Raw genomic sequence first — 72,089 nt, 5'->3', positions numbered from 1 at the left:
ACATCATTGCCCACTTTAAGCTTGGACTCCCTCTCACTTGGCTTCCCGAGATCCCTTAGCCCCGTAAGGAAGCGAAACATGAACAAGTAGCACCACCGTCTAACCACCAAGAATCAATAGGAACATCAACTAGATTAGATTCAAAACAAACACATGCCAATGGATTACCTGATTGTGCTTGCTTCTTTTCTAACCAAGTCTTAAATTTGTGACGATCCGTTCTCCGATGCCCCAATTTTTCACAAAAGTAACACTTCACATTAGAGTATTTGGACTTTCCATTGTTATTCTTCTCGTTTATTCTTATGCTCCTTACCATTACCATTACGTTTAAGCACCATCATTTTTATTCTTGAATTTTCCTTTTCCTTTGTTGGGCTTCGAGGTGAGAAACATAGTTAGCTTGATTCATTCTTCTCCCTTTTAAGCTTGCTTTCTTCAGCTACACACTGAGAAATTAGGTCGCTGATAGACCATGTTTGATTGTAAGTGTTGTAGAGTTTGTCTTGATTAGGTCGAAAAGAGGCAGGAAGAGCATGAAGAGCTCGATGAATTATGAAAGAGTCAGGAAGAGGAATATTATGATCTTTCAACTTGGACTGAACATTCACCAATTTCAGAATAAAATCTCGCACTCCTTTTAATTCATCATACTTAATTGTTGTCATTTCATCCATAAGATGTCCAGCTTCAGCGTTTTCACCAGTGTCGTATAATTTTTCTACAGCATTGAAAAACTCTTTGGCATTTGTAGTGTCTGGCAAACCACTCAATAGATGTTCAGGAATGGATCTTTTCATAGTAAGAAGACTAAGTCGACTTGACTTTTCCCATTGTGCATGATGAGTTCTCTCGGCGAGTACCTTGGAGTCAGTAAGATCAGCAGGTTTTTCTTCTCGTAGGCACAAGTCCAAATCCATTATGCCTAAAGTAAATTCCACATCTCGTTTCCATGTCTTGTAGTTGGAAGCATTCAAAATATGGATGGAAGCATTATTGTTGTTCACAGAAAAGGAGACTGAAAAATTCAAAAATTAAAACTTGAATAAGCAATATGAGCAATGTATTAGAAAATATTGTAGAATCAACTGGTCATTATAAACTCCCCTTTGGGGTGAGAATATAACACACACATGATCTACCTTCATGAAGTTAACAACAAAGAAAAAAATACATATCATTTAAGAATTTTATTACCTTTGGGCAAATAAATTTCTTAAAAATATGTATTAATTCAAGCAAAAAATAATAATAAATTTATATATTTAAATTATTACCTTTGGGCAAATAATTAAAATATATACATTTAATATTAACTCACTTCATGGAATGTGAACTAATATATGTAAATACTACCTTTGGGCAAGTAATTACACATATAGTCAACCAAAAATATAATATTTTCTTCAACATGTGAAATTTGGTGATAAAACAATCATTGAAAATTAATAATTTTCAACCAAATTTCCAAAAGAGATATATAATTGCTTTTATTATATTGATAATAAAAAAATAAAGTGTCCACCATAACACATTATTTTTATATCAAATAATCAAGTTTTATAACTTTAGAACAACAATTAATGGAAAAATGTGAAATAAAGAATATTGGTGGAGATTACATAGTCAAGATAAATTAAACAAGAGAGTGACTATGTCATATGGGACGAGAAGAAACTCAAAAAATTTTCTATGATTTACGGATTTTGAAAAATCATCAAAAATTATTTTTAATAATTTTTTAACTGCATAATTATCATTAAAATAATAATAATTATTAAACGGAGTCAAAAAATTAATTAAAAATCACCAAAAAATCAGAAATCAAATTCTAATAATGCTGAAAAAAAAAATCGTCGAAAACGGACATCGGACGAGGCCCCACGCGCCCCACGCGCCACCTGCCGCGAGTGGGCTTCGGCCGGGCCGAACCTCCTTCTTCCTCCAGCCGGTTCCTGCAAACGGGTCACGCGACCCGGTTCGGCCCAGTCGGGTCTGTGGTGTTTTCCGGCCAAAAAACACCACGAAAACTCGCGATTCTTGATGGGTTTTGTTTGGGACACGATTTCTCATCAATCTATGGTATTAATTTCGGGTATTAATGATGATAAGGGTCTCGATCGGATTGTGTTCAATCCGAAAACTAAGAACAAAAAAAATGCCCGATTTTGATTTTTTTTGTTGCAGCCGAATTCTAATTAAACTATGTAGAAACATTGTAAATTGGTTGGTAATGAGATTTGCACCATTAATTTTAATGTATAAACAATAGAATCAAAAAACCTAAATTTAATTTCATAAGAAAAAAAATATATATATATATATAAACCCTAAAACTTTAAATTTAAAATTCTCATAATATACATAATTGATTTCATGCATATAATATATCAATTGCAAGAGAATTTAACGATGAATAAAACTCCTAAAGTTTTAAGATTTATAAACAAAAAATTACACATAAAATAATAACGAAATTGATATGAAATTATGGATAATTAACATATACAAATTAATTATACTAATTATAGGTTCTAAATCATATACAATAGACAATCTGATACCACATGTTATATAAATTAACAATTAACCCAAGATCTATTTGTATATAACATAGAACACAATAATAAGATATAATAATTAGGTATGTGTACCTGATTGATCCATAGCAATTATCTCTGATTGATCCACAGCAGTTACTCCAATTTGATAGTGCAATACTATCAACTAAGTCTTCCTCCCTAGATCTCTAAATCAGAAGCAGTTTATTTTCTCTGATTATCAAAAGGTATACAATTGTGATGAGACAATATGTATTTATAGAGTTAGGGAGGGGACTTAGCTACAAAACTCTAGTTGGGCTGGGCCTGCTCATCAAAGGCTTCAGTCAACTAGAAAAGCCCACACTTCTGCTTCACCTAGACTTTACTCACAGATGCTAAGCCCATTAACAATTGATCACCAACAACATGGGCTAACACAGCAAAGAACTATCCAATCAACCCAAGTTTTAATAAAACCAATAAAATTTAATGTAAGCCCAAATAAAAGTCTAACATTATATATATACTTGATTCTTGAATATTCTAACTAACTCTCAGTATATTGAATATCCTAAAGGAGTTCCAATTCATTGCTAAAGCGATTTTAGATCAACCGAAGTAGGGGAGCTTGTCTTCAAATTTAAAGGGACTTAGATCGATCTAGATTTTGATTGAATTATCAAAATTTTAAGGTCAATTGTTGTATCTTGACCTTAATTATTATTGGAGTTATTTATCCTTGTTTCTGGGAGAATCTGAGTAATTGGCTAGAATGCGTTTCCATTACAGGTGAACCTTGTAAATTCCTCATCTTGATTTACTTTTTAATGACATGTTTACTAATAAGTAATGGGAATCAATGGTAAGGTAATCATTTCCTTACATTTATTTACTTATGGCATGTTTACTAATAAGTAATGGGAATCAATAGTAAGGTAATCATTCATTTACATTTGTTTACTTGCATTATTAAAATTAGAAAAGGGAGAAGTTGATTAAATAAGGGAGAAAAGAAAGGGAGAACTTCTCCTACCAATTTTGTAAGGAATGCCATTAAGAGTAATGGATTTTTATTATTTTTATTTTATTTTTTAATATTAAATATATAATGACAATTTTGTCCTTTAAAATATGTCTTGCAAAATAACTACCATATAATATAGTTTAACTCAAAAGGGCAATTTAGTCTATTTAAGCATTCCGATTACGTTTCCTAATAAAGTAAACAAGATAAATCACAACTATTCCATTTCTAAAAAATTTTAGTAAACAACATATTACAAATATTGATTCCGATTATTTTTCATTTATTCCGTTACATTTCTCCATTAATTTATTCCGATTCTGATTACTGTATAGTAAACGTACCATTACATTATTAAAATTAGGAAAGGGAGAACTTGATTAAATAAAGGAGAAAAGAAAGGGAGAACTTCCCCCACCAATTTTATAAGGAATGCCATTAAGGGTAATGGATTTTAATTATTTTTATTTTATTTTATAATCTTAAATATATAATGACAATTTTGTCCTTTAAAATATATCTTATAAAATAACTATATAATATAGTTTAACTCAAAAGGGCAATTTAGTCAATTGAAGTATTCCGATTACGTTTCCTAATAAAGTAAACAAGATAAATCACAACTATTCTATTTCCAAAAAATTTTAGTAAACAACATATTACAAATATTGATTCCGATTATTTTTCATTTATTCCGTTACATTTCTCCATTAATTTATTCCGATTCTGATTACTGTATAGTAAACGTGCCATTAAGGTAGCTATAATACATGATTAACAAAATTCATGCTTCTTTTAATATGAAATATGTAAATATTAATGAATGGTAATGGAGTCGTAGACATGTATAGCGGGGATAATTTTTTCCACCCCATATCTAATCAATACTGTAATGACACATCATTTAATTTATTTTTGTAAAATTTACTCACTAAAACTAACTGAACAATTCCATTAACTATATGTTTTCATTTTTTTAAATTCTTTTTTTTTTTACTGTTATTTTGGCTGAACAATAGTTTTTTTTTTTTTAAATATAATTTATAAATTTTTTATACCTCATATTAACCTAAAAATTTCAAACTCTAGAAGAAAAATTATAAATATGCTCTTTCTTTTCAATGATTCTTATAATTAATATTATGTCCCTATTCAGATAAATAAAAAAAAATAATATGTCATTATTATTTTTTAGTTATTTTAATTATATTTAATATTTATGATAATAATTTCTTTAAAAAAAAATTAGTTCTACCATTTTTTGTAGTTAACAAATTTGCTCCGTAAGTTTTAGTGAGTAAACTTTACAAAAATAAATTAAATGATGTGTGATCATCATATTAATTATACATAATAGAATACAATATTTTGACAGGGATCTTGATTCATATATATGTAGCTATTGCTTGATATGATTTATGTATATATATTTATATATACTAGGTGAATGTACGTGCCGAGCCACGTATTGCTAGTTTCATTTAAAATTTTAGTCTTTTTAAGATTTTGAATGTATTTTATTTTTAAAGATTACAAAGTTTTTGTTTGAAAAAATTAAATATTTATATTTGAAATATTATTTAATAATGTATTAAAAATAATATTAGTGTAATTATAAAATTGTAAATAATTTATTATTGGAGTAGTAGATTATTCTATTTAATTCTTTTTTTAACATAGCATTGTAATGTAAGTTTATATCTATAAATATTCTGTAAAGTGTTAATATTATGCTTCCTATGCTTATCCAGAGAAAAGATTAGATAACGTGAGGTTAACTTTAATATATAAAAATTTTTCTTTTTTAAAAAATAAATAAAAAAAATTATTAATATTCTCCCAAATAGGTTTGTTAGAGAGATATGTGGCTAAGATGATTTTTTTAATTTGAAAAGAAATTATTAATATTTAAAAGATTGTTTAATTTTTTTGGTTTAATTATGGGTTTATTTGTTAACGGAAGATCAAATCTAATCGTTAAATTTAACAGAATATTCTTTTATTTTTAAGTATATTCTGTTAATATATATATATATATTGGTTTTTACGTTTTAGCTAGAATATTAGACTTGACAATATAATCTTCTATTTTACATAAATTCTAAGAATTAAGATGTTATCTGGTTTTGGTCAAAATGTTTTTGATAATATATTTTTTATCATTATATATATGTTATTACAATTAATAAAACTTATTAATTTCTTTTTTTAAAATATTTTCTTTTAGTTTTATTATTAATATATTTTTTTTTTTGAAAGGAATATATTTTTAGTTTAAAAAATAAAAAATACAATAAAACATTGGCATCTTTTTGTCCTTTAAATATCATAATTGGATTTTTTTTTAAATTAATAAAAATTTGAATAAAGAAATTATAAAAATTGGTAAATAAATATTATTTTTGTTTTTATTTAGTTGATTAAGAGAGAGAGGTTGCAGTTGCAGCTAGCTAGCTATAGAGATTCTCTCCAAACTCTGACTGGTAGTCCTTTATGAGGCACTGGAAATGGGCCATATTGAACACCGCTTTCAGATCCCACAATTTCCCACCTGAAATTTCCAAAAGCCAACAAGGTGTTCTTGTCACTCCACTATTCACTATTCACAATTCGAACAATTCTTTTTTGTTTTTGTTTTTGAAAAAAGAAAAGAATTAAACAGATACCTTCCAATATATATTTTTGTGAATATATACATTTTAGGAGCATACAAGTTCTTACACACGCATTTATTTTAAATCACAAATAAAAATGATGTGGGTCATCATCATAATAAATAAAAGTTTCACAAGTAAAGAAGATACATATAGATACCCTTTAGCAACACTACACGATTAAATTAAAATATATATATTTCTAAATGGAAAATATTAATTTTTGTTACTTTGCCAATTATATTTTTTCCTGGTTCTCGTTAATTAACGCTGTCTGTCTATTTCCATATATATAAATTTGTTCTTTGTCGGTTATGATTGACCTTCATGCAGTTATCTCACACACTAATGTGTTTCAGAGTAATTGATAATTAATAATAATATGTGTCTGTATATATAAATATATACCTGAAGTTATTGACCAAATGGTGGAGCATAATTAGTATTTCCAGCTTTGCTAGTTCATTTCCAGGGCAAGCATGTGTACCAGTGCCAAATGGCATAAATGTATTGGGTTTTGGGGACACCTATATATAGTTGAAAAAACATACTATAATTACAGTACAAAAGATTTGTTATAAATAAATAATTAAGTATATATATTAACCATGCCATAATAAAGTAGTGGTGCATATATATAAATATACCTCAAATCTAGAGGGATCAAATTTTTGAGGTTGATCGAAAAATTCAGGATTATGATGAATGTTCCTGAACAAGGGCATTACCTTCCAACCTTTAGGAATCAAGTAGCCTGTCACGAGAGGGTTCCAAAACTAGGTCAATTTTTTCTGTCATTAAAATGATCTTCCCAAACAACAAATTATATACGTCAAACTAATAAACAAATATTACATACATATATCAATTAAGTTACCACGTTTTCACATCCTTTTAATTAGTCTCTCGACTGTCACTCACAGTCACAGTTCTCTCACCTGTTTTATTTATCTTTTGGGTGTATTTATATAATTTGGGTATTAATATTATTATATTAGTACTGTATTCTAATTCCGATATGTATAATTTTTGTTGTGTATAAGTATATTACAGATTTTTCATACGTACCCTTGTATTCAACATCAGCCACAGCTTCTCTGAAAGTGAAAGATATAATGCTCGCAATCCTCAAGCTCTCTAATACAACCTGATCCATCAAATCATCATCAATTAATGTCCTTTCAGCTACTCTCTCTCTCTCTCTCTCTCTCTCTCTCTCTCTCTCTCTCTCTCTCTCTCTCTCTCTCTCTAAAACATATATCAATGTGTTGCCCTTCCCCTCTTCTTTTTTTAACGGTACTATACGTATACATAAAAATATATAATATATATATATATACCTTGTAAGTAAGGGGCATATTTCTAGTCTGCGTCCAAGTCAACCGCTGTTTATTTTCTTCATTGAGTCTGCGAATTTCTTTCTGTTCAGCCTGCATAATATGTATAGGAATTTACACATTCAATGTGTAGCTAGGACTAACTACTAACTTAATTACATTGCATATATATATATGGTCTGACATAAAAAAATATATATATTATTACCTAAACATGAATTGCCCTAGTAACGATTTTCGTATATTTTATATTATATTAAAATAGATATATGTATATATACCAAGAAGTACTGTACCATATGTCTGTTGACTTTTAAAATGTCATTTAATATTATTTCTCTAGAAACATATACATTAGTTTGTTTTTTCAACTTTGAACTTTGAAATTTGAACTTTTGGGAGAGAGCGCAGACAAGCTATACTGTTTAAATATTTTTCTCCAGAACTACGTAGACGTTGGAGTAATAATTGAGCTATAGCTAGCCTAAAGAATTAAAATTGAATGTAAATTACAATATGGAAAATATGTAACTAAAATAGTGAAGGCTAAAGAATATGCAAACATCGATGCTCTCTCTCTCTCTCTCTCTCTCTCTCTCTCTGTATATATATGTAAATAATACCTTGACAGCCTCTAGAAGCTTGGGTTCATCATGTAGAAACTTGAGAATCCAGGTCATGACGCTAGCTGTAGTGTCTTGAGCAGCAAAAAGCACTCCTATTATGTTATCAGCAATCTGATCATTGCTTAAAACCTCTCCTTTCTCGTCTTTAGAATTCAAAAAGCAATCCACTAGATCATCATTTTTTATATTTACCACTTTCTTCTCTTTCCTCTCCCAAATAATATCACTCAAAATCTTACTTAGCTTTTTCCTTGCCTGTATTATATATATCAACAAAATTAATAATAAAATCAATATACACAATAACATATAATTATTGAAATTAATTAATTACCAACAGGGCTTTCTTGTAAGAAGTTCCTGGAATATTGTTAGGGAAGGAGTTGTAGCCTTTGTCTACTATACTGTAATTCTCTTTAAGCTCTTTTGTCACACGTGCCTCCAAATGACCAAATATTGATAGTATACCAACATCGAAAGATAACTACAACAAATATACATAGAGAGATATACATTACACGTATACCCAAGTCACGAGAAAGGTATAATAATTAATTTTTCAGATGTTATTAAACGTGAAAGTTTTATTTTAATTATTTATATATGCCATATAGTCATACACATACGTTACCTTTTTCATTTCGTGAAAGGTGTTTATAACTTGACCGTTGACCCATGAAGTGGAAGCAGAGACAGCTGCGGCTTCAATATCAGCAACCAAATTTTTAATGGCGTCGAGGGAAAGAGAGCTCTGAACAAGCTTCCTTAAGCGAACATGGTAATCGCCTTGGTGGAAGAACAAGGCCGATGGCCCAATTAAACGTTCCTTGCTTTTGGGGTAAGTGGGCTTGAATAGGTGAGCTTCTGTCACCAACACGAACTTTGCTGCCTCTGGACTCGCCAGCATCACACTTGGGCACCCCAGAATATGGGTCTTAAAAATATCCCCGTACCTAAATATACACATATATTATATATTGTAATGAAAAAAAAAATCAAAAAACATTTCGAGTACTACCCCAATTAGAAGAATTTCACAAACCTTTTCTGTTTGGAGGCAAAGAAAGTGTTTGGGTCTTGAGAATAGAGTTGAAGAGTCTCGCCTATGTAAGGCCAACCCATTGAGCCAGGAGGAAGCTTGGCTGATGATCGGTTTTTGGATCCATTGTTGGATGTGAATTTGGTTATTAGGAAATGAGAGAAGAACAGAGTAAGAAGAAATATGAATACGTAAAAGAGAAATGCATCCATTATTTTCGAGAGGGAGGAATAATAAGTGATGAGGTCCCCTTTATATAATATTTAGACCAATGAATTTTGTGCTCAAATATTGTGTTTCTATTTGGTATAGATTAATTAAGACAAAAGAGAGACAGTGATTTTTTATTTAAGTATTTTTCGATTTTGGGCTCTAATTATTCTTATCTTTTCACAAATTAACACAACATCCTGAAATTTGAAAGGTAATATATGAAAATAATTCATTATTGGGATTCTCATACATCCTTCTCAAACATTTATTTATGGGTGTGAATCAGTTTCAATTTTTTTTGCTATTTATGTTTAATATTAATCGATTTATTTATTATTTATTAATACACATATAAACAAATCTTATTAACGTTTTTCAAAATGAATGGAAAAAGGACACAAGTTTGCCAGGCTGGCATATCCTTCTTGATTTTGCTAGAAACAAAATTTATTGTTCATGGATAGCAAAAGAAAAATTCCAAACTTTTTACAATCACTAAGAATTACACAAAAATCTAAATAATATAATTTCCTGAAACAGAAATAATTCAGGTTTCAGTTGAGTCAAAAGGATTTTTACAGGGTCCTTCTAGAAGTTTATATTTTTATCTAATATTAGGGCAATTCTAATGCATGGTAATTTAGTAAATGTAAAATTTGGTATTAAACCAACATACAAAAATTATCCTAAAAATATATTCTTTATTATTATATTATTTTATAAAATTATAAATAAACACAAATAATATATATATACAAAAGTTTAATTATAAATATATTATATAAATATTAAAATCTAATAAAAAAGATTTGGTGTAGTTTATATTGTCACACTATTATTAGTAAGAAACTGGACACACCGGCATAAATAGAATGACTTTTAATTTTTAAAGTTATGTTGGAGCATTTTAGTGGAGAAACTTTACCAATTTTAGGTTAATTTATACCTTATCATTATTTGGAGATGGCCTTACAACTTCTTATTTCTCAACTATTTGGCCTTCACCAATTGGCAATGAGAGGAGTAGCTCATTCATCTTATATATCACAATTTATTTCCACACATTAGCAATGTGGGACTAACTCTAATACACCCTCCTCACGTTTGGGCCTGGAAAGTGTGGGTATAATAAACAACCTTTAAGAAACCACAGGGCCGAACGTGACATTTAAAAGAATCCCACAAGGCCAAATATCGGGAAATTTGTGAGTGTACATGTCGGGATATTTGTGGATTTTGAAACAGGTCAAAGACCCCAACACTGGAAATTGGCACACATTGGCCGAAAGGTCCCAAATGGAGGTTAAAAGGGGAGACAGCGGAAGTATCTGTTTGGACCGGCGACACTTTGGCTCACAACGGATCACAAACGGCTTTTTGGACCGGTGGCAATTTGGGCTCACAACGGATCACAAGTGGCTCTGATACCATGTTAGAATTTGAGGAATAAGATGAATGAGGTTCCATCCCAAAACCAATTGGCAATGGGAGGAGTAGCCCATTCATCTTATATATCACAATTTATTTCCATACATTAGCAATGTGGGACTAACTCTAATAAAAATACATACCGGAATATTTTTAATTTTTTTTCATAATAATATTCGTTATAGTTATAATATATAATTATTGTAAATTTTAAAAAAATTAAAATAATTTATAATGTCGAAAACAGAGTTTCTTGGAATTCTAATTTATCACACGTGTTCAAAATACTTCACATTTGTTTTAACACTGTAAACTATTCAGAATTTTTTAAAAATTTATAAAAATAATATTGTAACTATAACAAATACTTTCATTAAAAAAAAAAACTTTAGCATGAATTTTCGGATGCAATAATAAAAAATATTGTAATTACTAATTAATAATTAATACTGTATACAATATATAGATCACTATAAAAAAAATTATTTTTAGTCACAACGAAATTTGTGACTAAAAGTAAAAAAGTTGTGACTAATTATTCTTATGTTGTGACTAAAAGGTCCGTGACTAAAAGTATTAGTCACAACAATTACAATTTGTTGTGGCTAAATGTGTTTTTAGTCACAATAAGTGTTGTGACTAAAACTAAACTAGTGACAACTTGTAGCTAAATACTATGTTTTAGTCACAAGTAAGTTTTTGTTGTGACTAAAAAATTGTCACTAAAAATAACAGTTTTTTGTAGTGAGATGTACTAATTAGTAATTACAATAAAAAAAATAATTCATTAAATTGTGCCCGGTGAGTAAATATCTATTCTATATAAAGTGTGTCTATATAATTAAAATTCTTGGTTTATGAGAATTTCATGGGTGATTTTTAATTTTTATTTATAAAATAATAAAATATTATTTATATATAATAAAATAATAATAAAACAAATCCTATTAATATTTGAACTGATATTAAATAACTCTTCCCCCATTTAAAAAGAAATAAGGTTACTTTCTCCATTATTTCTAATTATATTTCTTTCCCTTCATATATACATATATGTATTAGTTTTAAATAAACATTTTATATTATTCTTTGTTTATTCTGAGATTCCGAAGTACTACAGAATTTGAAGTACTACAGAATTTAAAGATCAACAGAGCTCAAAACATTTAGGATTGTGATTGAGATAGTTCTATTTAGCATAGTATTCATTTACGCGAGCAGTATATGACGTTGAGTAGAAATCACTTTCTTTATTATCATGTTAAAGTCTAAAGTAAACATGGGTATGTATGCACACATCAAACATTGTCTTACATAAACATTAATGGAATCATAGAACAAGCAGTATTTTTCCTATATGGTCAAAATATGAATTGTGCAAGAGCTTTTTTCTGAAGTTGGTGATCTGAAACGTTATTCAATCCATTACGACTCAAGCGGTAGATCGAAGGTACCTAGCAAAGTTTGGCACAATTAGATCCTTTCCGATGATTCATTCTATGCTACTGTAGCTTAGAAAAAAAAAAGCTCTTTTTCTTAGTGATTAAAATTTTTGATCAATTAATAATTAATAATAAAAATAAAATAAAATATCTAATTGAAATACACTTCACCATACGTGTGTGTATATATATAAGTATATATGATGCAATTAAAAAATAAATTAATCATTATATATGACTTACACTACACTAAAATTAATTATCATTTATTACCCTGATTTTAATGTTTGATTTATCTATTTTGTAGATTTTTCAAATAAATTAGTATCATTATCTACGTATTATTTATGCAATGGAGGGGTAAAAGTTTTACATTCTTTAAAGATTATTGCTTAAGTAAGTTTATTTTATATATATATATATCAACCATAAGTTATATATGATCATAATTTTATTTATGTTTATGATTTTATTTATTTTATAGATTTCTCAAATAAATTAGTATCATCATCTACCTATTATTTATACAATAGAGAGGTAAAAGTTTCACATTTTTTAAAGAGGGCTTAAGTAAGTTTATTCTTTTATATATAGCAATCATAAGTTATATATGATCATAATTTTATTTATGTTCATAATTGGAATTTTTATATTAATAGTATTATTGATTAAAGTATTATGTGCTCAATCTTAATTTTAATTTCAATAAGTATGTTCATTGTTATATATTCATATGAATTTTAATAATAAATAATACATATAATTTTTATTAATTATGGTTAGAAAAAAAAAAGATCACGTAGAACTTAACAAGTTTTTAATCGTTGAAAAATTCTCTAAAGAAGTTTTTAAAATAGCTTAAAATATTTCTATTCTTTACGTAGTTCTTTACATATAGATTTTTTGCTCTACTTTAAATTTTTTCAATTTTTAATTTTTTTATCCTATTTTAAATTTATATATATATAAATATTGTATATAACATGTGAAAGAGTTGTTCTAATTCTGTTCTTAGAAAACCATTATAGCCAATTTATATTCTATATAAAGTGTGTCTATATAACAGAATTCTTCGTTTATGAGAAATTCAAGGGTGATTTTTTATTTATATTAAAAATAAAATGATTTATTATTAAAAATAAAATAGTTTATGAGAAATTCATGGGTGACTTTTTATTTATCTTAAAAATAAAATGATTTATTATTAAAAATAAAATAGTTTATGAGAAATTCACGGGTCATTTTTTATAGTTTTACATGCCTTTTATAAGTTGATTTTTTTAATTAAATAAGCTATGCACACCATGTCTAATCATTTTAAATGAAAATACACCACGGTTTGCAGGAACACCGCCGCTTTGTCGACACTACCATATTCAATTTATCAACGAAAAAGTGGACAATCCAAATATATGCGGACCCGGCTAGAATGAAAACTGCAAAATAAAAAAATTACACTATTGTCTCTATCGAAGCAAATGAAGATTGAAATCTATCTATGACTATCATTAGTTTTTTATCTACAATTTTTAGATAAATGTTATTTTCAATTATCAATAATTTAGAGATTGATTTTTAATTTTTTTTTTATCTTACACCCATTTAAGTAATGTTTCTTTAAGTATTGGAACATCAATTTTTAATTTATTTTTGGATTAATTTAAGAACATATTTAAATCATCAAGCTTTTTTAAACACTAATATATTGCATTCGGTATTCATTTTTAATTGACAACAATATAAACTGTAATATTTAGATACACATAATAATAATCTCATCTAATAACTAATAATATTTTTTCTTTAATTTTTAATTATACACTTTCAAATAACATGGAAAAAACTAGCATAAAATTTAGTATACGTGCCTCGCATTGTAATTTTTTGCTAGTATATATATATATATAATTCTATCATGTTATATCAAATAATCAAAACTAAAATTTGCGAGTGGTCGTAGGCATAATTCAGTGATTTTAAACTTTTTACAAAAGAGGATGACTCAAATTCCAATCCCTCTCCCCCAATGTCAAAAAAAAATAATAATAAAATTTGTTAATAATAAAAATGTGTCTTTTATTATTATTTTTTGAAATATATATCTAGTAGGGTATGAAGTCTACTATATTAGAAAAATTCTATATATGTACTTATCACATAAAAATAATAATTAGTTATGTATGTATTATTAATATTATTACGTATTGTACAACATATTTCAAATTCAACAGCGATAGAGCATGTAGGGATGAAATTAGAAGTAAAATTCAGGTGAGGCAATTGCATATTAATGTATATGTGTCTTAAAATCATACTGACGTGATGTAACACAAAATTATGTCAAATAATTTTTAGTGTAATAACCTAAAGTGCTAGGTTCAAATTCTCATAATGATATTTTTTTTTTAAAAAAAAAAAAAAAAGAATTGTAGCTATTAATAAGATTTGAACTTGTAACGGTGACACCTTACTCCAGTCCTTCACTTCTACATTGAATTAAAAATAAAAACCAAAATTAAATAAAAAATTACAGACATATGAGATTGATATATCATAATAGAATTTTTGATTTATGAAAAATTATTGGGTGACTTTTTTTTTAAATAAAAAAAATAACAAATTATTAGATGTTGTAGGGTCAGCATCCATTTAGTTAGTTAAACCTAAAAATATAATTAATTCACTGTTGCAATTAATAATAAATTTGTTCATATTGTTTATTTTTTATTAAAAATTATTTTCAAATTTTAATATTTAGAATAGTTTAATTTTAAATATTATTTTAAATTAAATTTGAATATTTTGATAGCTCAACCAAATGACCATTTTCATTAATTTCGAAGATAAATTTAGGACGAATAATAATTTTTTTTAATTACTATTACAAAGTATAATAGTAATTTTTGTTTTTATTTAAATCACTATTATGTTTTTAAATTTCAATGATTATCACTATATTGAATATTATTAATTTTTAAATTATGATATTAAAAATAATTAAAAATTAAAATAAAATTAACATAAGTGACTTAGCACGTAACGTCTATCTAGTATATATAAATATACATATAAGGTATGCTTCGCTACTTATAAGTTTAATTTATCACAGTCATATATACTACTATGATCATGCAATTAATTAAGTTCATCACACATTTACTTATCAAAAAAAAAAAAGTTCATCACACATTTTAGTTTAAAAAATTATTATAAAATATTGTTCACTATTTACAATAAAGTACAAAAAAAAAAACATTTATAATATCAATCTCCTGATCGATATTAAACAAAGAAAAAAAAAACATTTATATTTATAATTTCAATCTCATTTTTGTGTAGGGATTTACATATCATGTCAAGAAAATTTGCGTATAGATCACTTTGTGATATAAAATAGTGAGGCACGTATATAACTAATATTAATACTAGAAAAGGACAACCCCAACCAAACTACAAACATATGAATTCTTGACTTTTCTCGATCCTTGATGGATGTATAATACATAATACATAATGTAATTTAAATATGTATATAATAATAATCTGATCAATCGAAGTATATATGTATATATCGAGTACAAGTTATTACATATATGCACGCATGAAATTAAGAAGCTGATTCGTTATTATAAGCTTAACCAAACAATATAAAAGCTTGTATAATTAGCTGTCAAGTGAGTATTTGGAAATTAAAGAATTTTCTTTTTCTTTTTCTCATTTTAATATATATTAAAGTACAAAGTATATTGCATCTTAAAAGATAATATTGAAATTAATTATTACTAATTACCATTATGTGATCCAAGTCATTTTTGGTTCAGACTTGGTACGAGGATCAGCGTCAAGGACACCATCTTTCGCATTTTCAATCTCTAACTGTGCTATATAAATATATATATATATATATAGGCTTTGGATGTGATCACGCATTGTATCAAATGCGTAACTAGTGACTCACAAAAATAATATATATTATATCAACAAACATAGTACAATCTAAAAAAGTGACATGTATTCCTTTAATTTTTTTCTTTTTCTGACAACTATTATTTTAAGCCAATAAATAATAGATAAAGGACAATATTAACTTAATATAGCCGGTTATACTAACCTGTTGAGTTGACACAAATATTTTATATGTGCTAGGTAGGGATATAAGTGTAATTTCACATTAAGTTTTCATGCATAAGTAATCTATTACGTTTTTGAGTGAATATCAACCACACCTAAATAATATAGATGTTGCTGGGTAAATATAGACCATGTATGAAAAATATTAGTTTATCAGAATTTTCTTTAGGAGAGTAATATGGTAATTAAACTGGGTGATTTCCTTTTTTTGAAAAAAGAATAATATTAATTGGCATATTAATTAAAAATTTAAAATAATTAAACTTAATAATTTTTTTATTTTTTAAATTATACTTAGTTATAATATTTTCTTTAGTTTCTCTAAAATTATTTATTTTAAATATAACTAAAACTAATAAAACTATTGCTAAAATATATGTCATAAACTAAACTATAACGTTAATGGTATGATTTATTCAATTTTATACTTCATTCATAATTAAATGGGTATGATAAACACGTGTAATTTAACATTAGGTTTTATGCATAAGTAATCTAGCTATCTCAAACTATTCCCTATAATAAAGCCACAATACCATGCCATATATGTTGAATTGAAGTAGTCTTACATATAAGTTGGTGAAATAACAACTAATGGTCTCACATAATTAAATGACAATAACAATATAAAATAAGAATTAGATGTTTCATTGAAGGCTTAAGAATGGGGACTAGTCTTTTTTACTGTGGAATGTATTCAACATGCATGGGTGGAAGATGATCATGGTCTTGTATGAGTTTTAGACCCCTGTCCTTCTCTACAAGTTCGTTTATTATGATCTCGACCTCCACAAAGTGTGCATTGCCTACCTCCTTGTACTCCATCATTTGTTCCTTTTCTAGAATTCGTTGAGGCCATGCCCTTCGTCCTCACTGTTACAGGATCTTGGATTATGTTTGGATTATCACGATATGTTGTGGTTGGTTGTGAGTTTTGGCTATTATGTCCCTCCTCGTAAGACGCCCTAAAGATGGTATTAAGTTTTTCCAACTCCATCTTTGCCATTTGGAATGTTGCTTCTGAGTGTGATGCAAAGAAATTCATTGAGTTTGAATAAGCATTGAGCGCTCCAAACCTGAACAATCATATGAATCATAATTAAAACACTAATAGAATAAGAATAAAAGAATTTTATTTGCTAATTTAATTTTAATTTACCTTGACAATTGGGTCATCTTTTGATGCTCGGATGAGTGTTCACCAACTTGTGTAGAGGAAGAAGTCTTGACATCCTTTCGCCAACGAGTTAATATTAAGGATTCTGGTATAACTCGAATGTCAAGACTTTTCATTACACACCATATATGCTTGCATGGAATACCATCGGACTCAAACAACAAACACGAACAATTTAACTCATTCTTCTCTTTGTTATATAAGACTCGGTGTCTTATCGTACCGTATTGGAATCTAGCTAAAGAGAAGAGGTATGAATCCCCTTGATCTTCCCGATGAGAAATTGAATAGGGTTGCTCTTCCTCAATCTGTTCTTTTACTTTATAATATATGTTTCTGGTGAAAATTGCGGTGGCCTGTTTGTAATATGTTTGCAAGAAATCTGTCTTACCAGCGGGAATATGAGGGACGGTATGCATGCTTTTGAAATCTTTAGCGGCTTCATTATGGCGCATTGTGCCAATAGCATGGGTAATTTGTGAAACAAACTCTCGTAAACTGTAATTAGCAAGTAAGAATCTCTTGAGTACATTGTTCATAGACTCACATCTTTGGGTTGTTCGCATGCCTCCATAGAAAACCCCTCTTAAGAACGTCTCTGCCCATTGACCACGTGTGTTGTATTTAGTACGACACCAAGAATTTTCTTCAAGGCCGAACTGTGCCAACAAAGCGGCCCATTTTTCTTCAAACTCTTCCACTGTGTAGTAGTTGTATATTAAGTCAAAGAAGCCTTTGTTGAAATCTGGAATCTTAATATTCTTTGTGGCATTGTTCCCTAGATGCCATGCACAAAGTCGATGGGTAGAGTCTCGTAACAAATGTCTGATTGTGAATCCCATCCTTTCATCATTATCAGTGAGGACTACTTTTGGTTTTTTGTTGCCCATGCAATCAAGGAACACCCTCAAGAACCAAATATAAGCGTCTTCCGTCTCATCAAGTAAAACTGCGCAACCGAACACACAAGTTTCAAAATGGTGATTGACGCCAACAACTACAGTCAATGGCTTATTATACTTATTGGTGCGGTATGTTGTATCAAAAGCAATAGCTTCCCCGAATAACATGTAGTCTCTTCTACTCATACCATCAGCCCAAAAAAGGAATGCTAATCGATTTTCGTCATCAATCTTGTACTCGACGTAAAATTCAGGATCCATTGATGATAAGCCGTCTAAGAAACCCAATGTACCTTCTGCATCACTTGATATGTTCTCTTGCTTTCTTAAACTAGCCACTTTGTTGTACACATCTCTTAGTTGGAAAGGAAGATTGTCATACCCTCCAGATTGTAGGGCAATATGTGCTACAACGGAAGAAGTTTTGATACCACATCTATTCATGCTAATTACTTGTGCAGCTACTGCTTCAGGAACCTCGCGGTTTGCCCGAGTGAATTGCATTTGTGATGGTATTACCAAATCATGATTATGAAATGGTACAAATTCTTGACACCGCCAAAGATTTGTTTTTTGTAACCGAAGGATTCGTAACGCAGCTTGACACCCACAACGTGTTATTTCTTTTGGTCGCTTCTTCCTATCTGGCATGTTCAAAAATTTCTCGTTCCGAAAACCTTCTTTGTTACAAACCCATCGTCGAATGTATATTTCTCCATCACTTTTCCTGGATTTTGTATCGTCAATTCTAGGACTGAAACCTTTCCATCTTGCGTAAGTATAATAGAATGCCTCCCACATTTTTAGACTTACCATCTCTTTCCCTTCAATATCATGAGTATCTATTTCTGCAACTGATTTGGATAGTTGAAGTGTGTCCAAAATTTCTTGCCAGTGAGAGTTGGAGGCAATATCTACGTCCGTCATACTTTTCCTAATAATTCAATAAAATGAATATTAGTCATTCAAGTGTATGATGAAAACACATTAACTTACATATTAAAGTTAATGAAGTTGATGACTTTCCTTAAATATTTGACACAAAATTTAAGCTTTTCTGTTTTGACTACTAACAGTAATCTTTATTGTTGTACTAAGTCTCATAGTCAATGGTATTGCAAACAGTGAAGAACAAATTTACCTAAAAAAACATACTATTTTCATATACGTTCTATTGTAATTTCATGCACTTTCATTAATTAACCAATTGAAATATTAAAAAAAATGCTCTCATATGTACAAAAAAACAAAAAAACAAAAATAATGCTCTTACCTAAAAAAAATCCTACATTTATAAAAATATATATTATGTAATAACCATAGAATGAACATGCTTTGAATCCATGACTCAATATAGTTGGACTCCATTTATGTGGTAAGTAAAAGATTTATTGTTTTCAAGGCCCAATATCAAGGCCCAATACCAAGATTTATTGTTCTCTTTTACAGCAACATCTATGTTTACATAAATGAAACATGGTTTTGTAATAGTCTCTAGTGAACTCAAACATAGTATCACATCTTATTGGTCATAAAGATTTTATGAAAAATAAATTTTATATTAGTTAACACGTTCAACTATTGTGACGGTAATTAAATATTCATCAGTAAATATTCTATCTATTTTCATAAATTAGATAAATAATGCAATCTTTTAATCTTGTGATGTTATCATTTTTTTTTAGTATTATAGTTTTTTTTTTTTAGAAACAACACAATCACTTCTTTTAGTTTAACACTTCTTTTGTTATGAAGATTGTCTCTTGGATAATATATACTTATCTATGTTATTGTATCATATGTAATAACCATAGAATGAACATGCTTTGAATCCATGACTCAATATTAGACTCTATTTATATGGTAAGTAAAAGATAAGCACATGCTGTCAAAATAAGATATTGTGTTAATAAGACATACCTTTATAATTGTAATAGGAGACTTACAAGACTATCCAAGTGAGTGAGAGTGAGATTGATTCATCCACCAAAACTCTACCAAATGACACTATAGAAAGAAGTTGAATGAGAGTGAGATCAATAACTTTTTATAAGTACTTACTTTTAGTTGTTTAATTTTTCCATTGTGAGGTCCTCATATTTGTACACTTGTAGGTGGTGTGGTTGGTGTAGTTATTTATGAAACTAACACAAGAATTTAATTTAATATATAGGCTGTAGTTAAATATAAATGTATATAGGCTAGTCAATTGGTTGGCCTATTTTGGGCCATAATCTAACTATGTATCTAGGCCCAATATCAAGATTTATTGTTTTCTTTTAAAGCAACATCTATGTTTACCATAAATCAAACATAGTTTTGTAATAGTCTTTAGTGAACTCAAACATAGTATCATATCTTATTAGTCATAAAGATTTTAGATAAATAAATATTGTTATGGTAATTAGATAAATAATGTAAATTTTTAATCTTGTGATGTTGTCAATTTTTTTTTAGTATTATAGGTTTTTTTTTTTTTGGAAACAACACAATTAATCACAGGAATAATTAATGTTTAATTTTCTTCTCTTTTTTCATTTGGAGAGCATATATTTTTTATGATCGCCCAGATTTTATTACCACATAAGAAATCTCCAGATAAAGATGATTTAGTCCCGTACGTCATTGTATTAATTCCCTTCCAAAATAATAATAATAATAATAATAATAATAATAATAATAATAATAATAATAATAATAATAATAATAATAATGTCATTTTCCCTTTTCCCTTTCGAATCAGAAATAATGTCATTTTCCATATCCATGAATGTATATAGTGTAATCTCACATATTTTTCATGCAAAAGTAATATACTCACGTTAGAGAGTGAATATACACCATGAATAAGTAATATAGATATTACTGGATAGGCTATAGTCTATATAGTCTCCAAATTAAATGATCTGATGTGTAATATTACTTTTTTTTTAAAAAAATAAAAAAAGTATATTGAAGAAAAGATAATAATACAGTAGTTCAAAAGCATAGTGATTTAAAAAAGAAAGAGCACAGTACATTTCTTCAACATAATTGATAGATTAATCTCTAAAGTTTTAAATTGCACTTAGATATATATATATAAGATCATCATTAATAATATTAATAAAAAAAAAGAGATTACATGATACTAGGGATAGAGAATACCCTTTAACACCATGCATGCATGCATGCTTTTAAGAGTACTGTGGAAGACATGACTCAATACTAACTAAAGTTACTAATAAACACGTGAACACAAACTACAACACAACATACTCTTAGAAAAATAATATAAAGCATACCATAATAAGAAAACACAACAAAATATCATAACATAATTTGGAGAAATGTAAGACCATTCATAGGTTTGGAGAGGATGGGGCCAGTGAATGGTGCACAAAAGGCGAGTTCCGAAGACCTCAATCGAGATGAATCACCTCAGGGACTCTCGCTTCACCTCTGAGGTTGTAACACCCTAACTAACTTAGGCGTATTACGTGATTTTTGAACGTACTGTGCAGCTCGTTGCTAATCAACGAGGTTTATGGAAAAACGTGATTAATTAAAATTTTGCTCTTTAATTAAACTTATAAACCATATTACAAAAGTCTCGGGATCCCGATTTATAAAATCATTTACAAAAGTTTAACTGTATAACTGTTACATCAAAATAAAAGTCGTCTAACGACCAGTTACAAAAAAACTCAGCCTTGCTGTCCCGAGGATCGTACGTTCCAGGCCTAACCGCCCCGACATGTACAATCTCATAAGCTCGCTCACGGTCCATCAGCTATAGCCTTGCCTTTACCTACACATGAACATAAACTGTGAGTCGACAGACTCAGTAAGAAAAGCATAATAATACTCATACATAATACTAACTGCCGTGTCCAACACGATACTGAGTCCCGCTACTGCCATGTCCAACATGGTACTGAGCCACTACTGCCATGTCCAACATGGTACTGAGTTCTGAATGTTCATAGGGACGGTACTATTGACACGTAACAACCTGATCGGTCGAACCGGTCATACTCCGGCTGCTGGTCATACTCCGGCTGTCGTACCGACGTGTTACTATATCCTCCCGATCGGCCGAACCGGTCATACTCCGGCCGCTGGTCATACTCCGGCTCGTACCGACGGGATACGTCAATAGCACGTAACCACCAACCAAGTGTCGACTGATCGGTCAAACCGGCCATACTCCGCCGCCGGTCATACTCCAGCCTGTACCGACGTGACAGGGTTGGATGGTTCGAAGCCAACATACAACTAATGTAATCTAATAGGCTTCCTACATGCTCGCTAAACATGTAATCTACATATGCATACTGTTATACTAATCTTACCTGGATTCCGATTTCAGGTGTGCCGTCAACCCGACCGGAACCGAAGCCGAGCGGCGGACATTGCGGCTCCTAAACCATAAACATCACAACGCTATAAGTGACACGCTAAATCACTTCCCGGGGACTAAAACTTGGAACTAAAAGTTTCCTATCGATAAAAAAGCATGGCAATACCCCTAAAAACATAAAAACGAGGAAAACTAGGGTTCGGAAAAATTCCCCAACCGGCAGACCGGTTGCCCAACCGGAATTCCGGTTCTGGGAATTACTGAACCCTCATCCGGAATTCCGGATGCACAACCGGAATTCCGGTTCCTCGCAGGCAGCAAACCAAACTTTTCATAACTCGACCAATTCAACCCCAATTGGTCCCAAACTTTCCAGACCTGTTCTAAACTATCCCTAGAACATATCCAAGGCATCAAAACCACCCAGAAACCTCAAACATGAAAAATGCCATTGGAGCTCAAGCTTGAGTTCTAAACTCAAACTTGAGCAAAAACACCTAAACATGCATTTCACTAGCTTAGTTCAACTTAATCAAGCTTATCTAAGCCTCTGAAAAACAATTAAAAACAACAGCAACATCACAGAACAGATTCACAATAATTCATGTTGAAAAATCAAACTTTTGCATAATAAACCTCTAGCATGCTCAACCTAGGAATCATACTTCACAAGAGCTTAATTACCAACTAAAAATCATGCATTAAACCACAGAAAACATCAACAAAATACAGCAGTAACAACTTCAAATAATCATGCATGCATCATCATTTTCATCATTTTTTTCTTAAATTATAAAAGGAAAAGTTTAGAGACTTTACCAAGGATGAAGAACACTTAGAATGCAAGAGAAATAGCTTGAAAATTCAGAAATTCCAGCCCTAGAATCACCCTACCAGCCGAGAGAGGAAGAGAGGAAAAGAGAGAGCCTTTTTGCAATTTTTTCTATTTTCTAAGTTGAATGACAAAAATGAATAAAAAGGAATCTTTAACACTAATTTCTTTCAGCCAAATAACATGCATAAAATAAACATTTATTTCATTAATAAACTCACATAAGACAAAACACTAATGGGGCAAAAAGACCATTTTGCCCCTCCACCATAAAATCATGAAAATCATACTAAAGGGGTATTTTTGGGACATTCTAAATTCCCGGCCATTCCCGACATTCCCAATGTCTAAAACCCGTCCCCAAAATACTAACATACTAAGTTGTGATTTCTACTGAGCCAAACGCCGAGTTCCAAAAGACCGGACACCGGAAATGCAAAATATAAAAACTACTGACTAATCATAACCATGCATTTCTGAATCCCATAAATAACAGCATAATAAATTATTTAAATAGCTATAAATAATTTCATAATTAATCACAATTAACTGATAATTTCCAAATTAACTAAGCGGGCTTTACAGAGGTAGTCATTGGCAGCTTCCAAAAATGCTTCCACCGTCTTCACTTGGTCACTTCCTTGACCCTGGAGCTTGTTTTGTTGGTACATGGTCGAAGCAAGCTCGATAATCCTCTTTCGAGCCTCATCTAACAGGTCAGCACATTTGTTTTTTGAAGCATTCACTGAGTTAAGAGTGCTCTGCAACATGACACAATTGGAGCAAGGTTCTGTCGCCTGAGACCGGTATCTCCTTGACCGAGAGGAAGATGGAGGAGATTTCTTGCAAATTGATGAAGGAGTCCCTAAGTTCATTGGACATACGTGGGCGTCCGGGCTGTAATTCTTAGCTGAGCCGTAACAAGAGTTAGTGGTAGGGAATAGGTTTTTGGAAATGGATTTGGTCTTAGTCATTTTTTGGTGATAAAACAAATACTGTAGTTATGGGCTTATAAATTTGATTTAGTGGTGAGGCAATTACAAATGATAAATATCTATATTTATATACACACACACAATGTCACTCTCAATTGTCGAGCAAAACAATTGTATAGACAATGGAAGACCCATTGTGATTTCAAGAAAAACCCTTAATACCCAATAGTTTTATATCTTTATTTAGCAAATTCAACCTATAACTTTATGTACTATTCTTCCTTTGCCTAATTTTAAAAGGAATAAAAATAAAATTACATGCATGAAGTGATTAAAATACAAATAAATTATAATATAATAATGGTGATCTAGCAAAGAAAAAATAGGTCATATTATATAGTTATTGTATAGGTTACCTCTGGACCAAACCTTGTATTTATCACTAACACAAAATAAGAAAGCTTACAAAAACAATAATAAAACCATGCGTGTACTTTAAACCATGCAAAGTAATAAAAGACAAAACAAATGAAAAGTAATAAAAGACAAAACAAATGAAGAAACAAAATTAATATATTATTAATTTTAAGTTTGTCATTGAAGAGAACAAATGTGTAGTCTTATCACAACAATAAATGTGTAGTCTTCATCAATAGTACTACATATTAGTAGCTACTTTGCTTTACTTTAAACACAATAAAAAAATTAAAATACAATAAATAATATATATAAAAATGGACTCAAGTTACTTAAGAAATTTGTGTTATTCCTAATTTGTGTTGAACTAATAAAATTATTGTACTATTTAAAATGTATAACTAATCCATGATATTAGTATTTTTTTATTAAACTTATGTAATCAGTAGTTTGAGTTAATATGTTGTAATGTATAATTAATATCATGGATCCCTATTATAATATTAATGTGTTATGTTGTTGGTTAAAAAAAATGTCATAAATTATTATTATTATTATTATTATTATTATTATTAGGTTAGTACGTTTCACCTAATGGATCATTAGTGTGTACGTGGTCTTATTTTTTTTTTTTGAAACAATGTGTGGTCTTATCAAGAGTACTATATATTCTCATTTTAGCTAATATAACCTATAACTTTATGTACTATATAACTTTTTGCTTTATTTTGAACACAATAAGAACAAAGTGACATGCATGAATTGAATAGCCTTTAAATGACATGAAAATTTAAATAAAAAATAAAATAAAACCGGTCATATTCTTTGCAGAAACAAAATCACTTTATATAATTTATTGTTTTGGTAAACCCTTGGGTCTTGGACAAAGAATTAAATTCTTAACATGGACATCCCTCTATCTCCTCTAATAAATTTGTCATACATAGCAAACATTGAGTCATGCATCACATACTTGTTTTTTTTTTTTTGAACATGCATCACATACTTTTAATACATAAGTAATATACTGACGTGAGGGAGTGAATATATACTATGAATAAGTAATATAGATATTATTAAATAAATATAGTATACATCTTAGAAAATATTAAATTATCTGATATAATATTACTTTAAACACAATAAGAAAATTAAAATATAAATAATAAAAAAAAAAAGAGGACGTTGGCTCTTAGTTGGAGACAATGTTATTATAAATATATCAATGTATTGGTCAAACTTTGAGCATTGGAAAAAGACTTATCATTGAGCAAACAATGATAAGTGTTTAGTCTTATCCAATGGTACCATATTCTCATTTTAGCAAATATATCCTACAACTTTATGTATTATATATCTCTTTTTTTACTTTATACACAAATAAACAATAATATGCATGCAAAAATTGATTTCTTGGTTTGAAGGAAATGAAAATATATTACAAAATAAAAAAAAATAATGGTGACTATCATAAAATTGGAAAGTTTACCAAGCTACACCAAATACCATGGGTGTACTTCAAACCATTTATAAGAAATAATAATCATTAATATGAATAATGTAAATGCATGCAAAGAGATTTCTAAAAAAAAAGAAAAAGAAAATAAATAAATGCAAAGCAATACATGACAAAACCCTCAACGCCTCAAACACAATAAGACTTGATAAAAAAAAAATTACTTTTACAATAATTTTTCTAGAAATTATATACTATCACAACAAGAAATTTCAAAGTATACATATATATATATTCAATGACTAATTTGTAACCAATAAGTAAATTTAGTGCTTTGATTAGTAATATTAATAATTTAATAATTTGATTTGTCTTAAATTTATGAAAATGACAAAGGTGATTACTGTTTTAGAAATAAGCAAGCCACAATTTTTAGTGGGGGATATTTTTTTTTAATTGAAAGAATATTAGTGAAACATATATATTTTTATAGTGATAAAATAAAATTATTTGAAAATATGCTGAAAAAAAAAATATAGAGAAATAAGTAAAATTATTACGTGGTATAATATGAAAATTATAAAATTTATAGGAATAGAAATAAAAATATGTAAGGATATAAATAAACAAGTATAAATTTTATGTATAAAAGTTTAATTTATAGAAAATTGCGAGTCAGGTAAATGATTCCTAAAGTCCTTTTTTGTCGTTTCTAGTTAACTATAGTGAATCCACTAATAGTCTTGTTGGGATGATCGGGGTTTAACAACGGATCGCACGTGCCTTCCTAAAATGCCCCCAGTCATTATGGAAACGGACTTTCAATGACGATTGATACCTGATAGTGATGATTTGCAAGCAACGAGTAACTTTGACCAAGATCGGTTCTAGTCAACTATAGTGAATCCACTAGTAGTCACGCTGGGATGATCGGGGAATGCATAACAGATCGTACATGCCTTCCTAAAACGCCAGCAGTCGTTATGAAAACGGACTTTCAATGATGATTGATACCTGATAGTGATGATTTGCAAGCAACGAGTAACTTTGACCAAGATCGGTTCTAGTCAACTATAGTGAATCCACTAGTAGTCACTTATTTGGGATGATCGGGGAATGCATAACAGATCGTACATGCCTTCCTAAAACGCCAGCAGTCATTATGGAAACGGACTTCCAATGATGATTGATACCTGATAGTGATGATTTGCAAGCAACGAGTAACTTTGACCAAGATCGGTTCTAGTCAACTATAGTGAATCCACTAGTAGTCACGCTGGGATGATCGAGGAATGCATAACGGATTGTACATGCCTTCCTAAAATGCCCCCAGTCATTATGGAAACGGACTTTCAATGATGATTGATACCTGATAGTGATTATTTGCAAGCAACGAGTAACTTTGACCAAGATCGGTTCTAGTCAACTATAGTGAATCCACTAGTAGTCACGCTGGGATGATCAGGGAATGCATAACAGATCGTACATGCCTTCCTAAAACGCCAACAGTCATTATGAAAACGGACTTTCAATGATGATTGATACCTAATAGTGATGATTTGCAACCAAGATCGTTTCCATCAGTTGTACTTGAAAAAATACCTCAACATCAATTTCAGCAACATTGCCTCTATTGAAGAAATGTTCCATGAATTTCATTACATATACTCCACAATCTACCCCATTATCTTGCTACGGCACTCGTCTTGCGTAATCTAGGGGAAGTGATGCAAAGTTAAATTTCTCTCCTAATTCCAGAGCCATATCCACTTGGAGAAGATCATCAAGTGTTCTTAACTGCAAGGTATAAGAGATGAAGATCTTTAAATTACTTAATAATTTCGTTATTCAACTTGGATTCTAGTTTTCATCTAAAAAAAACTTGGAACCTAGAATGTGAAATGAAACAATCGAAAGTAAGTACCATTTCAGAAGCAGCTCGTACACGGAAATCTTTCAGATCCTTCCCGCGTGGTGTTTTCAGGCTGTCCCAAATGAATGCCTTACTCGCCAACACGTCTATGTCACACATGAACCAGTGGGGAGTTTTAGTTCTGCATATGACCGGGACACACATCTGCATATGAAAGGGACAGAAATTTATTATTACCATAACATCATTATAATTAACTAAATGATTAAAAAAATCTGAAGGGTCATTACATGTTCAGTTTTTGCCAACTTGCCGTAAAATAGATCCCTCCAATTTTGTTGTCTTGCCCAAGTGCTAACAGAGCATGACAACCCAAGATTTTCATGCTATTTAAACAAAAATCATAACCATTATTATTGTTATGCAGATATCAAGTAATGGAATATTCAAGAGCTTAGAATGCAGAGTAGTGAAAACTCCGAGAAGAAGCAGATTTCTTTTGTTTTATTCTATATCAAAAGATAACATATTTTGGTAAAGAAATAATAAAACACTTTGGTATATAAAACAAATGACAGGAAAAAAGCATTCCTTAAGTGTTTTAGACATAAATAAGTAAAGGGTATAAATAAAAACTAATGTAGAATTGTATAAACATAAATGATCAACAACACAAAACCCCCTTAGCTTAGTTTCATACTAGAGTTCTATTAAAACTTGGAACTAGGGTAAAAATTATGGGATTTAATTTCTAGAAAGTTTGAACTTCTTTCCATGCTTCAATAGCTGAAACCAATCCAATATTTGGGAATAAAACTTGAAAAATATTTATGTAATAAATAAAATAAAGTTTATAAAACAAATCACACAGTTTGAATAGAAAATATAAATACACGTGCTCATATTAATACTAATGAGACTTACAGAGACCCGACAAGGCATAAACCAATATTTCGGTACTCCATCTGGGGCTGCTTCACGTTCTTTCAGCGTCAATAAGTGTGCGTAGCAACTAATAACCTGCACAAATCAACATGCCACTAAGCATAATCTCTTCGTAGTATTTTTTTTTCTTCTAATAATGCTTAGAACAGATAAATATTAATGAAGACATTTACTGAATCAGTTATTTCCATTCCAGGCTTCAAGCACAGTAGTTGTTGCCGAAAAAGTTCAAGTTTTTGAAATTTCACAAAAGGGTACCTGCCAATGAGACAATGGAATTAGGTACAATATATGGTAATACTAATACACAGTCTTACTGAACTACCAATCTACTAATTAAAGACTTACCCTTTATCAAAATTTTTTCCGAAAACGAACATTGCCAGCTTAAATTCAATCTCGCTTGCTGGCTCCTTCAAGTGGAAAGTGTCCACATACAATTCCTTGCTTGAGTGGAATCTTTTTTCGGTCTTTTGATACGCGTTTGAAGCAAGGAGAACTTTGATGGCCGAGGTGCATTCACCTTCATGACCGATGTCTTCTACCATTGTCAAATCCACAGGGCCAACCTCATATTGATTGTTGGTAGGCGGGTTGTCAAACTCCAAATTTCTCATGTTTTCATTTTCAAACTGATCCTCATTTGAAGTGCTCATCGAGCTAGTTTCTTTGTCGGCCTCCTCATCATCTCTCTCCCCGTCCTTATCACTAACTTCCATCATTTCTTTGTCGGCCTCCTCATCATTTCTCTCCCCGTCCTTATCAATAACTTCCATCAGTTCTTTTAGTAGAGATTGCCTCAACTCCATTAACACAGACTGCCTCAACTCTTTCATCACTGTTTGATGCAACTCGGCTGTCACAGATTTTCTCACCTCAGGTAATATAGCTTCACGAAGCTCTGGAATAAAAGATTCCTTAACCTCGTCAATGATACATTGCTTCATAGTGACGAAGCCCTTTCCGATGTCCTTAGAGATGTCGGCTTTGAAAGAGTCAAATAATCTTAGTAGTCTTGACAAGTAGTGTCTAACTTTTTATCCCTGTCCTTCATTTCATCTCTTAAGATGCAGTTGCAGCATGTAGAGGATGAGGTTCCTCCCTGGTTGGATAATGGAATGGAAGTGTCTTCTGTATGGCCATATGTCTTCCTGAACATAGGCGGGTGTAGAATAATCTGCCCCAAAATGAGAAAAATTTCAAGATCACTTTACAAAAAAAAAGTAACAATTAACAAAATTGTATTGGCCTATTCCTAATAACAAGTAACTTTGAAGAGTTGTAAACCAAAAAATGTACCTTCCCATTCACAAATCCCCCACTCTTGGAGATGAACGAGGATATTCCTTTCACTCGGTCCTCATTCCAGTAAGCCATGGGAAGGCCGAGGCGAGGAGAAGTGTACAACTTCCTTTTTATATGGCTCCAATAATATATCTGCAAAAAAAAAAAATTATTTGCAATTAAAACTACAGTGAAAGGGATGCATAATTAATTAAAATATGGTTTAATCCTTACTTGAAGGTAAATAGTACAACCCGAGAGATAATGAACCTTGCCCTTATCTTTCGAATTATTGAGTCGTTTTTGATGTGCTTTCAGATTCTCGTGTAAAAACTTAAAGATGAACGAAGCCCAGTTCAACTTCTTTATTCGCCCAACATCTAAGAGTGCATTTATGTACTCCTTTCTTACGTACGTTCCAGATGTCGGAACCAAGAAGGATCCCAATGCTACCAACATAAAACGTGCAACGAACAAAACATCAGCTTCTTCAGAGTTGGTTATAAGCTCCACCAAGTCTGTGCACTTAATGGATTTTTCGAGGTTGCACACTTCATTTCGAACTTTGTTGTCAATGTCAACATAATCTTCAAAGTTGATGTCCTCACCACCATCTTCGATTTTCATAATTTCCTTAAACGATTGAATAGTGAAAGGATAAATTACCCCATGTTGGACTAGTTCAAATTTTTCAAGATCCATATGGTTGTACAAGTACCATATGAGAGAACTACGCACTGACGGAATTTCAGGATTAAGGAGGGACCCGAAGCCTATATCTGAAATAACTTTCTTTTGTGCTTCGTTCAAACCGATCACAATTTCTCTTAATCGTTCTGGACTGCATCTACATTGGACCCTACAACGATCTTCGTCATTGTCACTCTCTACTATTGGCTCCTTAATCTTTTCTTTTGCAGTGATCTTCCCTGCAATTATTGATGCTTTTTTTTCTAGTAGACGTTGCAGTGCACGTTCAAGTGAGTTGTTTATACTTTGTTCCTGCAATAATGTAAAAGATCAAATTATTTATACCTTTTACACATAGATCAAGTATATCTAGCAATACAATACAATAATAATAATTATGCGAGGGTACCTAATAATAATTATATCAAGTATATCAAGCCCATGAATTACACTAAAGAAGACTAGAAGAGTTTATGGCTACAAACAAGAGGGTACCTAATATGGATTGTCTTGAATTTTTCAAGGCAACATTTGATATTAGGCATCAATAGTGAAAAGCCTAAAGGAGAAGAGCTGAAGAGAATGGTAATACTCAGAATTATGATGCCAAAATAAAATTTGAATTTATGTATGAATTTAAGTACTTAACTGCTAATGCTAAATTCAGTAAATTCTTTAGGAAGTAGATACAACAGTTTTGGGACTTTCAAAGGAAGAGGCTGAAAAGAAGCCATATATTGCTTCCATGGGAGTATATGTCTTCAAGAAGGAGATACTTCTGAACCTTCTTAGGTACTGACAAAGCTAAAGAATTTGTCTATATTAGAAGATCATGTCAACTTTTACCAGGACAAAACTACTCACAACATACAGAACATCTATTCTTGTATTACGGTTTCATTGTGCTGGACTCAGTGATATGATTTGATAAGATTTCTTGCCTACAAATGATTTAGGACATGCTAATAAACTAGATTTGTTGTCTACAATATGTAACATGTAGTTTAATATCTTTGAAATTTGTTGGCTGAGAAAGTTTATCAAGGTTTCAAAATTGAAGGATAGGGACACTCTTATGTGTTTTGTTGGTGTATTTGTATGTGAATTTAAGTTTCAATAATGAAGGGATGTTTCCTTTTCATAAGGACTCAAGAGTAGATTCTCTTTAGTAAAGAAAGATTATAATTCAGAAGGTGGGCAATGAAAATCTATGCGGGATTTCTTTCGAGCACAACAATGAATTATTTTGTTATGATCATATCAAATGTGTGCACTTAATTAGTAATGCATATCAGAATTCTCACAAGCACTATTGATATGCATAAAGGTTCAATTAATTTGTGACCATAGATACATTGCAGTGCTAACTTTAATGACTGACATTCATCTGAGGATTGTTAAGGTTGGTATAAAGGCCCTATTAGTGAACGAAAGACTATGATTGAGGGAATTAGCAGTAAGTGAGGACCCAATAAAAAGAGAAGTTAGGTTAGAAAAGGCTTATGAACATACAAGATCCTTAGTGGGTCCATAGAATTGAGCTATATATATTCTATAATTTTTGTTGTTGATGATGAAAGTGATTGTGTAGCTATGGATTTCAATTTATTGTTCAAAATACAGAATATATCTCATAAACTTTTTCAGAACAAATAAAAATAAACTCTTTAGGGGTTTGTACTTAAAGATGATACCTTAGCCAGAAAAAAAAAAAAACTTAAGGGAAAGGGGTTATGCATTGTGTTTTATTAAACTCAATAATTATTGCAATTTATTATTTTTATCAATAGAGATATAAGTATCTTAATGTTTTGTAGTGATTGCCTGGCAAATGATTGCCATGCTTGACATAAAATTTCTTTTGATGATTACTGTGTATTTTTTAATTTTTATATTTGTGGAAGGCTTTAACATTCAATTTGAGTAGGTATATGTTGACATTAGTTCATTGCAAGTGTATGATTGGACTAAATTATACTTTCATTGTGTTCGGTGTGATCATGAAGAACTGAATTCTGAGCATTATTTATTGCAGGCCTAATAGTCATAGGACAATCTCATAGGGTCATCATTAGTGATTATTTGTAGCCCATTCAACATCTTTTCAGCTCAATCTACATCAATTTATGGTGTTATTTACATGGAACATACTATTGTTTAGTGATCAATTTTCTGTGTGGAAGATGCTCTGTATTCCGAATACCAAAAATTAACCGAAAATAATAATTATGCGACATCACACATTTACGTATACATGTTAAATTTACCTCATTGGTAACTACTTTTTTCCCTTTGTCGGAGGCCTTTGTGCGCTTAGCAACTGACTTGTCATCTTCATCGACATTGCGCTTTCCCGATGACATCTACAACAAACATTTAAATCAATCAACTAAATATCAACGATTTTTGGCTTTTAATTTAATCAACTGTTAATATTCTTTCTGGTTGTTTATACAGATTGTTGATTCAATCATATCTCATGGGAGTTTCTTAACTAATAGTGTTATAGAGCATAGTGTTGTTGGTATCAGATCCTGGATTAATTCTAATGTTCACTTAAAGGTTTGTTTCCTAATAAGTCGTGATTGAATTAACAATGGAGTTTGGAGGGAAAAACACCAAAAACTGAATAATGAAAAAAAAAAAAAAAAAACATGCAGGATACTGTGATGCTTGGAGCAGATTTTTATGAAACAGAATCTGAAGTGGCTTCATTGTTTGCTGAGGGAGGAGTTCCTATTGGAATAGGAGAAAACACAAAAATCAAGTACAAAGAAATCTTCTTGTTTTTTTATTACCACTAAGAGAAATAGATTTTGTTAGTCAAGTTACATTGGGCAAGGATTTCATGTTTAAAACCATTATCTTTTGTCCATTTCACAGAGAATGCATCATTGACAAAAATGCAAGAATTGGAAAGAATGTTATCATTGCTAACTCAGAGGTAATACCTTCATAGCAATGAGTAGAAGTGTTATTATATAATGAAATATCCCAAGTTATTGAATTTTTCTTTCCTATTTGCAGGGGGTCCAAGAAGCTAACGATTTTTGGCTTTTAATTTAATCAACTGTTAATATTCTTTCTGGTTGTTTATACAGATTGTTGATTCAATCATATCTCATGGGAGTTTCTTAGCTAATAGTGTTATAGAGCATAGTATTGTTGGTATCAGATCCCGGATTAATTCTAATGTTCACTTAAAGGTTTGTTTCCTAATAAGTCGTGATTGAATTAACAATGGAGTTTGTTTCCAGGGCTGGTTGGATGGGTTGTTCAACCCGCCTAACTCACAACTCGGGTTGATATGTTTGTTTGTGTGTTTATTAAAGTCTGATCTGAAAGCATTTTGAAAGTTTGGTTCTGATCCTGGTTGAGGATTAAAAGGAAGACACACAGAGAGAAATGGGAAGAACACCATGTTCTGATCCTCTATATATTAATGGAGAGGGAGAGAGAGAAGAAGAACATTGACTTACTTGTACAAGTAACAAACGATTCCCAGAATTCTACATAGGACAAGGCAACATCTTCTTCGCGAGCTTCTCCGGTGGCGATACCCTCTGTGATGTAGCAAAGGAGTTTAAGAACCCTAAAAACAACTAATAAGAACAAGAAAAATGATCAACATGCAATTTGTGTAGTCATGTAAAATTAACAAGGGAAGTGCTCTGATCAACATACAATTGAATAAATGAGACTATAAAAGGTCAGAATGGATTCTAATCATACTGATTAGCAGTAAAACATTGTTTCAGAGAATGAAGAAACAAATATAAAAGAACCAAACAATGATGGCTCACAAAAGAACTATATTTCTTTCATTAGAATGTAATAATTTGACACGAAAAGAAACATATTTGTAACTACTTGTAACACTAAAATCAACATTCAAATTGTTAAATGTGAATAAAGGAAAATCTCAAAAATCAAATAACGTTTGGCCATTCAAAACGAAATAGCTTCCAAGAATCCAATTTCTTGGTAGCCACTTGTTAAAAAGACCTGGAACAAAGAACAAAGTCAGAACCTCTTCTATTATTATCTTTAGAATAAAAATTATGTTTTATTTTTGGGTCAATTCACAAGTAATTTTCTCAGAAAACCATTTGACATTAGAAGCCAAATTTGACTACAGTTTAAAAAATTCTTAGTTCTAATGCTGCTACCAAGATTAAGCAAAGAAACAAACTAAACAAGACTGAATTACAGAAAGACAGTGTTGAATCTAGTAGAATAAAAAGCTTGTTTTATTATTCTGCCAATTCACTCGTGAATTTCCCAGAAAACAATTTGAAATGAAAAGCCAAATTTGACTACAGTTTCTAAACAATATTAGTTCTAACGCTTTTACAAAGATTAAACCAATAAACAAAGTTAAAACACGATTGAAGTACAGAGATATATTCAAATACAGATATGTTTCTTGTAGCTTCAAAATAATATCAAGAACTTCAACTTTCAGAAGATGACCAAATTCATCGGCAATTGCATAATACAATCTATCACAAACAACCCAGTACCTCAAAAATGGACTTGGAAAAAATTACAAAGTACCCAAATGACAATTGACATGATTTAAGGAGAATAAGAGTAAATACCTGCTAGCGATAAAGGGTGGAAAGCTGACGAAGTGGGTTGGGTGAGAGACCCAATTGGAGGGAGAGAATTTAGGGTTTAAGGAGAGTTTGTACGAATTTGAGAAAATGAGAGGAATAAGCACTTTATTTTGGAGTTTACTAAATGGGCCATGTTTTGTTGAAAGTGTTTCTTCACTTTACTAAATGGGCGCGAAAACTAATATTTTTGCAACTGGTTACAACCGGTTGTACTTCCCATTTTCAAGTCAAATACCCCTTTATTTATCAAACATAATATTATATAGAAATGATATATGAAGTGTGTAATATCAGCCTTTAGATCAAAATCAATACAATCTAATGGCTATTAAAAGTGTGCAGCACTAGTCACTCAAAAATCACATGCGTGACAACAGACCTCTCCTATATATATATAGTGTACTGATTTATTTAGCAAATTTGTTTGGAGAGTTCTTTACGCAATAACACATCTTGCTGGTTTTTATAAAAGCACAATGTGACTTCTCCTAATTATATATTAGCTGGACACAACATATATCATATATGATCGTAAGTTTAACACAGAATTTTTATCATCATAAAAAATAAAAACATACAGGATAGGCAATTGTGGTATTATTCCTTTAACCCCAACAACTAAGATTCCGTTAGTTAGTTAGTCTTTAACTAATTTAACTATCAAAAAAGACAATTTATATATTGGGTTCCTTGGCCTATATAAAGAGAACTAGGATAATCATCCTACAGGCACAAAAGGTTATAGAATCTGCATAAACTAGAATGAAAAGCCTAAGGTGATTATTTCTAGAAATATTGTGTTTAATGAAAATGATTTACCTCACTTGAAAGCCGAGAAAGGCAGTGTTTTACCTGATGCAGATTCATCTGGCAAGAGGGAAGATTTGGCAGAGTTTGAAATTGAGCTCAAAGAATTTGAACCAGCAAGTGAGAAGAATGACAGCACAGACACAACTCCAGATGAGACTGAGGAACAACCAGATCTGTCTGAGTACCAGCTTGCTAGAGGTAGAACCATAAGAGAAATCCATATACCAGCAAGGTTTGCAGAAGCTGATCTGATTGCCTATGCTTTGTCAATAGATCATTCATGTGATTGAGTATAGAAGAGGCTTTAAATGGAAAGTACAAGAAGAAGTGGTCTCGGGCTGTGGATGATGAATTAAGCTCACTTAGAAAGGACAAGACATGGGTATTGGTTCCAAGACCTGAGTACAAGAAGGTGATTTCATGTAAATGGATTCTAAAGATTAAAGAAGGTGTGACAGAAGATGAGCCAGTAAGGTTTAAGGCAAGATTAGTTGCCAAAGGTTTCATTCAGGTGGAAGGGATAGATTACACCGAGGTGTTCTCACCTGTTGTGAAGTATAAGACCATTAGACTTATGTTGTCAATGGCAACTCAGCAAGGTTTAGAAGTGGAGCAGCTTGATGTTAAAACTGCGTTTCTAAATGGTTATCTAGATGAAGAGATATACATGGAGCAATCACCTGGATTTCAAGTGGAACAAGATGGAAAAGAAATGGTTTATAAGTTGGAAAAGTCCCTATACGGCCTTAAGCAATCACCACGACAATGGAACAAACGATTTGATAGCTATGTTCAGGAGATTTCTTTCACAAGGTCCAAGTTTGATCACTGTTTGTATTTTAAGCACCTAGAAGAGTCAATAGTTGTGTATCTTCTACTCTATGTAGATTATATGTTAATAATGGGCAAAGACAAGACAGTAATCAAAGGAATATAAAGATAAACTCAAGTCAGAATTTGACATGAAAGAATTGGGACAAGTAAAGAAGATACTTGGTTTAGAAGTTCATAGATCCAAGAGTGATGGAGTCATGCATTTGAAGCAAAAGAATTACATTGAGAAGATCCTAACAAAGTTCAAGATGCAAGATTCTAAGAGCACTAGACAGCAGAATAGAAAGAAGAAATCGAAGAAATTCCATATGCAATGGCTTTGGGATGTCTCTTGTATGTCATGGTTAGCACTAGACCTGACATTGCTCATGCTTTAAGCATATTGAGTAGGTTAATGTCAAATCCTGGGATAAACCATTGGGGGCACTCAAATGGTTGTTGAGATATTTGAGAGGGACATCGGATATTGGATTGACTTACAAGAGAGTTTCAGAGAAAGTAACATTGAAAGGATATGTGGATGCTGATTATGCATCAAGCAAGGATACTAGAAGGTCTACTACCTCTTATGTGTTTCAAACTAATGGAGATTGTATTAGTTGGAAATTACAACTCCAATTCATAGTAGCACTTTCAACTACAGAAGCAGAATTCATGGCGACCACAAAGGCATTCAAAGAAGCAATATAGCTACAAGGAATTTTGAAGGAGTTGAAGCTTCTAGTTGGAAAGGCAAGGGTATATTTTGACAGCCAATCCTCGATTCATTTGTGCAAGAATCCAATGTATCACGAGAAGACAAAACACATTGATATTCAGTTGTTTTGGATAAGGGAGAAGATAGAAGAAGAAGTAATCGAGTTGGAGAAAGTGAAGTAAGAAGAGAACCATGTTGATATTGGCACTAAGGTGTTACCTATTAGTAAGTTCAAGCATTGCTTGGACTTACTCAACCTTAGTTGCTAAGTAGCTACACATGAAAGCATTACCACCTCCATTGGAAAGATATGCTTAGCTTGTTGGGACTAGAAGAAATAAGGTAGAATTTGTGGTATTATTCCTTTAACCCCCCAATAACCAAGATTCAGCTAGTTAGTTAGTTAGTCTTTAACTAACTTAACTATCAAAAAGGACAACTTGCATATTGGGTCCCTTGGCCTATATAAAGAGAACTACTCTTCTCATTTCATAAGAAGAAAAGAAAGAAGTCAAACACAAGAGAGAGAGAGAGAGAGAGAGAGAGAGAGAGACAATACAGTAGAGAGAGAAGTTAGAGTGAGAAATTGAGAGAGATATCTGAGAGAGAGAGATAGAGAGTTGGGATTGGGAAATTGTATTGAGCAACATTATTGATTATGTTGGCTCGGGTTAGTGAGTTAATGTGTGTTGAGGGATTACACCATGGATGACTTGCTGTAATTATTTTCTTGTAGCTCCTGAGAGTGATATCTCTTGTTCTCATTATCAATAAAGATTGGTGGAAATGCTTTCAAACTGGAGTATGACCAAGTTCACATTGAACTTAGGATCGGAACCAGTATAAATCAATGTGTTATTGTGTCTGACAGCCATTTAGATTCATCTGTGTTATATTTTTCTGGTTTATGTGTTTCCTGGCTGTTTGTTCTTGATTTGTTTGTTTTGATTTAACTTTTGTTTGTTTAAGTGTGATCTTGAAGCTGGAATTACAGAGGTTAATTCTTATGTATCAGAGCTAAATTTCTTACAACAATGAAACAGAACATTATTAAAACAAGAACAAAAGAACTTAACTCATTGATTCCAATGAAGACAATTAATATTTTTTTTTTTTGAATGGAAATGGAATCATTATTAGCAAGAAGCTTCAACCATTACAATAAATAATAATTCAACCGGAGCATTATTCTCGGTGAATATACAAACTGGATAGAAACAAGAATTACGAGCAATATAATGAGCAACTTGTTTACAAAATGTTTAACAAAATGAATCTTAACATACTTTAACGAAACTAATAAAACCTTACACTCGTGAACCAATAAACTAAAGGAAGATGGCATATGAATTGAACTTTTGCAAAGCTTGGACAACAATTAAGCAATCAATTTCAAGCTAAACTTCAACCCAACATTTTATTTTGATCCAACTCAAAGTTTAATTCTTTGATGCCAACAATCTCAGCCATCGCTGCATCAACGCCTAGGCTTACTAATTGAGAAAAGCCTTAATAAGTCGTCCTGAACAGTCCCGAGCCACACCTCCAGCACAAAAAAAAATCAGCCTTCTGAAACGAAATCGCACCATCAACATTCACCTTAATCATGTTTAAACCCGATTTAGAACAATGCTCGAGCCCAACATCTGTTAGGCTAAAATTAGTCTAAGTTTCGGGTCGTATTTTCGGTTAGTTTTCACTCTTTGTTTCTAGTTTTAGGGCTATTTTACGCTTGATTCTTTTGTTTCAGGTCCTTGGGTGTTTAAAGAAAGTATGTACAAGAATTGAGGACAAGTGGTGAAAGAATCGAGAAGAAAAACCAAGATTGGTGTCTCTGCCTGTTCCAGTCGCGACGAGGAATTCGCCAGTCGTGACGGGAACTGGCAGAGAAGATCTCGAAGTTTCAAAGTTTAACCCCGTCGCGACGGGGGCTTTGCTAGTCGCGACGTGGACCCAGAGACGGGATTTTTGGGCAGTTTTGTAATTTCACGAATTTTAAAGATGAGAATTGGTTTAAATAGAGGGAGTTCGTGAAAATTAGGGTGGATTCAGAATTAGAACCCTAGAAACAAAGAAGGAGGCTAGAAGAGCAGCTTGTGGCGACCCGGATCAATTGCTTCAACTAGTTCTTTCTCTTCTCTTTAATTTTTCTATGCTATTTTCTGTTTCAATGTTAATTATGGATTTGATTATGGATGTTTTGAACTAAACTCCTATTTAGGGAGAATGATGAATGTTGTTGCTAAATTTATAATCACTACGCAAGTATACGCAATCAAGTAGTACACTCACACAGGTGAGGTCGAACCACAGGGAATTGGACTAATTACTACTAAATTATACTATTGATTCTATCTGGTAAAAGAATACTTTTTATGAATTAAATAAAACAATTCAGAAAATTAAAACTAACAAAAGGAAGATTAATCAAGATAAGAAAATAGGGAGACGAATCCTGTTGTTAAGTTACCAATGTTAATGTTTAAATGCTATCCTTCTCTTGAAGTGAATGACAGATTATGAATTAACCTAGCTCTTTTCAGATCTTCTAGGTTCTAAATCTCATGCTCTCTAATTAATCTCTTAATTAAACTAACATGAAATCAGCATTAAGCAATAATCTAAATGTCACAAAGGCTATGTAAATACTTTCGTTTCACATCAAAACCTAGACTATCCAATTTTAGCATTCTCAATTCTTACTTTTCAGATTTCGAATTGAGATCATAAAACATGTAAAAGGTGATCAATCTTGCACATGGAAATTAAACACAAATATGAATAGTATTCACAATCAAGATGGAGGAATGGCAATTAATCATTAACTATGAAAAACTTAAACAACATTCATCATTCTCCCTAAATAGGAGTTTAGTTCAAAACATCCATAATCAAATCCATAATTAACATTGAAATAGAAAAGAACATAGAAAAATTAAAGAGAAGAGAAAGAACTAGTTGAAGCAATTGATCCGGGTCGCCACAAGCCGCTCTTCTAGCCTCCTCCTTTGTTTCTAGGGTTCCAATTCTGAATCCTCTCTAATTTTCACGAACCCTTACTATTTAAACCAATTCTCATCTTTAAAATTCGTGAAATTACGAAATTGCCCAAAAATCCCGTCATAAGGGTCCCCGTCGCGACTGGCAAAGCCCCCGTCGCGACGGGAGTTCAACTTCGAATTTTTTGAAACTTTCTGCCAGTTCCCGTCGCGACTGGCAAATTCCCCGTCGCGACGGGAACAGGCAGCAATACCAATTTTGGTTTTTCTTCTCGATTCTTTCACCATTTTTCCTCAATTCTTGTACATACTTTCTTTAAATGCCCGAGGACCCGAAACAAAAGAATCAAGCGTAATATAGCCCTAAAACTAGAAACGAAGAGTGAAAACTAACCGAAATATGACCCGAATCTTAGACTAATTTTAGCCTAACAAATTCCCCCAAACTAGATTCTTACTCGCCCTCGAGTAAGATAAATACTACTAACTACTAATCTACTAACTACTAATCTACTAACTACGCTATCAGATAATCATAACACTACTGCCTCATGTGTTGTTCTCTTCTATTGCGCAAACTAGAATTTCAATTCTACCAACTCTAACAATTAATTTAGATGCTCAGTTTATAACACTATGTACAACTTGCAAAAATTTATTCAAATGTGAAACACTGTTATAAAAGTTTTACTCTTTCCAACAGTTCCACAGCCTGATAACTCATAAGCTTGCATGCTTACCTTTCTCCACTAATGTTGACAGTATTCTTTGGAATCATTAGGTCTTTTCAAGGCTTAGGTAATATGGCTCAGATATTCAGGGATAGGCAAAAGTCAATTTTGGCTCAAGATATCATAAGCACACAAACAGAACCCACAAGCTTCTTACTTTTCTTTTTCTAAGATCCCATAATATTCCTAGATTTACCAAGATTGATAGAAGACGTCTCTATTATTTTTCAACATCACTGAATTTTTTTTTTCTTCTTTTTTCTCACACATATTTTTACTTTTTATTGTGTTTTTTTTTTCATATTTCATTTTTTTTCAGTGACATTGAGTTACACAATTTTTTTTTCCTCAATCTTACAAGTTTTTCTCCCTCTCACTATTTCCTCACACTAAATGTTTCTCCTCCCCCAAAGTAATTATGTAACTTATGATATCATGGATAACATGGTGAAGAAAATTAATAGTGTGGTTGCAATTTTTCAAATCGATGGGTGAAAAACATAACAGGTTTAGGCTCAACAGGTCAACTATGGATACATCTTATTACGGTAGGCTTGAAAGGCTCAAACTATCCAACAAATGCCTAAATCATATTCCAATTGAACACTATCAAGGATTTCGTCTCAAAAGAATAAACATGCAAGTTCTAAGCTATCCTGTCAATCTTACCACAAACCATAGGAAAACAATTATAACATATTTCACAGATTGAATATTTTTTTCAGATAAACATAGGTTTCTAAGCATCCAAACTAATCCAAAGAGTTAACAGAATCAAGCACACAGTTATTTTACAATTTCAGAACACAACACACTAATCAGTAGTATACAACTATCGTCAAACTTATTGCCATTCCTTAACTAAAATAGAAAAACTTAAAACAGAAAATTAAAATGCAGAAATTAAAGTGCAGAATTTAAAAAATTTTAAGTCTTTCCCCCCAAACTAAATATGACATTGTCCCCAATGTACTATTATACTCAAGGTGAGAAGGACTTACCTGAACCCCCATCAGAAGGGGTTTGGTGGTGGTGGCTGATCATAAGGTTGAAAACGTGGAGGATATGCCAAGTAATTCGGGTCCTCGACCCCAAGACTCCACGAATTAATTAAATGATTGAACTGCCTCACTTGATTTTCATCAAATTCACTTCTACGCACCATGTAACTCTGGATATGATTGTTTTGCTGAATAATGTAGTTGAGTTGAGCATGGATATGTTGCATCCCCGCATCAAGGGGAGTGGAAGTGGGAACCGCTTGAGGCATTTCTTCATTTGGAACGTTCTCTTCCTCGGGGACATGAATTTCTTGCTGCGGAGTACGACGTGGAGGAGGCGGTTGGCCATAGGGATGCGGGGGTTTTAAGGTTTCGCACCATTGTCCAATCAATATTCCGTTGTGGCTGCACTAGATTATCATAAGGATATTGTGGCACATTATGAGCTTCACACAATTCAGTTATAATTCCCGCTAGGCCAATCCCTGCATGTGTTGATCCTGCAACCATGTTATCTAAACTATTCAGAATGATACCCCCGGTAAAAGCACCGTAATCCCTTTCATTATTGCATAAACAACTTTGAGTCTTTCCAATGGAAAATCTGATAAATGCTTACTAGGCATAAGCCTAGCACTCACAAAAAACATCCAGGCGCGAGCAACTTGATTCAATTCACAGCGATAAAGCATTTGGTTCTCATCATCCACCTCATGCAATCTTAACCCCGGAAAACCAACTGTTTCTGCCAAGTCCACAGGATCAAATGTTTTCTCCATAAACATTTTGTAGTAGTGTCTATTCACCATGTCCATGTTAAACAGTTTATGGATAGAAGTATAAGTTGTAGGCACATTTGTTTTGCGGACCCGTACCTTATCGTTCTCTGCTTCCGGCCAATTGGCTAAAAATTCAAGAGCCAGAGTCTGATTGATTCTCTCAGGAATCTTCACTAATTGCTCCCATTGGCGGGTCTGAATTTGTTGCCTCATGGTCTCGAATAATGGGCTATTCGGAGTGGGATTTCCATCATATTCGATACCTCGATCCATGATGAAAGCTCTCTTTTGCAATTCGAAGTATCTTTCTTGCGCTTTCAAACTCACAAATCTATCTTTTTCATAATTAGACTTTGACGCCGGTGTTGGCGGTTTTGACGATGATGCACCCGATTGCCCCGTTCTAGTACGCTTAGAACCCATTGCACACTTCAAAATTACCACACAAAAAAATTTTTGGGAAAAATTCGGCAGCACTTCCCCTTAATTTCTTCACTTCCCAAAAGTTCCACAATAATCCACAACAATAATATTTCACAAATATTCAACAATTTCTCCAAAATAAATCCACAATCCCCAAATACTCTAGATAATTATTCAACTTTCGGAAAACTCACTTAACTAATCAAAGTTTTGACAAGAAAGAGACTTACTAAGCGAGAATGTCGTTCATCCACCACCATTGTTGCACATCCATGGAGAACTCAAGGTTGAAGATGATGAATAGTAGAAAATTCGGATTTGGGTGAAAGAGGGTGATTTGTGGTGTGATTTTTGAAGAAAAGAGAGGATTTATGAGAGAAATTTGTGTTTTTGGTGATTTGGATGGAAGATTTGAAGAGAATGAGAAGAAATTTGAGGATTAATGGTGGAATGAGGTTTTGAGGGCTGAGAAAAGAGAGAGAGTCGGGTTGTAGAAGTGGAGGTTGATTTTTTTAGGGTTGGTTTGATTTGGGGATTTAAAATCTGAAATTTCGTGTCCCGTCGCGACGGGCAATGGCCCGCCGCGACTTCGAACCCCCTTTTTTTTTTTGTTTTTTTTTTTCGTAGAAGGCCCAGTCGCGACGGGCATTACTCCCGTCGCGACTACTGTAGCTATGGCCTTCTTTTTTTCAATTTTTTTTTTTTTTTTTGACAATTTTACTGTAAAAATTACAAATGCAAATCTATCCTAAGTGCAATGAAACGAATTAAAATGCCACAAAACACTTGTAAATGTTTTCTACAAATTCAAAAGAAAAATAAAGTAAAACTAAATTAAAAGATTGGGTTGCCTCCCAATAGCGCTGATTTATCGTCACTCAGCTAGACGTTGACCGAGATCTTCATAGTGGCGCCAGAATCATGGCGGACTTGGCTTGGTCGAATTGACCTCCCAAGTAGAGCTTTAACCGCTGCCCGTTAACTTTGAAAGTATTAGGGCCTTCACCTTTCAGTTCCACCGCTCCATAAGGAAACACTTTGACCACTGTAAATGGCCCTGACCACCTTGACTTCAATTTACCAGGAAACAACTTCAGCCTTGAATTAAAAAGTAGAACTTGTTGCCCAGGTTGAAACTCCTTCCTAACTAATTTTCGGTCATGCCACCTTTTAGTTCTCTCCTTATAGATCTTAGCGTTCTCGTAAGCCTCATTCCGGAATTCTTCCAACTCATCCAACTGCAGTAATCTTTTCTGACCAGCAGCCTTTAAATCCATGTTCAAAGTTTTCATTGCCCAGTACGCTTTGTGTTCTAGCTCCACCGGTAGATGACAAGCCTTTCCAAACACCAACCGATATGGTGACATCCCGATTGGCGTCTTGAACGCTGTTCTATAAGCCCACAATGCGTCATCCAACTTTCTTGACCAATCTTTCCTTGATCTCTGCACCGTTTTCTCCAGAATCGTCTTTATTTCCCAGTTAGAAATCTCAGCTTGGCCATTACTTTGCGGATGATAAGGTAGAGCTGTTCTATGACGAACACCATATCTCGAAAGGAGTGCTTCGAATTGTTTGTTGCAAAAGTGACTCCCTTCATCGCTTATGATTGCTCGGGGAGTACCAAACCGCGTGAATATGTTCTTTTGAAGAAACCGAAGAACTGTTTTACCATCATTGGCTGGTGTGGCTGCAGCTTCCACCCATTTTGACACATAATCCACAGCTAATAGGATGTATAGATTGCTAAACGATGAAGGAAAAGGACCCATGAAGTCTATCCCCCATACATCAAACAATTCTACTTCCAAGATTCCTGTCAAAGGCATTTCGTTTCTCCTTGAGATGTTTCATGTACGCTGACAACGATCACATGCCTTCACAAAAGTACTAGCGTCCTTGAAAAGTGTTGGCCAAAATAATCCGCTCTGCAACACCTTGGCAGCTGTTCTAGTTCCACTAAAGTGTCCCCCACATGGTAGAGCATGACAGTGATTAAGAATAGAGTACATCTCCTCTTCAGGCACACACCTTCTTATTATCTGATCTGCACAGTGCTTGTAGAGGATTGGCTCTTCCCAGTAGTAGTGTTTCACCTCAGAAAAGAATTTCTTTAGTTGTTGTCGAGATAGCTCAGGAGGAGTGATATTGGCAGCTAAGAAGTTGACATAATCAGCATACCATGGTACCATCAGACTTTCCCTCACACTAAAGAGTTGTTCATCGGGAAATTGTTCATTTATTTGTACCTCTTTTGTATTCTGACTTTCTTCCAGCTCTAGTCTTGACAAGTGATCTGCTACCAGGTTCTCTGTACCCTTCTTATCTTTTATGTCTAGATCAAATTCTTGCAAAAGAAGAACCCATCGAATTAGTCTTGGTTTGGCATCCTTCTTAGTCATCAAGTACTTGATTGCTGAATGATCTGTATACACTATCACTTTATTGCCAATCAAGTAGGGTCGAAATTTGTCGCATGCAAACACTATAGCCAGCATCTCTTTTTCTGTAGTAGCGTAATTCAGTTGGGCATCATTCAAGGTTTTGCTTGCATAGTAAATGGTTCTGAATACCTTGTCAACCCGTTGCCCCAACACTGCTCCAATCGCATAATCACTTGCATCGCACATGATTTCAAAAGGTAATTCCCAGTTTGGTGTAGTCACGATCGGTGCTGAGATTAACTTATCCTTGAGAATCTGGAATGCTTCAAGACAATCTTTCCCAAATTCAAAAGGCACTCCACTAGCAAGAAGATTAGATAGCGGTTTGGCAACTTTGGAGAAGTCTTTGATGAATCTGTTGTAGAACCCGGCATGACCCAAAAAGCTTCGAACTCCCTTAACTGAAACTGGAGGAGGCAAGTTCTCAATTGTAGATACTTTGGCTCTATCAACCTCAATACCTTCTTTCGAGATTTTGTGTCCCAGCACTATTCCTTCCGTAACCATGAAATGGCATTTTTCCCAGTTCAACACCAAATTAGAATCTTCACACCTTGTTAAGACCAATTCCAAGTTGCTTAAACATTGGTGAAACGATGAACCAAACACTGAAAACTCATCCATGAACACCTCGATGCATTTTTCTATTAGATCTGAAAATATGGCCATCATACACCTCTGAAATGTTGCTGGAGCATTACACAGCCCAAATGGCATTCGTCGAAAAGCAAAAGTACCATATGGACATGTGAATGTCGTTTTCTCTTGATCTTCCGGTGCTATAGCTATTTGGTGATACCCTGAGTACCCATCAAGGAAACAATAGTACTCTTGACCTGCCAACTTGTCTAACATCTGATCAATGAATGGGAGTGGAAAGTGATCTTTTCTTATGGCCTTGTTGAGTTTCCGGTAGTCTATACAAATTCTCCATCCTGTGACAGTTCTGGTTGGGATGAGTTCATTCTTTTCATTCTTCACCACCGTCATCCCTCCTTTCTTTGGAACAACCTGGACTGGACTTACCCATTTACTATCTGAAATAGGATACGCTACCCCGGCATCTAACCACTTTAAGACTTCTTTTCTGACAACCTCCTTCATTGGTGGATTTAATCTTCGTTGTGCATCAATGGTAGGCTTCACTCCTTCCTCCATTAAGATTCTGTGCATTACAGTTGAGGGGTTGATCCCTTTAATATCTGATAGAGTCCATCCAATGGCTTTCTTATGCTTCCTTAGAACCCGTAATAGCTTGTCTGTCTCTACAGAAGATAGGGAAGATGCCACAATGACAGGAAGTGTCTTACTTTCTCCCAAATATTCATACCTGAGATGATCTGGTAGGACTTTTAACTCTAGTTGAGGAGGCTTTTCAGTAGATGGGGTAGGCTTTGTTGGTATGACTCCTAACTCTTCATAGTATCTTCTATTCAACGGTCCATAAGAGTCGAGCCACATAGCATACTCATAAGCTTCCTTACCGTCTTGTTCCACCACCTCCTCTTGTACCAAAGTCAGATTAAGAGGGTCTTCAATGTGCGTCTTTATTTCCACCAACTGGTCCACCACATCAATTGCAAAACAATTGTCACTAGCCGTAGGGTAGGTCATTGCTTTGAGCACATTAAATACAACTTCATCTCCTTGCACCCTCAGCTTTAACTCTCCTTTCTGAACATCAATCAGTGCTTTCCCTGTTGCCAAGAAAGGTCTCCCCAGGATGATAGGAACATTGCTGTCTTCTTCCATATCCAGAACAATGAAGTCGACCGGAAAGATGAACTTGTCAACTTTTACTAACACATCCTCAATGACTCCTCTAGGATGAGCTAGTGATCGATACGCCAATTGAAGAGTTACCGTGGTTGGCTTTGCTTCACCCAATTTGCAGTCTTTTAAACACTGACAAAGGCATTAAGTTTATACTGGCTCCCAAATCACATAGTGCATTTATTCCTTCAATTTTTCCAATAGTACAAGGAATAGTGAAGCTCCCTGGATCTCTGAGCTTTGGAGGGAGTTTCTTCTGTAGAATAGCGCTACACTCTTCAGTTAGAGCCACTGTCTCATAATCTTCCATCTTCCTCTTCTTTGACAAAATTTCCTTCATAAACTTCACATAACTTGGCATCTGCTCTAGAGCTTCAGCAAAAGGAATGTTAATGTGAAGTCTTTTGAAGACTTCAAGAAACTTGGTGAACTGCTTGTCTAAGCTTGACTTTCTGAGCCTCTGAGGATAGGGTATTTTCACATGATGATCAATGCTAATAGGTGGAGACTGTTGTGGTAGTGCTGAGCTTTCAGTAGCTTTCTCTGCTGTTGGTGTTGGTGTTTGCACTGGTTGAGCATTTATTTCTTCATCTACCTCAACTGGTTGTGGTAACTCAGGCCCATCATACTTCTTACCGCTCCTCAGGGTAATTGCCTTGCAGTTTTCTTTAGGATTAACTTCAGTTGTGCTAGGCAAATTTCCTTGAGGGCGGGTTGCTACCTGAGTTGCTAGCTGGCCCATCTGAGTCTGCAGGTCTTTAATTGAAGATCTAGTTTCAGTCATAAACTGGAGCAGTAAATCTGTTTGCAAACTAGAATTTCCACCAGAGGCTTGTTGCTGATTAAACTGTTGGTTCTGATTGCGTTGCTGATAGAACCCACTGTTTCTTCGGTTGTTATTCTGGTTGAACCCATAATTGTTGTTGTTGTTGTTCTGTGAAAAATTCCCAATGGCCTTAGCTTCATCCATTGGCAAATCATCCACATCTGCTTGACACACCGAAAAGTGATGACTTCCTCCACATAACTCACAAACAATTTGGGCTTGTTTAGCTTGCCCTGCAATTAGCTTTGTCAATGCCTCAACCTGAGCTGTTAACTTTGTGATGGCATCAACTTCTAACACACCAGCTACCTTCTTAGATTGACTCCTTTCAGTTGGCCACTGCTGGTTGTTTAGAGCCATCTCCTCCAATAGATCATACGCCTCATTAGCACTCTTTCTCATAAAAGCTCCGCCCGCTGCTGCATCTATTAGAGTTCTAGTATTACCAACCAACCCGTTGTAGAAGTTGTGAACCAGCATCCACTTCTCTATACCGTGATGAGGACACCTCCTGATCAGATCTTTAAACCTCTCCCAAGCCTCATGGAGAGATTCATTATCTTGTTGGCAGAAGTTATTGATTTCTCCTCTCAGCTTTGCAGACTTCGCTGGAGGAAAGAACTTTGACAAGAATTTTGTTGCCAGATCATTCCAGGTGGCAATAGAGTTGGGTGGCAAAGAGTTCAACCAACTCTTGGCTCGTTCTCTGAGTGAGAATGGAAACAATCTCAGTCGAATGGCATCATCGCTAACTCCATTAACTTTAAAAGTTTCACAAAGTTCCATGAAGTTAGAGAGATGCAGATTAGGATCTTCAGAAGGGAGGCCACCAAGGCGGGCGAAGGCGCACCATTTGAAGGATGGCAGGTTTAATCTCGAAGTTGTTTGCATCCACTGCCGGTGGCCTAATACATGACTGCACTCCCGTCAGAGTAGGGAGAATGTAATCTCTCAAGCTACGGCCATTAGCTTGATCTTCCACAGCGCCTCCATTATTACCGTTATTACCCCCATTGTTTCCAACATTATTGTTCACATTGGCAGCCATGATTTCTGATGTTTCAGCAATTGCTGAAACTCTTTCTTGCCTTTTGTACTTTCGATTCCTCCTGCAAGTTTTCTCGATTTCAGGATCAACTGGTAATATGACTGCTTGTCCTTGACGGCGCATACACTTAGGATTCCTGAAATAGATCAAGAAAATATTGCAAGAAAAAGGTTAGAAAATCAGCAAGAGAAAATATACCAAAGTAGAAGTTAGTATAATTTTATATAATATTAATCTTTAAATAATTCCCCGGCAACGGCGCCAAAAACTTGTTGCTAAATTTATAATCACTACGCAAGTATACGCAATCAAGTAGTACACTCACACAGGTGAGGTCGAACCACAGGGAATTGGACTAATTACTACTAAATTATACTATTGATTCTATCTGGTAAAAGAATACTTTTTATGAATTAAATAAAACAATTCAGAAAATTAAAACTAACAAAAGGAAGATTAATCAAGATAAGAAAATAGGGAGACGAATCCTGTTGTTAAGTTACCAATGTTAATGTTTAAATGCTATCCTTCTCTTAAAGTGAATGACAGATTATAAATTAACCTAGCTCTTTTCAGATCTTCTAGGTTCTAAATCTCATGCTCTCTAATTAATCTCTTAATTAAACTAACATGAAATCAGCATTAAGCAATAATCTAAATGTCACAAAGGCTATATAAATACTTTCGTTTCACATCAAAACCTAGACTATCTAATTTTAGCATTCTCAATTCTTACTTTTCAGATTTCGAATTGAGATCATAAAACATGTAAAAGGTGATCAATCTTGCACATGGAAATTAAACACAAATATGAATAGTATTCACAATCAAGATGGAGGAATGGCAATTAATCATTAACTATGAAAAACTTAAACAACATTCATCATTCTCCCTAAATAGGAGTTTAGTTCAAAACATACATAATCAAATCCATAATTAACATTGAAATAGAAAAGAACATAGAAAAATTAAAGAGAAGAGAAAGAACTAGTTGAAGCAATTGATCCGGGTCGCCACAAGCCGCTCTTCTAGCCTCCTCCTTTGTTTCTAGGGTTCCAATTCTGAATCCTCTCTAATTTTCACGAACCCTTACTATTTAAACCAATTCTCATCTTTAAAATTCGTGAAATTACGAAATTGCCCAAAAATCCCGTCATAAGGGTCCCCGTCGCGACTGGCAAAGCCCCCGTCGCGACGGGAGTTCAACTTCGAATTTTTTGAAACTTTCTGCCAGTTCCCGTCGCGACTGGCAAATTCCCCGTCGCGACGGGAACAGGCAGCAACACCAATTTTGGTTTTTCTTCTCGATTCTTTCACCATTTTTCCTCAATTCTTGTACATACTTTCTTTAAATGCCCGAGGACCTGAAACAAAAGAATCAAGCGTAATATAGCCCTAAAACTAGAAACGAAGAGTGAAAACTAACCGAAATATGACCCGAATCTTAGACTAATTTTAGCCTAACAAATGTTGTTTAAGTTTTTCCTAGTTAATGAATAATTGCCATTCTTCTATCGTGATTGTGAACACTATTCATATTTGTGTTTAATTTCCATGTGCAAGATTGATCACCTTTTACATGTTTTATGATCTCAATTCGAAATCTGAAAAGTGAGAATTGAGAATGCTAAAATTGGATAGTCTAGGTTTTGATGTGAAACGAAAGTATTTACATAGCCTTTGTGACATTTAGATTATTGCTTAATGCTGATTTCATGTTAGTTTAATTAAGAGATTAATTAGAGAGCATGAGATTTAGAACCTAGAAGATCTGAAAAGAGCTAGGTTAATTTATAATCTGTCATTCACTTCAAGAGAAGGATAGCAATTAGACATTAACATTGGTAACTTAACAACAGGATTCGTCTCCCTATTCTCTCATCTTGATTAATATTCACTTGTTTCTTTAAGTTTCTTGAATTTCTTTCTTCCTTTTTCAATCATAAATACTTTTGATTTGCCAAATAGAATTATAAGTATAGTTTAGTAGTAATTAATCCAATTCCCTGTGGTTCGACCTCACTTGCGTGAGTATACTACTTGATTGCGTGCACTTGCGTAGTAATTAATAATTTTCGCAACAAGTTTTTGGCGCCGTTGCCGGAGAATTGTATAGAGATTGATATTACATAAAATTATACTAACTTCTACTTTGGTTTATATTATTAAAAATTAAATTTTGTTCTAATTTGATTTTTCTTTTTAGTTTTAGTATTAATTTTGTTGTTTCAAATATTTATCTTTTTAGTACTAATTTAGTTTTATTATTTTTTTTTTAAATTTTACTAATGTTTTACTTATGAGTTTGACCTGCAAGATAAATCCAGATGCTATATCTTGAGGATTTTGCTCAACAACACAATGAACCATTCTATTCTGCTTGGAGGAGATTTAAAGAGCTTGGAGAGAGATGTTATCCCACTTTCTCAAGTGGATGTTTTACGTGGCTCTTTTATAATGGACTTAATGATGAAACAAGAAGCTGGGTTAATTATGGAGCAGAGGTCACTGGAGCGCCTCTATTAATAAGAGGCTATGACGTAATAGATCTATTGAATAATATGGCAGATTTTGATTACGACTGGCATTGGGATCCATCACTTCAGGGTTGGAGTCACCAATACCCACCTTATTGCCCAAATTCATCCCAATAAACTGAAAAACAGGAGCAACTACTATCACTTCTACAATCACTTCCAAGAGAGATTAACCGCTTAACTGACATGGTGAGATCCTTTTGTGATAATTCAATGACTCATGATTCAGAATGTAATAACTTCAATGATGAAAGTTATGGGAGTTATTGGTACAATGAAGAAGGGTCATTATTTGAATACAAGGAACATAATGAGCCTACAATTGAAGATCAAGATCCTTGTGAAGAGGAAATCATTGAATATGAAATCACAAGTGAGGGTATGGATAGCCAAGTAGAGAGTGAGCAACAAGAAGAAGGGTTGTTAGATGAAAGTGTAGAAACTGTGACACTGGAGGATGAAGAAGAACATGGCATCATTGATTCGACTTCATCAATGATATTGACTGATAAACCACCAATGAATCTATATATTTCATCTACATCTTATTATATCATCTACAAGCTACGAAAGGCTTCTCCCCAAGCACATCATCTAAAGTCTTATGTTGTTGGTGCTGATTTTAGTTCAAACTCATCACTTGCCAAGCTTGAAGGCAAGTACAACAATAATTTTCAAGTTGTCTTGCATGACGCTTATTACGGGCGTAAACCGCTTGTTGATGTGGCGCGCAGGTAAGTATCTCTCAACCACAATTTTATTTTAACACATTGGGGACAATGTCATATTTAGTTTGGGGGGGAGAGATTTAAAAATTTTATTTTCTGCATTTTTTTTTAATTTTCTGCTTTAATTTTTTGTTTTAGTTAAGGATGGCAATAAGCTAAAAGATAATCGTGTGCTGCTCTTTAATGTAATGTGCTCTGAAATTGCAAAATAACTGTGTGCTTAATTATGTTAACTCTTTGGATTAGTTTAGATGCTTGTATAACATGTGTAAGAATGTAATTTGATGATCTGTGAAATATGTTATAATTGTTTTACTATGGTTTGTGGTAAGATTGACTGAATAGCTTAGAACTTGCATGTCTTATTCTTTTGAGGTGAAATCCTTGACAACATTCAATAGGAATATGATTTAGGCATTTGTTGGATAGTTTGAGCCTTTCAAGCCTACCATGAAATGATTATCCTTAGTTAACCCTCTTGAGCCTAAACTTGTTTTGTTCTTCACCTGTTGAACCGAAATATGTATCCACACTGTTAAATTTTGTCCTCACCATTTTATCAATGATATCATAAGCTATATAATTAGTTTGGGGGAGCAAAATGCATGGTGTGAGAGAAGGTAGAAAAAAAAAACGTGCAAGATTGAGAAAAAAAAAAATATAAGCTGTAAGATCAATATCACTGAAAAAAAAGAAAAGAAAAAAAAAGGAAAAAAAACATGATTCAGGAAAAAATAATAAAATTCAGTGACGTTGAGGATAAGAAGGAAAATAATTTTTCTCAATCATGGCGAGTTGTGGGAACACTTTGGGAAATTTGAAATTAGAAGAAGCTTGGGGGTTATTTTTGTGCTTATGATATCTTTAGCCAAAATTGTTTTCATTTTCCAAAGATCTAAGCCATACTCTCTAAACCTCAAAAAGCCCTATTGATTCCGAAAGGATGTTGTCAACATTAGTGGAGAGAGGTAAGCATGCAAGCATATGAGTTATCGGGTAGTGGAATGGTTGGAAAGAGTAAAACCATTATAACACTGTTTCGATTGTGAAGTCATCTTGTGTTTGTGCAGTATGTGATAAACTGAGCATCGAAATTAATTGTTAGGGTTGGTGGAATTGAAATTCTAGTTTGAGCAATGGAAGAGAACAGCACATGAGCAGTAGTATTGTTATTATCTCTTAGCGTAGTTAGTAGATTAGTAGTTAGTAGTATTTATCTTACTCGAGGGCGAGTAAGAATCTAGTTTGGGGGAATTTGTTAGGCTAAAATTAGTCTAAGTTTCGGGTCGTATTTTCGGTTAGTTTTCACTCTTTGTTTCTAGTTTTAGGGCTATTTTACGCTTGATTCTTTTGTTTCAGGTCCTTGGGTGTTTAAAGAAAGTATGTACAAGAATTGAGGACAAGTGGTGAAAGAATCGAGAAGAAAAACCAAGATTGGTGTCTCTGCCTGTTCCAGTCGCGACGACGGGGACCCAGAGACGGGATTTTTGGGCAGTTTTGTAATTTCGCGAATTTTAAAGATGAGAATTGGTTTAAATAGAGGGAGTTCGTGAAAATTAGGGTGGATTCAGAATTAGAACCCTAGAAACAAAGAAGGAGGCTAGAAGAGCGGCTTGTGGCGACCCGGATCAATTGCTTCAACTAGTTCTTTCTCTTCTCTTTAATTTTTCTATGCTATTTTCTGTTTCAATGTTAATTATGGATTTGATTGTGGATGTTTTGAACTAAACTCCTATTTAGGGAGAATGATGAATGTTGTTTAAGTTTTTCCTAGTTAATGAATAATTGCCATTCTTCTATCTTGATTATGAACACTATTCATATTTGTGTTTAATTTCCATGTGCAAGATTGATCACCTTTTACATGTTTTATGATCTCAATTCAAAATCTGAAAAGTGAGAATTGAGAATGCTAAAATTGGATAGTCTAGGTTTTGATGTGAAACGAAAGTATTTACATAGCCTTTGTGACATTTAGATTATTGCTTAATGCTGATTTCATGTTAGTTTAATTAAGAGATTAATTAGAGAGCATGAGATTTAGAACCTAGAAGATCTGAAAAGAGCTAGGTTAATTTATAATCTGTCATTCACTTCAAGAGAAGGATAGCAATTAGACATTAACATTGGTAACTTAACAACAGGATTCGTCTCCCTATTCTCTCATCTTGATTAATATTCACTTGTTTCTTTAAGTTTCTTGAATTTCTTTCTTCCTTTTTCAATCATAAATACTTTTGATTTGCCAAATAGAATTATAAGTATAGTTTAGTAGTAATTAATCCAATTCCCTGTGGTTCGACCTCACTTGCGTGAGTATACTACTTGATTGCGTGCACTTGCGTAGTAATTAATAATTTTCGCAACAACATCCATTCTCTTAGGAATAAACAAAGGACCACTCTTTTTTTATTGAGCAATGACTAAGAGCCATTCTTGTTGATAGCACCACCTCAGAAGCAAATGAACTTTTAACTCTCCACACCAGATCACTGTGTGCGTTCCGGGCATGTATATTAAGTTCCAATAATTTTTTTCATTTGTAAATTATATCTCTTTTTTGAAGTTGAATGCTAAATTTAGCATTGGGAGTAATTAGATTAAAAATCTAGTTTTATAACAGTTTAATGTTATGAATATCGGTGGTGTGGTGTGAAATGAAGTAAGACTTGCTTTGTGTTCGTTTGTTATTAGTTAAGTGTCGATCTTTACTCGAGGGCGAGTAAAGGCTAAGTTTGGGGGAGTTTGATATGCTAGTTTTAGATTCATTTTATAAATATTTTAGAGGTGTGTTTCAATTGATTATATTCATTTTGTGCAGAATTACGTTTGTTTTCTACTTATTTTAGGTTTAAATGGTAAAATTCATAATATGAATTTAAAATAAGAAGAAACATGTTAGATGAGATGAATATGATAAATTTTCATGAAATTTTGAGTTCTAGGATATAATTGGTAAAAAATTCTAAGTTTTGGATGCTCAACATGCTCCGTTTGTGATCGAAAATCAAGTCTAAAGTTTCAAACCAATTTCTGACTATGATGTGGTCACTTTGAGGAAAAATATTGTCAACAAAATTTATATATCTCTCTTTCAGCTTTCCAAAACATCTTGAATCGTCCAATTCTGAGCAATATTAAAAGAATTATGACCAAAACATTATCAATCGTCGCACTAGAGAGCTTGCTGCCGAAAAATAGCCTTTAGGGGCCGCGACATGGAGGGTCAATGTCGTAGCTTGCCTGCTTTCAGTGACGAATTTTAGGGATTTAACCTTATTGAAAAGCTATATAAAGGACCATTTTGGCACTTTTCAAAACAACAATCATTAGGGACGAAAATTAGAAGCAAAAAGCAGTTCTAGAGATTTTATTAATATTTTTTGACGAGTTCTTTTCTTTTACTCTTTTCTCATGTTCTTAATTAATTGTTGTCAGCTATTTACAATGAATATGAGTAGCTAGACTCTTAATTAGGGTATTAATGGAGATTGTTTGATTCTTTATTATAGTTTTAATATGATTTAGTTCTTCCTCAAATTTTCTATGTGTATTTATTTCATTCGTACTTAATTTCTTTTAATTGTTTGGCTATCAATTAACTGTTTATGATATCAATACGTACAAAATCTAAAAAGTGAGTATTGACTATGCTATAGTGAAATAGACATAGATTTTGATATAAGATGAGAGTACCTATATAGTTTGTGTAGAATTTAAGACTTTTATGCTTAATGCCTCCTATGTGTTTAAATTTATCACGAGAGTAGAAAGTTCACATATAGGTTGATATTTATATGTCTAGCCCAAATATAAATTTCTTTAGTAAATCCGCTATCACATGTAAACTAAAATTTGAGAATTATATTATACTAAATAATATAAAGTAGATTCAATTGAAATTAATCACCCTAAACTTTAATCATTGCTAAATTGCACTTTGATTTATCTTTATTTTCTTTATCAAAGTCTTTAAACTCCTTTTACTCAATTATTTATGTCGCCAAATAGAATTTAGGAATTTAATTGTTTGGCAGTTAACTACAGTTTTTGTGGGATCGACCTCACTCTTAAGAGTCTAATACTTGTAAACGATACGTGCACTTGCGTACTAGAAAATTCACAACAGTCACCTGCACCGTCGCTTATAATATAAGTGATTGTGCAAAATTACAGCTATACTATTATTGCCGACTGTTTTGCACAGCTGGCTATATCATTATATAAGAAAAAAAATCTTCAAATCTTTACAATATGAACAATAAGAACAATATACAATACAAATACAAAAAATCTCAAGCCTATATACACACACACAATAAATCTGTATTTATACACAACAGATAGTTTCATTTGGCCTTAAGAGCCCCAAAGAGCTGATATTTGGGCCACGGCTCTGCCAAAACCACATACCTGACGATCTGTGAAATACAAAAATCTCAAAAATATATAAATCCCAAAATAAAAATAATAGAGATTAATTATTTTGTAAACCTACGGTCACCGATGAGGAGTAGGCACCACCAACCCTCGATATATCTACTATCGCACTGAACGAGAGAGAGGGAGAGAGAGAGAGCTCAGTGGTGGTGGTGGGTTCCATCGCGAGTTTGAAGAAGAAGAAGAAGAAGAAGAAGAGAGAGAGAGAGAGAGAGAGAGAGAGAGAGCTTCGTGGTGGTAGCGGTGGGTTCCATCATGAGTTTGAAGACAAGAAGGAGAGAGAGAGAGATAAGAGAGAGCGAAATCTGAATGTTTGAACAAAATCAATTTCTTTTTGGTTTTTATATATTTAGCATGCTATCCACAGCGGTTTAAAACCGTCGTGTATACTGTTATTGTTGACGGTTTAAAGCTGTCGGCAATAGTATACCTGACGGTTTTAAACCGTCGGCAATACCGTTTTAACTCGTTTTTGAATTTTAAAATTGTGACTAACTGTTAGGAATAGTGGAGTATTCCCGACAGTTTTAACATTCACTTAACTTTATTAGCGACGGTTCTAAAAAAAAAATCGATTTAAAAATAATAAGAATAAGTTTTTTTGTAGTAGTGGTTAGAACTTGATCGTGTTTTAGAGTACCTATATAAGATGAGTTATAATGCTCTTTTCTTCAAAATAGAGAAGAGAAAGTGAAAAAATAATTAAAATGGAGCTCCATCAGATGAGCTATTTTAGCTCAAGTTTTAAAGATTGTTACAGTGCCCCTTTATATGTAGAGAAGCACTATTTATTTTTCAAACAACAAATTAATATTATTTAAATAATATTTTATTCCTATTTTAATGTATGGTGTAATGTAAAAGTCTGCGGTAAAATAAAAAAAAAATGATATTGAGTGATTCTATAATGCACCCCCTTAAAAGACATGTACTGATGCACCCTTTACTTGTTTCGACATTCAGAAAAAAAAATAGTCTAATTTTTTTTTTCATATTCATGTACGTTATAGCTATTTAAGATATCCTACAAAATTTTAAAAAATTCGGAATAATTTACAACGTAGAAAACAATGTTCAAACAGTCTATTTTACACGCGTATAAATAAAATAGTCACGTGTGCAACATACTGCTTGAACGTAATTTTTGGCATATTAAACTTTTTCGAATTTCTTAAAATTTTGCTAGATGTCTTAAATAACTATAATCTACATCACCATGAAAAAAAATTTGGCTAAAAAATTATTTCGAATACTAAAATAAATAAAGATATATCGGTGTATCCCTTTTGAAGGGATATATTATAAAATTTTCCAATGATATTTAACATCATAATAATATTTAACAACTCTAGCTATTTAGAATTTGTCCTTGGTCAGGCCCAACCGGCCCAACGCATTCATCGTTTTAATTCGGATACATTTGTGATAACACTTGCGGTTGGAGTCCTCCTGTACGCTCACTATTTTTTTCAAAAAAAAATTACACTTTTACATTTTTTTTTTTTATATTTGTACAGTTTTTCGTAAAAACAATAAAAAAACTACATAAAAGTAACATGAAAATAACATTTAAATAACATCAAAACAACAACAAAAAAATAACATACAGATAATAAAAAATTAATAATAAATTAATATGAATACAACATAAAAAAGATTGTATTTCTGTAAATAAAATTAAAAAATTCTTAAAAATATTTAAAATTCCATAAAATTGTATTTGTAGTTTTTTTATTATTTTTGTGTATTTGTGAAATTATCCCTTTTCTTATTTACAGGTTGGGCCTCTAATTATTGGGCTTAGATTGAAAAGCTTGGCCTGACAGACGTTTTGAATGTGGACACTGGAAATGACATGTATCGGGATAATAGAAAAGGTTCCCTAAAAGTTCATTTAAGCTTTCAACATTCTAACTTCTAACACATCAAACAACCCATTCGCATATAGCAGAATATTCTTGCAATTTGTGCGTTTGGAATTTTAATATTTTCTCTTGATGGTACAGTTTTAGTAAAATAATTTTGTAAAATGATTTCAGGCTTGCTGCTCCTGAAGGCTTCTTTTGTTTAAGCTACAAGACAGACAAACTCAATCTTTGGGTATAATGTTAGGTTGTTTAGTAAATTTAATGAAACTGGTAGAGAATAAATCTATGGAAATTTATCCAATCACACAGGAAGGGTTTATGATGATATAAAAGCTGTAGCAAAACTTTACCAACTTCTGGTTTTCCTTTCTCTTGTACTACATACTTAAAAACATTACTAACAATACAAGCATAATAATCTATGTAAAGTGGGGCCATTTGAATACCTGGGGTGGAACAAGTGCGATGTAATTGAATTTAAATTTCATTAATTCTTTTATATGATCAAGATAAGCTTATCAACACTAATTCAATAGAATTGCTATTTCCATGAGAGAGAACACTAATTCACTAGAGCAAAATGGAAGGTTAAAGTTAAAGATACTCATCCTCACTTTCATCTTTGAAGCTGAAAATTCAACAAAGAAAGCTTATCAACAATACAGTCAAAAGAGAAAGAACCCAATTATAATTATCTTATGAATTAAATGATTATAATCTCATCCTTGCACAATCAGACTACCCTTACAATTCTAAATATTTCACAAATAACTAAAACCTAAGCTGTCATCACAAAGGAAAATCTTCAGTCCTCACCACCTAATAAAGAAAAAAAAAATATTTATATATATAAATAATATATCTGTTCAGTGCAAGCTTTCCCTAATATTCACAAGCTTTCTGTCTTATAAGGGGGGCAACAAAAAGATATCACATTTGGAAACCATAATGTTGATACCCCACTGAACCTCCATGATTATTAGTAGCCATTGTCATATGGTTTGGTGGTGGATTCATCTGTTGTATTGTTTGAAATTGTTGAGGTGAATTATGAGGTGGTGGTGTAGGCTGAAGGCACATTTGGTCAGAAGGCACAGAATCAGTGACACCATCCACTGTGGTAATGTCATGAATGCTTGACCTCTTCCTCTCTTTGGGACCTGATTCAAGCCTAAGAAAGTATTTCTGGGCATGGCTAGCCACTTGGGTTGGAGTTCTTGTGATCACCACATTCCTTGAAATGCTCCTCCAATCTCCCTTACCAAATAGCTTGAGACCCTTGAGAAATAATCTGATGCATAAAAGAAAAACAACACAGTTAATGATGCTTTATTTTTGCAACTAAATACTCCAAAGTTCGAAAATTTCATATAATTTGCATACACCTCACCTAGTCCCCTAGTACTATTAAGTTACTCTATATGTCAACAAAGTCAATTCTAAGCAGCATAACCAGGAAGTTAGGACCAGATTTTAATAAGCAGTTGAAGATTGAACCCATTTACAGTTACAGGTTTCTCTCCTAGAAAAGTTCTGCCACTGATTCCTAAACATTTATTTATTATTATTATTATTAACTTATTTCCAAAATATCTCAATACATAAAAACCATTTGCCTTGAACCAAAACCTTTCTAGGGAAATGTTACAAATAAACGTTACAAGAACGTTTTTATATGTAGAAAAATAGTTTTATATAATAATAGAAAAAAAACACGGTTTCTTTTTTCTAAAACAAGAAAACAAAACTGGAAGGAAAAATAAAAACCCAGAAAGATATATAAATATGGGGAAAGAAATTATAACTAGACAACATTTAATACTTCACTTATAAGGCCAATTCAAACAAATTTTATTCCAAAAATTAAAATAAAGAATTAAATGCCCTTTTCCAAATTTAAAAGTTTAAGAAATGGAAGATAGCAAAAAAATTTGACAAGAGAATCCAATAGAAGAAAAAAATTAAATTATCAATTAATTGAGAGAGATAAGGATAAGAAGAAGAAGAGAAATTACTTGTGTTCTTCTTCAGTCCAAGGAGTTCCCTTCTTCCTCTCCGGTTCAGCCTGTTTGGCTTTTGACCCAAAAGATATCTGATTAGCGGAGTCCCACCCATTCAAACCTTCCGCCGAGTAATCAGTGTAACTCGGAAGCGCGACTCTGCCCGAGTCAATCTCCATGACATCATGAACCAAGTCATTGTAGTGTCTGATAACATCAGGAATGGACTTTCCAGGCAATCGACCGGCGATCCTATCCCACCGATTGGGGAGGTCGTTGGAGAAGTCGACAAGAGCTTTCTCGAACAGCTTATCTTCCTCCCGAGTCCACCAAGTTGAGCGCGGCTGATGAGTCACCATGTTCCAATCCCGAGCTTCCTGAAACATTGTTTCCGTTTTCTGAATTTTCAAAAATTGTTTTTGGGTTTTGGATATTTTTTTTCTTCTTTCCCTTTTTTCTTGACTGAGACTGACTTTCTTGGAGATTTCGCGTTTGAAGGGTTTGGTGGGAGGTTTGGATTGCTGGCTTAAATATTTATACATATATATAGAGAGAGAAAGGCGTGTCCTTTATTTTTTAACAAATAAATTACAAAAATAAATAATTTACAAAAAAAAACATTTTTGGGGGGTTTTTTTGGAATTTTGTTTGGGATGGACTGGATTACCAACTCAACAGAGTTTTTATTCAACACGTTTTCTTTATATTTGTTTATTGTTTTAAGCTGCACAGGTGGCCAGCTTTCTCAAAACTCTGTTTTCTGTTTTCTTATTTATTTTAATAGCATTTCCAAGTTATATAATCTATTTTTTATTTTGGTGAATTAATAATAGATTTCGATAGTGGTTAACTAATTTTACCCTGTTAATTAAAAAAATGTACTTTTAACAATTGAATGATAACTAATTACCCACTAAATTAACTTTGACAGAAGAAAATACTCATTGGGAGATGTCCATCTGTGTGAAAGATCAACAAAACAACATGTATATCTCCTATACTTATATATCTCCATTTTACAAGTGTTCATACTAGTCACTTTTTTGAAAAAAAAAATATATATATATTGAAAAAAAATGAGTAGTTCAATTTTTTTTTTTTTTTACAATGATAGCATGCGTTGTAACTTGTAATTATTTATGTTGATAATTTTTAAAAAATTCTTTATAATTTGTAGTATAAAAAATAAAAATATTTATTTACCATTTTTATATAAAAAAAAATATTTAAATTTATTTTTATCATTATAAATTATTTTCTTTTTAACAACCTAATTATAAATTTATAAACAAATTCAATGGAAGGATTTGATATATTGGATAATATTAAATTAATTAGTATATAAGATAGGAATTTTAAAAAGGGAAATTTAATTTTCTATGCATTTTTTATACTTAAATTTATTTTCCAAACTAATAGTTATAGCTATTGAAAAAATAGGTATACTTTTCTCTAAACCCTAAAATACCCCTCCCATGTTTTTCAACTTCTCTCTCTCTTCCTCCTTTCTCTATCAAATCAAACCCAAAACCCACGCACCTCCATGCCGAGCCACCTCCTCCACCGCACAAAACCCACGTCGATCCACCTCCCCCACCGCACCGCTCGACCGCCGCAACCACCGCACCGCTGGACGCCATGACCACCACGAAAACCGACCAAAACGAAAACCCACGCGCAGGTCCGATTCAGGCGTGAATGGTTGGGGAAGACGAAGACCCGATGGGTCCGATGGGGCTGGGCTGGATCCGATGGGGGCTGTGCTGGGTCCGATAGGGGGGGGGGTTGGATCCGATTTAGGGGGGGGGGGTTGGATCCGATTTAGGGGGGGGGGGGAGTTGGGTCCGATGGGGGGCGGGGTTCATAGTCAAGTGTTAAGTCAAATTTGAATGAGGGGGTAATGTAGGAATTAAGTAAATATTGTCCTATTTTACTAATATAAGGTATTTTAGGTTTAAGGAAAAAAATTTCCTTTAATGTAAGGATAAAAAATTAAATTTTAACTATATTTTTTTGGGGAAACTTTACTTAATAATAATTTAAAAAATTATCTTGTTTTATGGTTTTATGTGGTATGATTATTGAATTTTAGTGGGTTAGGTTGGTACTATTTGGCTTCTTATTTTTAAGTTTTTCATTGATTTTTACTAATCAAATGGTAGAGTCTTGAGAATTTTGTGATATTTCAAGTAGTTTTTAATGTGTTCTCTAAAGATATTATAATTTTATTGTTTAAATTTTAGAGAGCAATTTTGTCCCATATTATTTTCTTACTTTTACATGTCATGGTTTGTCAAAACATATATTTTGGTTATATAATAAGTCATCCTAGGTTTGTAAATTCTTGTAGTAAATTCTTATATTGATGCACCTTCAACTTGTTTCGGTATCCAAAAAAATTTGTTAGTTTAATTTTTTTTTTCATATTCATGTACGTTATAGCTATTTAAGATATCTTACAAAATTTTGAAAAATTTAGAATAATGTACAATATAGAAAATAATGTTCAAACAGTCTATTTTATACGCATATAAAATAAAATAGTCACGCGTGCAACAGACTATTTGAATGCAGTTTTCGGAGTGTTAAACTTTTCTAAAGTTCTTAAAATTTTGCAGGATGTCTTTGTTGGAAATTATTTTACCAGGATCTTAGATCTACTCACAAGTATGTTTATTAACATCCTAAATAAGAACTTTCTAAAACGATGAAATAAACACATATAAAGTTTAGGAAACCTTACATTGGGTGCAGCGGAATAATATGACTCCTTCCGTTCAGATATCTAGCCCTTGATTCCTTTCTGTAGCAGAGCATTATCAATATCTGAACCTGGATCTCTTTCTCTGAATCTTTGATGCTGAATCTCCTTTTGCTGATGATCTTTCTTCACGATCTTCCTCACTATGGTTGAGGTATCACTTGATGTGTGTGGGCACTACTCTAATCACTAAGAGAGGTTCGAAATATTGAGGAAGAAAAGAGAGAGAGAGTGGCGGCTAGAGAAGAGAGTGGAGGCTCAGGTTTTTCTGATTCAGAAAGTGTAATTTTCCTGAAGCCTTCACTATCTATTTATAGCATTCCTTCTAGGGTTTGATTTGAATTATATGGCATTAAAATAATGAAAAAATCATTTAAAAAAGATAACATAAGTGGCCGGCCCTAGGCTAGGTGGACTGGGCCTTGATTTTTGCAATTTTGCAATTTTACCACTTTTGTATCTGATTTTCTCAAAAATGCCAATTTCCTAATTCAATCATTTAAATGCCAATTCTAACTATTTAATAACTATAAATAATTATTAAATAATATTGTCATTTATCATATTTATTAATTGCACCATACAAAGTATCACAATTAACAAATATGCCCCTGTTAACTCTTTCTTTACAATTTCGCCCTTACTTAGTGAAAATTTCACAAATAGACATAGTCTAATTCGTGAATTATAATTGATTAATCAAAACCAATTACATGAGTCTTACAAGCAATATTATCTCAACTAGTGGGGGGACCATGGGTCTATATAACCGAGCTTCCAATAAGTAGATCAAGAATTTAACACTAAAATTCACTAACTTATTAATTCTTCGTTGAATCCACGCATAGAACTTAGAATTGCACTCTCAGTATATAGAATGCTCTATATGTTCCACCATATAGACACATCATTAGTTATCCATTGTTATAATCCTAATTTGATCAATGATCCTCTATATGAATGATCTACACTGTAAAGGGATTAAATTACCGTTACACCCTACAATGTATTTATTCCTTAAAACACTTGACCCCGTATAAATGATATTTCAGCTAATGTGAAATGAGTACTCCACCATTTATGTTCGTTTGGTCAAGCTCGAAGGAGATCATCCTTTGCTTACTATTCGCCAGATAGAAGCTATAGATTCCATGTTTATGCTAGCGCTCCCACTCAATTGCACTACCGTGTTCCCAAAATGTACGTATCACCCTGACCTAAAAGTAGGCTTAACTAACAAATCAAAGAACACGAATAGCCTTTCAAGATTGAGCCTAATCATATCAGGATTAAGATCATTTGATCTAGGATCAACTAGGCGATATTGACTTGAATAGATATTACGGTAAGTTTAATAAATCTAAGTCAAAGTTCAATATCGGTCCCTTCCGATGCATACTCCATGCATCCAACCTGAGCTTTACTTTAACCAATGCTCTGGAAAGAACATAGTATTTCTCCAAATACAAGTAAACTCTTGTTGTAGATTATCATATCAGTAAAACCCTATGTCTGATAAATCTAGGAAACTTTATTCACATAGTCATGTTTACTTTCCAATGTGTTGACGACACAATAAACAGGATCAAGTATGTGAAAAGGGTTTCAGATGAATTTATACATTATGTACATATAATCATGAAATAAATCATGTGAACCATGCAACATTAAATGTTATTTTCGATCTATATTAATAAGTAAATCTGATTATATTGAAATGAGTTTTATTTAGGGCATAAAACCCAACAAACTCCCACTTGCACTAATATAAAACAAAAAGTGCGTTTCAAATAATCTCAACACCTTGATATACAAATCAAGTGTAGTAGTAGTAAACTCCTCGTAATAGGATCTGAAAGGTTGAATTAACCACAACCTTTTCTCCACCATTACTCTTCCTTTAATCACAAAATCATTGATAATGTGAAATTCCTCTCTATATGTTTACTCTCTTGGGATACTGGATTCTATACCTTTGGCAACTACTTTTGGTTAATCAGGAAATTAACACTAGTAGTTTAAGGCAATTTGGAATGGTGCCAAAGATGTATAGAACTTTCCTTAGACTGAATAAGTAACTTTCCTGCAGCTTTAACATTCAGTCCCTTTCTGGTAGACCTAGAGACTTCAGATAGGTTTTTACACTTCTCCAAAATCACTATTCCACCCCCAGAGTAACCACCATCTTATCAGAAAGATTTACTAGCACATAGGCAAATTTCGAAATCTGATATGGTGTAGTCTAAGAGTTTTAAACACACCCTTATAGACTAACATATAGTTCCTCTTCTTTATCTTAAGATTTACTTGATTGTCTTCCAATGTTCTTCTCCTGGATTAATCTGATACCTACTCATTACTCCCACTCAACATGTCTGGTCTAAGGCATACAAAAGCATATCTAAGACCTCTCACTGTTGATATAAGAAATTTTTCCATGGCTTTATCTTTTCTGGAATAGTTGAGACTTTTCCTTAGATAAATAAAATCTATACCTAAGAAGTTGTGAAGCTTCTATAGATTGCCATTAGAAAGAAAATGCTTCAGCATCTTACTAAAGTAAGTTGCTTGCATTAGAGTAAGTAATTACCAGGTATACCACAAGCCATAGGTTTAGATAAACTCAAATCTATAATACTAGGAACAGGAAGTTTTGTTAAGTCCATTGAATGGACTTATAAACGAAAATTTCCTTTTATGTCCTTGTAATAGAAAACTTTAGGTTACTCCATGTGAATGGATTAAACCATAGTTCTATTGGCTTTCTTCTTAGTTTCTTATCTTGACAATCCATTACTTGTTTAAACTCACAATGGATTTTAATCACTAGTGTCTCCCAAGTCATAAGAAGGTGAGTTCCTAGAAACTCTCCCACTACGACAAGGTACCGTGAATTATGTCTAAGAAAACTAAATGGTATTGATCTCTTTGGTTGTGACAAGACAACAGAGGCAGTGGGATCATCATATGTCATATAAGATGATAGAACACTTTTGGAATCAAGGATTAAGTATCTCCTTTATTTGCTACTTGTTTTTCCGGACTTAGTCATTTTCTTAGAAAAGTAGTATTTGTTTGAACAAACACTTTCTTATCTATTGACAATGGGATGGTCCACCCCTAATCACTTAGAATAGCTAAGAAACCATGGTTAACAGTTCTAGCTTTTCTTAAGATTTTGATTAGGTCATCCATGAATCTAGTAATGATTTACATTAAGTATAAAACCATTACATCATTCTGAAATTGTATTACCATAGAAGGATTTAGGCAACGACTAGTAACTAATCATCAACATGCAACTCGAAATTTCTGGGGAGGTAAGTTTGGATATAATTCAAAAATCAATTTAATGATCTTTGAACTGCATATCTACTAACTATTTCTCCACCCCTATCAGTTCGCAAGATCTTTAACCACTTACCTTAATGGTGTTTAACCATTGCTAGAAATTAATGAAATTTTTTTTAAACATTTCAAATTTCTTTGCATAAGGTATAATCTAGAGTTATCGTTTTAAGAATACAACGAAAAACTCATATCCACCCCTGAATGTACATTCATCTGTGAATGAGATGAACTACTTTCAGTGGATATAGGCATATTAACTCTTTGCAGAGATTGATCTTGTCAAATCCACTATGAACAAGATACAAATGCCATAGATTAAGAAAATGTGGTAGTGTCTATGATGACATAGGTTTAGTTACATCGAAGAGTTCTTAGAATACTTCAAGTGGATCCTGGTCACAGAATACCTAACTCACATTCCATACAGTTTTAATCCATTAATAAAAGATGGATATTAAACACTTGAGAAAGTGTAACTGTATTGTATTCTGGAATTAGAAATTTAAGAAAATTTCTATTTGGAATCTAAAATTAAAGTCAAAGACTTAAATTCAACCAAATTTAATGAGTAATTCTTTCTTGGACCACCACTACTAATACAAACTCTAAGTCAGATTTGCCCATACAAGTAGGAGATTTCTAAGATTGAGGATTTATATCAATTGGGAATAGAAATTCGGGGTTATAACCATATGCGTCATTTAATTTCTTAAGAGAAAATATAATGACATGAAATGATTCATAGACCATTCATCCAATGATATATTTGAAAGCTAATTCGAAATGAATAAGCTAAGAGGAATTAGGATAATTTCGTTTAAAATAAGAATCCAACGATGCTTCGATTAGCGAAAGTCAAAGTAATCTTATTTATATAATCTTATTGTTTTATATCGTAAAAATACTAGTCTAAGGTGTCATCAATTGATGAACAGCTAGATGTCGCATATACAATATTTATCTTTCGAGATCTAACACTATTATGTATGTCTAATGGTGAAAATCCACTAGGGATTTATCTCATTAGATAAACAAGCCAAGTTAGACCAACAATGAAGATTCGAAATTAAACTACAACTTAATAACAGAAAATAACATGGTTCAATATAAATTCATACACAATTCAGAAATTATAAACATATAGTAAGTAGGAATGACAAGTGAAAATACTAAAACTTACAATCCTAAATAATTTCCAAGGTTTTCAACAAACTGATATCAGTGTCCCGTTTAGGCGAGAGTCAAAGCTACCATTCATTGAATAGAGTTGTCAGCTCGTCTAAAATGTTAAACATTCTAGCAACCTTTTATTCGATCAAGATTGGAATTCAGCGTTGTCCCGTTTAGGCGAGAGTCAAGGCAATTCTATCTTATGAGCTTCCACCATTGTTTCATAATTTGCAAGTCAAGTATGGTCGCCACCATTAGGGTGATCCATACCATACAAAACACTTACAAACTACTTATCATGCGAGGTTAAACGGTGCGAAATTGCTAATGAACGTTCCTCCATTAGGGAGGATTACTCACTAAAACAAACGCGGTGTAAAACCCACAATGGAGATCGAATGTCTCTTGATAATAAAGCTCATTATTTAAAAAGAGTTGTATTTTCTTTTATTCTCTTTATTTATTCTATTTATTTTAAATATATATATTTATTTATTTAAAATTTCCAATTTAGAATGAAAAATTCTAAATATAAATTTTAATTTAATATTTATAAATTTTACTTAGATGGATATGAAAATAACATGAATTATTTCCATCTTAGTAATAATTTCCAATAAATATTTAGAAAAAATATTTAAGTTGTTTCAAAATTAATTTAAATTAATTTACAACTCAAATTTAATTTTCTATAAATATATATTGCATTTCGAAAAATTAAAGTATATAAGAATACAATTTTCGAAAAATGCATATTAAAATAAAAAATAAATCTGGAAAAATTATTCTAATTTAATGTTGGCCCAAAATTAATTAATAAAATTAATTTACAACAAAAAATATAATTTTCCTATTTAATTAAATATATAAGAAAAATTACAAATATTTAAGTATGATGATGAAAATCAACTTAAATATTAATTTTCTATTTAATTAAATACACTAGAAAAATACTTCAAGCAAAAATATCACCTATCTAGATTTTCCTTTGACTAATTAATTCTATTTCTAATAATATACTTTAATTCAATTTATTTTAAATTAATCAATAAATGAAAAAATCATTGATTTAAGTTGATCCAAGAATTAATTAAAATAATTAATTTACAACTTAATCTATTTTTCAAGATAAAATTCGAAATTCTAGCATTTAAGAAATACAATTTCGAAAATTGATTAATAAAATAAAGAAAAAATATATTTTGAAAATTATTTAAATTTAGTTGAAAAAAATTAAATTTCAACTAAAAATAATTTTCTATTTAATTAAATGTCATGAAAAAGAAATATTTAAGTATGATGATAAAAATCAACTTAGATATTTAATTTTCAAATTAATTAAATGTATTAAATTCAAGAAATAAATAATTAAGTGTAGAGAAGGCTTAATTATTAATCTCTAGTTTAATACTAGGAAAAAATATATTTAAAATAAATTGTACCAAAATTAATTAATAAATAATTAATTTCACAATTTATAATATTTTCCTATTTAATATTAGAAATAATAAGTAGTCTATAAATAACTATCTAGAAAATATCTTATTTGACTAAGTATCTTTTCCACAAAATTTGAAAAAATATCTAATTTAAGTTGTACTAGAAAAATCTAGAACTTAAATATTTTCAAATTTAAATTTAATTAAATATCAAAAATTAAGTTGTAACCACTTAATTTGAAAATATTCCATTTTAAGTTAATATTTGAAAAGATATTAACTTAAAAAAAATATCTAAAGAATCTTAATAACCAATGCCTAAAATTCCTCAACTTAATTTTGAAATTTTGAATTCAAAAGATATTCGCATTTAAGTTGGTTAGTTGAAGATAACTAAATATCAACTTAAATAGGAATATTTAATGAAAAATTTAAATTAAGTTCGTAAAGAATCTAGATGGTTATAATTCTATATTTAATTAAATACAAGAAAATACATATAGTTTAGCTTAGAATATAAAATTCCTTAAACTATATTTTTCTTAAATTAATTTCAAAATAGATGAAATTAATTATGTTGCTAATCAATTTTATTAGGTTAAACTAGTTTAATTAACCTAGTACAGTCATTCAAATCAGGCAAATGGGCCTTCACAATTGGGGTGGTTTGTGTGAGGGGGTGCTGGGTTCAGTATGTCGTACCCACTTCTATGGCTCCCAACTCTCACACAAGGCCCAAAAGAGAGGAATTTAACCTTAATAAGAACAACTGTTATTAATTGAATAAGCCCAAAACTAAATGGGCCTAAATAAAATCTATCAATGACTATGACATTTTATTTAGCAACATTAACCTATATGCATCTATAATAAAATTAAACACATAGGCTCACACAGGCACACTTTGGATGGGTCCTATCATGTTCTAGGTCATACACGAGATGAAAGAAGATTGTAAAATTTACAGTTACAAATTATTAACTTGACCGAGGGAGCCATCGATCATTAGATCCGCAAAAAGTAACCATGGCTATTTGCAATCAAGTAATAATAGGTTTTAAAAACTTACACATAAGCTAAAACACATACTCCTGCAACAAGGTTAGTTGGATAGTTGGATGTAGGATTTATTTAATTTTAAATTAAATATTTAATTTCGAAAATAATTAATTAAATAAAAAAAAATAATTTTTCGAAAAATTTAAAAAAAATTTGAAAAATTCGAAATTTTTTTTTTTTTTAAAAAAATTAAAATTTAAAATTAAACCTACAATTTTTGAAAAATTAGGTTTCAACCAACCTAAATATCATTTCAAAAAAAATTTGCTAACTACTTTTAAATTTTAAATGTTATTTTATAAATAAAAATTAAATAAAAAATTAGAAAAGATAAATAAATATCTTTTTCAAATTTTAAATTTAATTTAAATAAATAAAATAACAAAATTTAAAAAAAAATTAGCAAAATATCTTATTTCATTTAAAAATTACATAATTATAAATATCTTATTTTTAAATTTA

At 32.2% G+C, this 72,089-nt stretch overlaps 5 protein-coding genes, 1 long non-coding RNA gene and 1 other non-coding gene across 7 annotated transcripts; 3 read left to right on the top strand and 4 right to left on the bottom strand.

The window, feature by feature from the left end:
- Window positions 1-5,826: 5,826 nt before the first annotated feature.
- Window positions 5,827-9,446, bottom strand: LOC115705748 (abscisic acid 8'-hydroxylase CYP707A1). The gene is made up of 9 exons (XM_030633175.2): window positions 9,227-9,446; window positions 8,816-9,137; window positions 8,519-8,668; window positions 8,182-8,439; window positions 7,562-7,651; window positions 7,290-7,368; window positions 6,869-6,975; window positions 6,630-6,748; window positions 5,827-6,118 (listed from the first exon to the last, which is right to left on the bottom strand). The coding sequence occupies exons 1-9, from the start codon at window positions 9,433-9,435 to the stop codon at window positions 6,022-6,024; spliced, it is 1,431 nt and encodes a 476-aa protein (XP_030489035.2). The 5' UTR covers window positions 9,436-9,446; the 3' UTR covers window positions 5,827-6,021.
- A 7,712-nt stretch (window positions 9,447-17,158) lies between these two features.
- Window positions 17,159-24,664, bottom strand: LOC133033848 (protein FAR1-RELATED SEQUENCE 5-like). The gene is made up of 4 exons (XM_061108863.1): window positions 24,274-24,664; window positions 20,463-20,523; window positions 17,597-19,450; window positions 17,159-17,513 (listed from the first exon to the last, which is right to left on the bottom strand). The coding sequence occupies exons 1-4, from the start codon at window positions 24,662-24,664 to the stop codon at window positions 17,159-17,161; spliced, it is 2,661 nt and encodes an 886-aa protein (XP_060964846.1).
- Window positions 24,665-28,562: 3,898 nt separating this feature from the next.
- Window positions 28,563-30,359, bottom strand: LOC115710847 (uncharacterized). Its single transcript, XM_061107503.1, has 4 exons — window positions 29,665-30,359; window positions 29,490-29,574; window positions 29,296-29,391; window positions 28,563-28,757 (listed from the first exon to the last, which is right to left on the bottom strand). Exons 1-4 carry the CDS (start codon window positions 30,261-30,263, stop codon window positions 28,629-28,631), a joined length of 909 nt encoding a protein of 302 aa, XP_060963486.1. The 5' UTR covers window positions 30,264-30,359; the 3' UTR covers window positions 28,563-28,628.
- A 3,371-nt stretch (window positions 30,360-33,730) lies between these two features.
- LOC115711292 (uncharacterized) lies at window positions 33,731-34,235 on the top strand. Its single transcript, XR_009685491.1, has 3 exons — window positions 33,731-33,852; window positions 33,951-34,057; window positions 34,174-34,235. It is a non-coding gene; the product is annotated as an uncharacterized LOC115711292 (long non-coding RNA).
- Window positions 34,236-37,681: 3,446 nt separating this feature from the next.
- On the top strand, window positions 37,682-38,243 carry LOC133033847 (secreted RxLR effector protein 161-like). The gene is made up of 2 exons (XM_061108858.1): window positions 37,682-37,879; window positions 37,944-38,243. Exons 1-2 carry the CDS (start codon window positions 37,682-37,684, stop codon window positions 38,241-38,243), a joined length of 498 nt encoding a protein of 165 aa, XP_060964841.1.
- Window positions 38,244-49,716: 11,473 nt separating this feature from the next.
- Window positions 49,717-49,823, top strand: LOC133033781 (small nucleolar RNA R71). The gene has a single exon (XR_009685844.1). It is a non-coding gene; the product is annotated as a small nucleolar RNA R71 (small nucleolar RNA).
- Window positions 49,824-60,514: 10,691 nt separating this feature from the next.
- Window positions 60,515-62,378, bottom strand: LOC115705779 (transcription factor DIVARICATA). The gene is made up of 2 exons (XM_030633219.2): window positions 61,863-62,378; window positions 60,515-61,138 (listed from the first exon to the last, which is right to left on the bottom strand). The coding sequence occupies exons 1-2, from the start codon at window positions 62,231-62,233 to the stop codon at window positions 60,778-60,780; spliced, it is 732 nt and encodes a 243-aa protein (XP_030489079.1). The 5' UTR covers window positions 62,234-62,378; the 3' UTR covers window positions 60,515-60,777.
- Window positions 62,379-72,089: the final 9,711 nt, after the last annotated feature.

This window comes from Cannabis sativa, chromosome 1 (assembly GCF_029168945.1).
Source record: "Cannabis sativa cultivar Pink pepper isolate KNU-18-1 chromosome 1, ASM2916894v1, whole genome shotgun sequence".
Taxonomy (NCBI): Eukaryota; Viridiplantae; Streptophyta; class Magnoliopsida; order Rosales; family Cannabaceae; genus Cannabis; species Cannabis sativa.
Note: the sequence above shows the minus strand (reverse complement) of the source record. Positions and strands in the feature narration are given on the sequence as shown.

Excerpts from the sequence above, each read along its gene's own strand:
- LOC133033847 (XM_061108858.1), top strand. The coding sequence starts at position 37,682 with ATGAAAGAATTGGGACAAGTAAAGAAGATACTTGGTTTAGAAGTTCAT. Across the intron at positions 37,880-37,943 it reads ATATGCAATGGCTTTGGGAT|GTTAATGTCAAATCCTGGGA; the intron begins GTCTCTTGTATG and ends CATATTGAGTAG.
- LOC133033848 (XM_061108863.1), bottom strand. The coding sequence starts at position 24,664 with ATGACTAAGACCAAATCCATTTCCAAAAACCTATTCCCTACCACTAAC. Across the intron at positions 20,524-24,273 it reads AGCTGCCAATGACTACCTCT|TGTCATTTGGTAGAGTTTTG; the intron begins GTAAAGCCCGCT and ends TTCTTTCTATAG. Across the intron at positions 17,514-17,596 it reads AAGATGACCCAATTGTCAAG|GTTTGGAGCGCTCAATGCTT; the intron begins GTAAATTAAAAT and ends ATGATTGTTCAG.
- LOC115705748 (XM_030633175.2), bottom strand. The coding sequence starts at position 9,435 with ATGGATGCATTTCTCTTTTACGTATTCATATTTCTTCTTACTCTGTTC. Across the intron at positions 9,138-9,226 it reads TTTGCCTCCAAACAGAAAAG|GTACGGGGATATTTTTAAGA; the intron begins GTTTGTGAAATT and ends GTGTATATTTAG. Across the intron at positions 7,652-8,181 it reads AGCTTCTAGAGGCTGTCAAG|GCTGAACAGAAAGAAATTCG; the intron begins GTATTATTTACA and ends CATATTATGCAG.
- LOC115705779 (XM_030633219.2), bottom strand. The coding sequence starts at position 62,233 with ATGTTTCAGGAAGCTCGGGATTGGAACATGGTGACTCATCAGCCGCGC. Across the intron at positions 61,139-61,862 it reads TGGACTGAAGAAGAACACAA|ATTATTTCTCAAGGGTCTCA; the intron begins GTAATTTCTCTT and ends TTTATGCATCAG.
- LOC115710847 (XM_061107503.1), bottom strand. The coding sequence starts at position 30,263 with ATGAAGCAATGTATCATTGACGAGGTTAAGGAATCTTTTATTCCAGAG. Across the intron at positions 29,392-29,489 it reads GAATGGAAATAACTGATTCA|GTTATTAGTTGCTACGCACA; the intron begins GTAAATGTCTTC and ends TGATTTGTGCAG. Across the intron at positions 28,758-29,295 it reads TTATGCCTTGTCGGGTCTCT|CATGAAAATCTTGGGTTGTC; the intron begins GTAAGTCTCATT and ends TTGTTTAAATAG.